The 72,089-nt window shown below is 40.3% G+C and overlaps 2 protein-coding genes and 1 long non-coding RNA gene across 3 annotated transcripts; 1 reads left to right on the top strand and 2 right to left on the bottom strand.

Moving 5' to 3' along the window:
* Positions 1-2,769: 2,769 nt before the first annotated feature.
* On the bottom strand, positions 2,770-14,389 carry LOC145441035 (uncharacterized). Its single transcript, XM_080318819.1, has 8 exons — positions 13,715-14,389; positions 11,882-11,960; positions 9,706-9,915; positions 9,491-9,547; positions 6,778-6,879; positions 6,509-6,619; positions 6,408-6,447; positions 2,770-6,120 (listed from the first exon to the last, which is right to left on the bottom strand). The coding sequence occupies exons 1-8, from the start codon at positions 13,837-13,839 to the stop codon at positions 4,844-4,846; spliced, it is 2,001 nt and encodes a 666-aa protein (XP_080174945.1). The 5' UTR covers positions 13,840-14,389; the 3' UTR covers positions 2,770-4,843.
* A 10,420-nt stretch (positions 14,390-24,809) lies between these two features.
* Positions 24,810-27,332, bottom strand: LOC145440324 (uncharacterized). Its single transcript, XR_013915518.1, has 2 exons — positions 26,352-27,332; positions 24,810-26,289 (listed from the first exon to the last, which is right to left on the bottom strand). It is a non-coding gene; the product is annotated as an uncharacterized LOC145440324 (long non-coding RNA).
* A 14,402-nt stretch (positions 27,333-41,734) lies between these two features.
* On the top strand, positions 41,735-64,111 carry LOC145440299 (uncharacterized). The gene is made up of 11 exons (XM_080317867.1): positions 41,735-41,995; positions 45,305-45,487; positions 46,418-46,683; positions 48,211-48,383; positions 49,277-49,414; positions 51,694-51,824; positions 53,947-54,072; positions 57,011-57,196; positions 59,613-59,744; positions 61,079-61,202; positions 61,309-64,111. Exons 1-11 carry the CDS (start codon positions 41,888-41,890, stop codon positions 61,512-61,514), a joined length of 1,773 nt encoding a protein of 590 aa, XP_080173993.1. The 5' UTR covers positions 41,735-41,887; the 3' UTR covers positions 61,515-64,111.
* Positions 64,112-72,089: the final 7,978 nt, after the last annotated feature.

The following is a 72,089-nucleotide window of genomic DNA, read 5'->3' as shown; positions in this document are numbered from 1 at the left end:
TCCTGTTTAATTCGTGGTCACGGACAGCGCCGAATGCCTATTTCTCTGAAAGATGCGCATTTTTCTCTAACTGATGACATTTAAATCTCGATCTCCCGGAATAAGAAATCGCGCGAAGCGGCAGCGGCAGTTACGGCCCTGGTAGATCATAAGCTAAAACTTCCAAGTAGGCTATATTATTTTCGTCCGCTGCTCCATTCCCGTCGCGAAACACAATGATCAGATCTCCGCACTGTGTGATTGGGACTTTAGTGATACTATTGTGGGTAATATTATATTCATTCTGGGCCAGCATCGAACAATTCATTGGTGAATGGGGTACTACAGAGAAATGAAGAAAAAAATTTCAATATGCATGATCTACTTTGCGTGTCCTGTACTAAAACAACTGAAGTTGCGATGTCAGAATATTCAATCTAATGATACAATCAATTCCTGTGACTCTTTCAGTAAGTACAGGGATTTCCAGGCCGGACATTTTACACCGACTTCAAAGATTAATGCGCACCGATAAATCCTCGATCCATTAAGATTCGTTGTTGCGGTGGTGCAGTATACCTCCGCCAGAAGTTGCTAATAATTTGAAATTATGGCTATGTTTAGATTGCAATAATACGGCCTGCCGAAGTACAGTAAATCAGTACATCAATTGCACTTCATTGCGAGTTCATTGCATACCCCTTTCAACGGAATACGACATGACCCAGCCGGAATAATTGGTTACTTCAGCATTATCTTCCAGTCTTTATACACTTGAAATTATTTTAGTTGCTGTTAGCCGTAGGTTGTCATAGCCAGTAGAAAAAGCCACCGTTTCTTCCTAACGTTTTCGATTTGTACATGCTGACTTCATACGTGCCACTACGTCTAATCAAAGTTGGATGAAAAACTTTTTGTAGCCTACGTATAATTAGATAATACGAATATATTTTTAGCGAATAACATAAGAAATATAACTAAAGTTACCTTAATTCAGAAATTACGAATATTGTTTCGTGCTCACAACACCGTAACTGTATAGTGTATATATCCAAAATTGCACCAAAATGTATAGGGACACTACCCATTTCGCATCTGTCGCCATTCTGTCGCCAGTTCGTAAAGGCCCATACTGGCCACCAGAGGTGGTTAACAACGTGTACTTCCGCTTTTTCAGCTTACTCAAGTAGTTTTCGTCTACTTGCCGTGATTACTCGACTAAATCTGATTTTCCGCTACTTCTACTTCGTATTAGTATTGTGATCTATAAATAATTACTTTTCGCGATTTGCAGTTTGTGAAGTAGAAGTATTATATTCTACCGGTGAGAGAAGAGAGAGTGAGACTGAATAATTATAGGGGTCTGTTTTTACGGAGTGCGACAGTAATTTAATTTTCACAAAAGTTGTGTGAAGTCCGGAATTTTCCTCGTCCTTCGTGCGAAATAAGCGTGGAGTGAAATGACATGTTTTCACTAAAGTATCGGTCAATATAATTTGAGTAGCGGGGTGGCAGAGTTCCTTTCGCACCGTATTTGTCGCCCATATGACATGTTTCATCACAATAAATATGGCTCACCTAACCCAGGAACTATCGAGTCGTAATCTAGCATCTACCTATAGTTTTGTAATCTAGCAGCACATGCTGGTGTAGGCCTACCTCTAATGGGGAAAAAGTGACCCGCGATTTTTGATCTTTAGACTTCATTTATCTAGCCCACCGTCGAGGCTTTATAGACAAAAGACATACACAATTGTATATGCATCTTGAAGTTTAAAACCAAGTGCAGTAGGCTAGTATCTTTATTTTCCAGAAGTTAAATTAAATGTAAATATATAGCATTTTTACGATTTACTTCATTTTTAGTTAGCGTATTAATCACGCAAGGCGTTAATGCAGTATCCGATACAACTTCTCAGAACCGCTCTTCGTACTAACTATGGGAATTATCATACGTGGGAGGTAAACGAAAGTTAAGAACCGCTGTTCCATAGTAAAGCATAATTATTGTCCCATGATGCGGCCGAATTCCTATGCGGTAGAAAATTTATTTCTCATGAGATTTTGCAACACGATCCCAGTTCTCTACACCGTCCGCTATCTCCACATAGATCAGTTTCCAGTTTTGGACAGGCAATGAGATCGTATTTATGACTGCTTTTCACAAGTAGTTATATTTATTCGATTATATGTAAACCAGTAAATTCTACTTCCACTTTAAGTAGTTTTTGGTGGCTTTTAAAAGCACTACTTCTACTAGTACTTGAGTAGCTATTTGCGTCGCTACCAGAGGTGGTCAGTAACGAAGTACTTCTACTTTTTCGAAGTACTCAAGTAGTTTCCGTCTACTTCTGGTACTTACTCAAGTATATATGATTTTCGGTACTTCTACTTCTACTTCGAAATATTTGTGATCTACTTACTTACTTTTCGCTATTTTCAGTTTGTCAAGAAGAAGTAGTTTAATCCTCCAATTAGGAAGATAGCTTGAGGAATTTCGGGGCTGTTTTCACGGAGTATCAACATTTAATTTTCAACAAAGTTGAGTAAAGCCCAGAGTTTTCGTCGCTCTTCGCGCGCAGTGGATTCGGGATAACCAGTATGATTTCACGAAGGTATCAGTGAATATAGTTTAGGTAGCGGATTGGCGTGGTACGGTTCACACCTATCATTGTCGCCCTTCGTCCATATCAAATATTTCGTCACAGGTATACGCCTCATCATAACGTTTGAAACTGATGTTTCGCAATCTAGCATTTACCTATCATATCGTAATATCGCAGTCCATGGCGTGTCCTAATCTGGAAAAGTGGACTTTTAGTTTTAGAGCTGTTGTAGCATACCAACCTTCGAAACTTTCTCGACTAAAGACGCCTCTAGAAGTAGTATTTATATTTCACTTTCAATTCCCAGTATCATTTACTTTGAGTTCTAATTAATATCAGTTCTTTTGTTTGGATGACATAGCCTACGCGCTGAAGTGTAGAAGCAAGTGTAGTAATGCCTTTAATACCCGGAAATAAGGATACACAATGTGGCATTTTTGCGATCCCCATATTTTATTAACGTTGACTAATCGCGCAATGTGTTTACACCGTATCCTATACCATTTCTCCATATTGCTCTTCGACTAAACTACGGGCCTTATATATGGGGGGGGGCACCATACCACGATATTTTTTTTAAAACGTTCTGTTCGAGTAAACAGAGGATTAGATTCGCATTTCCATATCAATACTGTCATTTACATCCCATGATGCGGACGAATGCTTATGCTGTCGAAAATTGGATACCTCCTGTATGCATCAATATGAATCAAGCTCGGCACCTTTCGCATAGCTCAATTTGAACCTTTTGACAATCCATGTGAACGAATTGCGATCGTTTCCACAACTACTTACTTACTTGAGTAGATTTAAAATCAGTCAATACTACTTCTACTTCAAGTAGTTTTAGATTGCTTACTGAAGAAGTACTTCTACTCGTACTATAGTAGATTTTTCCGTCGCTACTTCTACTTCTACTTGAGTAACTTTCTTGACTACTTTGACCACCTCTGGTCGCTACTTTTACTTCTACGTGAATAACTTGCTTCACTATTTTGACCACCTTTGCTGGCCATACCTCCCATTAGCTGCTATAGAAGCACCAAATATATTTTTAAGCTATCCTTACTTTGGTACTTGTACCTGTACCTGTAAATTCGGATTTAGACTCCGCGATAAAAATCAAGCAAGCATCCCCACATTGCCCAGCCTAATAACTCGGAAATGGATGACAAACAGTATATAAAGAGACGCTTAGGAGTACAGAACTTCATGACACATTTGAATAAAATATTCATTTTATTCCCGAAGCTTTTCGGCTGACCCTCGTCAGGGGAATATCGTCAGCAATAATGCGAGAATTCGAATAACTATGTTCAGCAACAAAATATATCGCTAATTATGACGTCACACAGACAATATACAAAGTTGGGAAAACGAGAGAACTGCAGCGTTGGCATGGAGATAGCGAAGCAAAACAAGTTAATGCGCGATTTTCAAATGATACACAAATTCTTTCTGTTGGCATAGACTAGGTTTGCTCATAGTGATGATCGTGGACTCAAGAACAGACAAATGAAATAAATTGCGACCCTTAGCCAATATAGAGAACATGTCCTCGTGATAGTTAACAGCACACGTATGATTTTCTAGTAAATGTCTGCCTATAGAAGATTTTTGACCCATGGCCTGGTTATGTTCAAGAACAAGCGGATTGTTAAGCTGCGAATTTGAGATATAAGATTTGACAGACGGTGGAATGTGTTCTTTGATACCATTTGATATCATTTGATACCATTTGATATCATTTGAAAATCGCGCATTAACTTGTTTTGCTTCGCTATCTCCATGCCAACGCTGCAGTTCTCTCGTTTTCCCAACTTTGTATATTGTCTGTGTGACGTCATAATTAGCGATATATTTTGTTGCTGAACATAGTTATTCGAATTCTCGCATTATTGCTGACGATATTCCCCTGACGAGGGTCAGCCGAAAAGCTTCGGGAATAAAATGAATATTTTATTCAAATGTGTCAAACAGTATATAATGGAACAACTAAACAGCTTGACAAGTCGAATGAAAAGTTTGAATTTGAATCCGATATTGACTCGAAATAGCGTGTTTACAATATAACGTCTGCATTTATACACACGATAGCGATTGTCCGTAAGTTTCGTATTGCATGAATTTCACTTGATTCTTTATCTATTAGTATTACGATGGTGATAAAAAGTCTTCGGGTAGGCTATTCACCATTTTATCTAACTACAAGTGAGTGTTTCCGGGTCATGGTAAAACAGTTCGGTTATACAGTAGGTTTAAAATTGGAATCTACTCGGAGTATCGCCCGCTGTATCCGTCGTATTTTCGTAGCTCGGTGTCGTATTTGACACAGGAGAAAATCTCATCTCTTGCACACCAAACTCGTTCATCGGAATCGTTTCTATATTCCGGCGTCTGCGTTCCGAATGAGCACGTACGTGCGACCGACCAGATTCAGTCTGTGTCACGATACCAGAAATCCCATCGCATATGCCACTGTCGCTGGAGACTGAAGCAAGGCAGTTATTACTGCCACCGCGTCCCGGTTTCGATCTCGTAGAAAGATGTTTGAAATCACTCTCACTTTTCGTGTTAAATATTCGTGACTGAGGGTGAGAGAGTGGACTGTTATGCATCAATCTCTCGTTTGCTGAGGGGTAAGGAAACACCGCGTCCTCAACAGCGTCGATACCAAGATCTTTGTTAATAGAAAACTCAGAATGCAGCTGCAAATCCCGATGGGCTTGTCGCAGTGGAATATGGTCGTCAACCGATCGCACGTTTTTCAGCGCTCTTTTCGGACCAGGTGCCTGTCGTGTCTTCATCACGATGGAATATCCGTTTTGATCACGGGTTTTTCGGCGAGTCGACAATTCGTCAACCACCGCAGGCCTACTGTCGACATCTTGCTGGTTCGGAATATGTTCTCCGTCGTTGCGAACAACTGGGGTATTGCGTGGCGAAGGCATTGCTTCTCTGCCGTTGAGAGAACAGGTTGTAGTGACATGGTAGCTTTTAGACTTCCGCAACGGTAGTTTTGTTATCACGTCCGACGGGTCGCTTTCAATCACAGGAAACGCGTCGCCAGGAACGCTGCCTCTGTTCGTTCCACTTTCTAAGTGTTCCATCGACTGATTTAACTCTTGTACATATCGATTATGATTGGCGATGACAAACATTGGAACTTCTCTGGCGTTACCTGGCGTCTGAGTATGAGCAGCCTGATTCCTTGCACCCCTAGAAACCGTGCGAGGTCGTCCGTAAGCGGTTGGGAGGCAAACATAATGATTCTGTGCTCGCAAAAGCGGTCTACGTCGCAATCGATTCCGTCCTACATTGGAATGATACCCGGGATATAGATGCGTACGGTCTCTGACAACAGCTTGCCCGCTTCTTCGCCGTCTGCCGTGGTACCCCTGACCAGTGGCAGCTCTTCTATTCTGATTTCTACTATTTGGCGAGGACGCATGTCGCGCAGCGCTTTGTAGGCCGTTCGATGACTGGGTGTTCACGATATCGACTTCATTTTGGACTGGTGTTTGGGCAGCTATACCTGAAAAAATAGAAGTTTGAAGACAAGTCTAGTTTTCATATCATTCACGTTTTCGTGTCGTTTTACACAAATCCGATTGACCAACGCTCCAAAAACTATTATACACATATGAGTTCCTCTTATATCAAAAAGTGCGAATATCAAAAGTTATTTTCAGCAACGTCCAACTGCAGGTGCTACGTGTATACTAGCCTACAAATGGAAAGAAAGTTTAGTTGACAATCCGCACCTATGCTAAGTGGAAATATAGATATGACGCAGTTGCATAACATAGAAATACAACCAACCTGCTGGGGGAACCTGCTGTTGTCTCCTGGAACCTCGAACCTGAATTGAGGCAGAAGCATTATTTCACTATGTGACTCTAAATATTAAACTCTTTTCGTACCTGTGCATGTTGCCTTGATAAATGGTAAGTTACTGAGCGAAGATCGTTCAAAATGAATAGAATTTCAATAGCTGTAGCTGCCATCGCAGTGTAGATACATGCCGTTAATCCCTGTAAAGTTATATCATAATACACATGATAATATTGTTGAATCCGCGTGTAATATAATTTTATGCATATATCATTGGAAATTCATAGAGGGGTAAAGGCTCACGTCGAGAACAGACGGAGAAAAATCTGATATTCATGAAATACACAGTGAACCATACTCGTGTTATATTCACCGCCTCCCTCAGTCCCATCGCACATGACGTTAGGAGAGTCGCTGCAGAGAGCGCCGAGATGGATATCCATAAAATGTGACAGTTTACCTGTAATAATAAACACACATTGTAGGCAAAATTTTACAGCCCGAGGTATCACTTGTGTAAAGGTCAACGCGTCTGATTGACAGCAAATGAATGTACCAATAGCACGTAGATAAATTTGCATTCTTTACCCAAATAAATTTAAAATAGGCATGTTTAAATTATGGCCCTGTTTAAAACTTGTTTTTAATTGTGTGTTTTCTCGTTTTTTTAGCCATGACGTCACGAATTTTCAATTGTGATGTCACAGTTTAGATTGACATTCTATTTCAGAATAACTCCAAGATGAGCTGCTCGATAGAAATGACTAGGCTGGGCGCTAAATGTTCATCAAAATCTGATTCTCAATTTTGATGCCATGTTTCGATCATGCCCATAGGTGTGGTCGGAAAAGTTACGCGTTATCATTACATTCGCTCCCACCCACCTATGTGGAAATGGATTTTCCGCACTCAATCATACCATGCGTATTTCAATAAATGCAGCTACAGAATTTGCTTTTGAAATAATAATAGCTTCCCAATTACTACAAAAATAGTATGATGTTATTTTCGAGAAGTCATTTTATTTCTGTTTATCACTATAGCCTACTTTTAATATTTGCACAAGACAGCTGAGGGTTTCACGATACTTGAGCTAAATTTGAACTAAAACTGAGGGGGTTCCGCGAAGACAAAAAGGTTGTTGAGTACCACTGATCTAAATCTTTGACTAGGACTAAATCGTCATGCAGCCTTTTCGACGGTCGGTGGTCATCTTCGGCGAAACATCCATTCCGTTCAAGTGATGTGTAACTACTTGCAGGGCCGTAACAACACTTCTTCAGCCCCCCCCCCCAAAAAAAAAAAAACGTTGGTCTTGGGCCCCCCATAGGGTGATAAACCGAATCCCAGACCCCCCCTTTGCATATTCGCACTTTGCCGCTGCTTGGGATTTATATTGGCTGTCCCTTTAGTGAGTCACCTATTCTCGTCTAGACGCGCGAAGCGCTAAAAATTTAAATAGTTCATGGTTGAATCGGTCAATATGATCAGGAATTGCATATATATTGCTATCAATTTTTATCCCCCCCCCCCCCCCATCACGTTGTTCGCTTTTGCCACGAAAGTAGCAGTGCTGTTCAGCGAGCCAGCGAAAAGCGCGAAAATTTTCGATAATTCATGATATAATCGGTCAATAAGATCGGGAATTGCATACATATTGCTATCAATTTCTTGCCCTCTCTGCTCACGTAATCAGATTTACCGGAAGAGCTGAGTGAGTTGTATTGGAAACTGTAAGGATCGTTGGTATGACGCCGTAACATGATGTTATTTTGTGACCTCCTGTCTGCTATATCAAACAATATAGAACCGCCTAAACGTAGGCTACTAAACTAAAAGACGCACATGATTTCAAATTGGTATTTCTTCACTGGCATATAATTTTTCTCTGCGGGATGGTATTTGTCTCGTGAGGTTCAGATTGCCAAGACAGAAACGTCCGGCGCCAGTCATTTAGACGCCTATCGACAATTAAACCTATATGTATTTTTCATATATAACGAAGTTTTCGGGATGCATAAGGGCAGTCCTTTTCGGCCAAGGTTTTCGCGCTGCCGATCGTTCTGGCACACTTCTTGAAGTCGCATGTAATATGTCCCAAGTCGTTATATGTCTTGGTGCGTCGTGGTGCGGTAAGGGCTCACGCCGATATGGCCATTTCTATAAATCTTGCGTGTTTTTCCATGGGGGATAAGTACCAAATAATCAAGAGTTTTGGCAACATGAAATCGCGCGCAGCGCGAAAATTTTTTGAAAAAGTTGCTTAAATTGTCGAAAAATACTCCATAACTTATGCTAATTCACGAAAGAATTTTGGGCCCCCTTCGAGCTCTGGCCCCCCCCAATTGGGGGGTTTTGGGTGCGGCAGTTACGGTCCTGACTACTTGTAAAAATAACTGTTGAATTGATGACGATTGCGATGGTTACAACCATTCCCATGTCGTATACGTCGACTATATCTAGTGCAAGTCGTCCGAAGGCTCATACTAAAAGTTTTCTCGAAAGTATATACACAATTATGACAATGTTATATGACTTTGGAATTTTTTTATATGACATTTGATTACCACACTTCGTTTAGTTTTGAACAGTGTTTTAAAACACCTCTTGTTGTAAATGCAGCCCGACACGTAGTACGTATAACATAGAGTAAGCTGCCCCCAGACCATTATACAATTGATCTACCAAAATTGATAAAATTATAGTTACCGCCGGTTCACAGGCTTAGGGTTGTTGTCTTTGGTATCCATGGTGTGTCCACTACACTGTTCATTTCGGTGTTCATTTGATACCAGATCATCATTTTATATTTATCTATCCTGATCTGCCGTCATGCAGCACGGCCTAGATACCTTCGTTTTAGACTTTTATTAGACACCGCCCAGGGTGCAGTTACGGAATTGGTAACGATCAAAGTTCTAGTGGCTATAAGGCGGCATTGTGAACCTGCGTCGCAGTTGTGAATAACGCACGGCGCTTCCGAATGATTCGGACTGACGTCATAGAGAGGACAGGCAACTGTCGCGACCAATATCCTCAATGATTGCTCGTGAAATACATGAAAGACTTACATATTCTCTCAACTTTTGACGCGTCATCACATATCCTGAAACTCCCGAAAATATAATCTTAAAGAAAAAGAATCTTATTAATTTTATGTGACATAAAAATACAGCGACGGACTCGCTCGGCCACATACAGATGAATTAAGAACACCTTGTTCGCTGTTCCGTGTTTAGTAACACTTCATTCGGATGTCACTGGATCAATTGAATAATTCAATTACCTCTCCTCCAAATGCAATACAGAACACGGAAAATATATCCGTGCATATCATTGGGTTATTTGGTATTCTAGCTCTGTGAAGCAGCGACATTAGCGATAACGTGGAATTGGTGTTCTTGCTCATGCAGAATTTCTCGGGCATACCCAGCATTATCTCCCACGAGACGTATCCCACGATTATCATCGCGGATCCCAAAATGATATGCGGCACCTGTAAGAACGGGGAATTTCCGGTAAAATATGCGATATATTGAAATATTATTCAAATAATATGAATTAGGCTCACATAAAGATCATTATCAAGGAAGAGAGCTAATACCAATTACGCAATTGCACTGAAGTTATTATAGTAACATAACGGCATCACTACTTTTCGAATCGCTACAAACGATTAAATCTTGGGCTGTAAACGATAAGTAGGCCTATATGTTCATATTGAGCAGCTTCATTCATTCATTTAGCCTCATTATATAGGGAAATGCAACCTTTGTTGACTTTGATCTAACAATTGTTTTTAACGATCTTTTGGGCGCTGAATCCAATTCCAGTTTTTCTCTATCACGTCAAGTTTTTCGCTTAGTCACCAACCACATTGTCCCACAATCCACAAAAAGTACCACATTTAAAATAATGTGTATAAATTGCATAAAACGTTTCAAGAACCGCAAGAAATCGAGAGCAACTCGATGGTCTTCAAATGGACATTTGCACTGCTCCATTAGGTTGATTTAGACTGACATTGGCTCTGCAGGACAATAAAGTGCGAGTTTCAGGACACAAATCTCTGCGTACAATTCTTATTTCTGTGGGCTATATCGCTTGATACTCCAGTGATAGTCAGCTAACATATATATAAGCTCCACCTACCCAGGTATATTTCCCCCATCTCATTCAGATATAGCCTACTGGTGCATGGCTCTTTCTCATTGGTCATCGCTGATTATATACGCCAAGTCTTACCGCAAAATTAGGAAGATAGCTATATCAAAATGTATTTTGATGTTTATGTTGCAGACGAGCTCGTTGCAGCTTTCAATATTTTCTGAGCAGTTTCAATATGATTCCCTGTCCGTATGTTCTTAAGCAATCTCATGACGAAATTTCCAAATGGTAACCACGTATTTATCCCAAGCCCAAATTTGTAGCTTTTTTTCGCATTGTGTCGAACCCCCAAAGTAGACCATGAACTCTCTATCACGACGACATGCAGTAAAACACATACATTACAAACTTCTCAATCTTATATGTCAATATTTTTTTCTATTTTATGAGCAAGCGTCCAACATTTTGCATTTTGGAGTTGAGATACACGATTCCCGTGCCTATCGCGTAATAATGCAATTTACCTATTGGATATATAACATATTATATGATTATCGTGTCGCTGCTAGTGCGGAGCGGATCGACAAATTATCTAGTCCGACTCCGGTCCGACTCCATTCTAGGAAGGACCGTGATCCAGTCGGAAAAACTCCGATAATAATTATCCACTCACAGGAATATTGATTGAAACAATGCAAACAGGAAATTAAAAACTCGAAGATCAAACCCAGCCCTTATCTGAAGTAATTATGCCAACTCGGCCTTAGCATGTGGTATATTTCCATGAACGTTTCACTTAGACTATTGATTCGAGAGTGGAAGAGGGTAAGGATGTCATATTATTAGTAAAAAATACTGATCCGGCTCCAAACTGGCTCCGGCCAAAAATGAGAAAATCCAGCCGGATACCCAATCCGGCTCCGGTCCATGCTCCGCCCTAGTCGCGGCGTGCATTCCTATAACATGTATGTAAAATCGATTCGCGAAAGGTTACATTTATGGAATCAACACACCAAAATTAGCCTAAATCAAGTGCAAAATCAACATATATTTCCTTCAAAATCGTTCCCCCATGCGGGATGCATATCGGTCTCGAAAGTAAAATAAGATCGCTTATTAAACTGGATTCGAGTTGGTACATAGTGATGGCGAATATATGATGTGAAAATTGTATATCTGCCGAATTATTGCATCACAGTAGACGGACAGCTGTTCAACACTGAAGATTGTTTGCACATGGCTGAGCGCCCGCGCTTCATCCAAGTGTCTACGATATCTCTGATTTGGCGGAGCAGAAGGACTAGGAACATTTCGCGTATTACGTATTTCCCCATTTCCTCATTATTTCTACTTACAAATGTCAGAAATCCATGTCTCGAAATGCTGGCCAGCTTGTCCATTCTCCAAACACATCTTGACGACTTGGTTCGTCGACTGAATATGGAATTTTAAGAGATAACACATGAAATCTTACTGATGCCCGATGTTTGATACCTATGATACTGCTATAGTTACTTAAAAGGCTAGCGTTCCATGCTCCAAGTTAGAAACACAGATTTGTAGAATCTTATAGGTCTATTTGATAAACACAGTAAGTAAACTGTTACAGAATATTGACAAATGATGTCTACTAAGCGCAGGTATAGGGTGATACTAGGGATGATATGAACGATGTGGTTCACGTTCACGTTCTGTGTGAGAACCTCGCAAATTTAGAGGTTAAGGTCCACAAACGAGCCTTGGCAAGCTCTGCACTGTGAACCTTTTTCGTATATTACTTTTTCACGTCCTTATAACAGTTTTGGTAGAAATTCTTTGTATTTCACCTTTGGACCACTCTATGCATGGCGCTGGCTGGCTGGCCGCATAAATTCAACACTAAACGTAAACGAGCATGCCTGCACCTTGTCAATCTCAAAATATTAACTTGCTTTGTTACAAAAGTTTTCTCGAAATAATCAGCTTTCCGTTTGTGAGTCTCTGCTGAGAGCTTGACGCACAATTACACAACATCAAAAACGAAATACACTGCATGTAGGTACTATAGGTAGTCAGCGATGCTTATTACACCAATCAATGAAATTGATATAAAGAAAAGATCGTTGTCTAATGCAAAAAATCTAGCATGCGTACGGGATCCATCTTGATTTTATATGTTTATTGCATCATAAAAACCAAATCCGTGCGATTGGGGTGTGGGTTTACTGTACAAGTTGTTTATGGGGTGATATCGGTAGGACGGTAACAAGTATAGAAACCCGTTTTACACTCTGATCAATATCAATCTAGCAATAGTCAGACGCCGAATACATTGTCCGATCTGGCCTAGACCGTTAAAGCCACGGAAGATATTGATTTTATGGCATTACTATAGCATTTGATTGCTCCAGTTGATACATTTTCGGCCGTATAAAATATCATCATATATATCCTACTTCAGCATTGTAGCATAATGTGGTGTGAGTCGTCGCTATAGGTATCTTCACTGAAATGTAGAGTTGGAATTAGCAATGTGACGTCACGTAACGTCATAGGTTCACGTTCACGTTCACACAAAACCTTTCAAAAAGGTTAGTGTTCACACGAACCTGAATCGTTCAGGGGTTCGCACCATCCCTAGGTGAAAATGTTTTGGATACCGTCTTCGTGTCGGGCAAGCAACGAGAAACGAGAAACTATATCTAATGTTGGACAGGTCTGACACAACACACTGGTAACGTAATGATTGTAACTACACGAAATAAACTTTGAAAACCTTTTTGACCTTACGGCACCCTATCAAATAGATAAATAGTTTGCGGCATTGCGGAACTGGATCAGCTTTAAGAAGGTTCACCTTTCCACATATCATGTGTATGGTCAGATACACTTACAGTTAGGATAACCAGCAGGCACGGAATTTCATATTTGTTCAAGTAATTGCGATCAATCAGGTCTTGTTGCTTTTAGTATTAATTCATTCGTTCATTCATTGGACTACATTAGTCATTTACACCATGTCTTTATTTTTTATTGTGACTCTTGAGGTGCCAACTTTTAGCTCAAAACGGGTCTTTAAATGGATGATAATAGAATATCGAGTTCCATAAGGGGGCGATGAAGCAGCAAAATTTGGGAACCACTGCTCATAGTAACCGAATCCAAATAGGCTATCTGACGCGCCGTTGTAGACTATATATTCCACTCACCCTCTGTTTCGAGTTGTGGCCTGCTGATCATTTGTTCTGGTTGTCTCATCTTCCTCAGCCGCGGTCACTTCTATCCTGGGAAGATCGCCGTTGGTGCTTTGCGTGATTTCGTTTCCGTCAGCCATTTTATTTGATATTGTGTGTGATTAAACCTGACAGTAATTAATAGTGCAATTCACGCTACTATAGTTCATAGGGGAGATGTGTTACCGATGGGACAGTGTGACGGAAAATACTGAAATAGCTCTCTATTCTCTAATAATCCAATCCTTTCACTCATCGAATTCGTGTATAATATCATGCTGACGACATCTTTCCTCACACACAATCTACTTCGACTGACGCGAGTTATGAGGTTTGTATCAACGATTTTCTGTTTTTTTTTAGGCGTAAAGTAAATTTAGGTCGAAGTATATGTGTTTGTGTCTAACCTTCAACCCGAAGACCCTATAACAATCGTATTTGATGCGAAGTATAGGTGCTATGCTATATGGCACATATTTTATATAAAGTATCTCTTCAGCTTACTTTGTATTATAACGACAATTCCTCTAGCTAGATCTATAATCAACCTACAATTCCTATGTTCCTCTCCACACAAACATAGTTTAGGTAGAACAGATTACACATCATGATGAAAATACGGAGCTAAATTCGCTCACATCGCTCTCAACTTTGAAAATTTCACGGCTACTAATCTTGAAGTTGCTGTCGCGATATCTAGTAATTGACGAGAAAGATGCATCGCCATCCTTACAAGGAAGAATTGCCTCGGTACCGTCCAGTCTACAGGAAATATTTGGTTCTCAATATGCCGTGTCGCATCGATTTGTGGGGTAGACTAAGGTTACTTACTTTATATCATACTCATGTAGCCTGTAATCACCGTTGTTATGCGAAATGCACGAAAAGAACATTTTGTGTTCATCATCTAGTCATAATTGGTCAATTAATGCACTAGCGGTTTATTATCGGTACATAATATACCTCCTTCGATAGTCAAAATAACCGCTTTCTATCACAATTGCCTAATACACATCAAACACACATCAATTTAACCAATGGCGATGGTGCCGAGATGCATGATATTATGTTTGCATCGAAGCAGCGTAGTGTTTGTCGTTCTCCTTGTACGAGCTATAGCGGTACTTGCGTTTCATGATAAAGCATCAGTTGTTTTCTCAATCATATACTTGCCAGTGCTTCCCATCTTCTTGAGTTCGCGACCCACTTTTCATCCAAATTTCATTGTGCGACCCACCATTAGATATGACAAAACGAATGAAAGCTTTATTGAGCGGACAATGCGTAGCTGTTTTTGTTTTGTGGTATTCATTATGGATGTTGTTGACGTGAGGTTCACGTTCGCGTTCTGTGCGTAAACCTCAGAAATTTAGAGGTTCACGTTTACAAACGAACCTTGGTAGATTCTGCATTGTGAACCTTTTTCGTAAATTACAATTTTCACTGCATTATAACATGTTTGGTTGAAATTTATTGCATTTCAACTGCTGGCCACTCTATACATGGCGCTGGCAGCATAAAAAAATCAACACTAAACGAACATGCACCTTAACAATCTCAAAAACTTCACTTGATTTGTTACAAAAGTTCGCTCGAAATATCCAGCTTTCCGTTTGTGAATATTTAGTGACTCTCTGCTGTGAGCTTGACCCGCAATCACACAACATCATGAGCGAAATACACTTCACGCAGTCAGCGAATGATGCTTATTCAACCAATCAATGAAATCGATATCGTTGTCTGATGTAAAAAATGTAGCAGGCGTATATACGGGATCAATCTTGACTTCATACGTTTATTGTATCATAAAAAACAAATCCGTTGTGGCATTGTGTGGCCCGAGTCGTTGCTGGGCTATCACTTCACTGAAAGATAGGGTTGGAATTAGTAATATGACGTCACGTAACGTCATGAGGTTGACGTTCGCGTTTACACAGAACCTTTCAAAAAGGTTCGCGTTCACACTAACCTGAACCTTTCAGAGGTTCACACCATCCCTAGATTCATGATCTTTTTCGACGGCGATGGTCATTTACAGTAGGCCGGTATTCTTTATTGTAATGCCATAGCTGTCGACTTAGCACGGCCCACTTCTTTGCTTAAAATGACACCGCTTTCGCGGATGAGATGGAGAGTAGGAGCCTAAGTATAGATAATTAGATATACCTCCAAGGCCACTTGTAATGGGATTATGGAGTCGACCTCGGTCGGACTCGGCCTGTTGTTATCGCTACTGTTAATCACAACGCTGTGTCGCCATGCACAATACATCGATATGTTTGTCGCATCGTGTCACATTACTGAATTCGTTGTAATCGATCACGAAATCACGAATGCCGTATATGCCACAGTGGATGTGTATTGTGTAAGGCGGTGTTTCTTAAACTTATTTCTTCTAGCACCTACTTTCAGGAATTTTCATGATCTGGTGCCCCCATGGCGTTGTACTGAAGAGGATAGGGCAGAGGTTGGTCTTGTCGGATTTGGACTCGACTGTTGGATATATTTCGAGCTTCAATCGCGCCCGATGACCACCTCATTAACGGTCTAATAACTGTATGTATGATATTTGGGATCAAATCAAGGCTGTTATAATCAACTGTTGGTTACGGCCACATATACCTATCGGGTTCGAGCATAATGTACACATCCCAATTCCACCTTTGCGATTGGCGATACGGTGAAGTCGCATTGGATTTAGTTCTATTGCCTTTTACGATTAGTAAATCAACTGAAAATGATGTATAAATTGAATTTAGTTCGGTAATAAAGCGGGAATACCGCACCTAGAACTAAACCTCAACGTACTCAAAACAATGCCCATATTATAAAACGTGCATGTGAGGTTGTATGGGCCGCAACACTAATCAAAATCATTCCTTGACAATTTCATTTGTAGCTCACGAGGACAATGGCATTTAGTTTTAGCTTAGCTTTCAATAATGCCTAGTGTACAAATGGATCTCACTCTCTCACTCCCAAAAGTGGTATGCATCCACGTTCCCAGATTTCGATCCGCAATGCGATGCAAGATACAAAACCTATAGTTCGAAACATTTTGTCGGGAATTTTGTTGTGTGATAGAACTATGTTAAGTTAAGGAACACTTTGAATACAAGAAATACGCACATAAAGTATAAAACCCACATTTACATGAATTATAGTAACCACGGAATATATTTCGCCCAAAACGCGAAGAAATATTTGGCTACTTCATAAATTTTGTAAAAAGTAAATTTGCAAACGATATCTCGGGGATATAAATAACTCTAGTCATGCAACAGAGCTTTGTGTCTTAATGAGAGGTGAGTACTACTATACCATCTAGGTCGAGGTCGTATTGATCATTCCTATCTGATACCGAATACTGAGCAGTGTGCAACTGTGCATGCATATTTTCTGTACCGCCATCACTGCAGTCTGCTGTTGTTATGTATTTCAGTTGGATGAGAATATATACTCTCTCTCTCTCTCTCTCTCTCTCTCTCTCTCTCTCTCTCTCTCTCTCTCTCTCTCTCTCTCTCTCTCTCTCTCTCTCTCTCTCTCTCTCTCTCTCTCTCTCTCTCTCTCTCTCTCTCTCTCTCTCTCTCTCTCTCTCTCTCTCTCTCTCTCTCTCTCTCTCTCTCTCTCTCTCTCTCTCTCGCCCCTGAGTGTTTCCACCCCCATCGAGATCCAAATCGCCCCAGAAGGCGCTGGGGACAAGATTAAGAACCAATTGGTGTAACTGTACGGTAAATGCAATGGGTTGCAGAGCATAAGACGTTTTAAGTGATCTTATCGACTTCAGTTTTTATCTTTTGCTTCAAATCTTCGTAACCAGGATCGAAACAGCCCTTTGTCAGCACCCCAAAATATTGGTTTTGGGCCCCCGAAGGGTGATTAACCAAACTCGGTCCCAGTCCTGCTTTATATGACGGAACAAACAATGCACTTAAATCGCGTATCTTAAGGTTGTAAAAATTGAGTGTGGCAAATTTCTATGCTTTCTCAACCCACGTGATCACATTTAGTGGAATCGCGCAAACGTATACAGACCAGACTAAGAGAAAACCTCATATTTGATACACGCACGATGACACTAATCCAAATTGGCAATTATTTACAGGACACATCCTTTTCCTCCGCGGCCGCATTTCTACCAGGACTCTGGTTAGAAGGAGATGACTATTCTATGCCGGCCTATGGACATATCGAAGGTTGCAATCAATAAGCGGCATTTTCAGCCAAGGTTTTCCTGCAGTCCGATCTTTCTGCCACCACACTTCGCGGAATCGCATGTTGGCTATATGGTTACCATCAGACATATGGGGTAATCGCGATTAGTAATCGTAATCGATTACGACGATTACAGCATTTTCAAGTAATCGTAATCGCAATCGATTACATTCGAAAAAAATCCAAAGTAATCGTAATCGATTACGACGATTACAGCATTTTCAAGTAATCGTAATCGCAATCGATTACATTCGAAAAAAATCCAAAGTAATCGTAATCGTAATCGACTACTCCATATATCTAATCGATTTCTTTGTGAGAGATCGATTACTTTTTATTTGTACAATGAATATGACATAACCGAACATTCGTGAACAAGGAAGAGATATTATAACAGGTTGTTGATAGCGCAAGCGGCTGATTTACAAACGCCACTGCTCATTATTACGTCAGAAGTAGGCTATTAGCTTTGCTCGTCCTTGCGTAAGAAGTATCCACACGTAGTAAATATATATTCGATGTACATTGTTTTGTGATTGTTAGAACAGTGTAAGCCATGCTGTATATCAAGTTATCAATAAACACCAGACGCCACTCTACCTCGCCGCAAAATAATAATCGAATCACCACTCTGCCTAGTTTCAAATAGTAACTCATGTATTGCTGTTTGGTTATGCTTAGTTAAACGCAATTTGACCGTTTCAGCTTGGCGAGCAGTAGGCCTATCTATGTAGTATACGTATGTATTTTGTACGCACACCGGACAAAGATTTGAAATTTTATACTCGTCAAATAAAACATTACGATGGTTAAAATCAACAGCTGCTGATATATATCATAACCGAGACGTTCTTTGCCATTTCTCGTAACGGCAGCTTGCAGTATCTGTATTAAGTGGAAGGTAGAATTTTAAGTTCACTTTATTTTATTCTCATATGACTCTACTTGAAACGGGCGCCAATCGTTATTTCACAATTCTTCACTCGACATTTATACCTGTCGCCATGGCCATCCAGTTATACACCATGTTAGCGTGGGTTGTAGGTACAATCAGGACCAAAACAGCAATTCGTCCTCAACTCCAAACGTTGGTATTGCTAGGGTTGTAACCTAGTCACAATGTCAATCTCACTTTTATAGTTTTGACTCGAGTCAAGTCAAGTCAAGTCATTTTCAATTCATCCCCGAGTCAAGTCCGAGTCCAGGTCAGCTAGCATAGGGTTGAGTCCGAGTCATAGTGTTTGACTCGAGTCCGAGTCCAAGCCGTTATGTTCACAGATCAGTTTTCAGGTCAATCCGCTTTAACCCACTTTTTCCAACTCTTCTTGAGTGATATAGAATGACTCGTATTCATAATATAGTAATCTTCATCAGTTATCACAGGTTACGGCCCTATTTCCAAGTATCAGAACTGATAGACGAAATACAAATAATGTGGTAACTTTACTATTCTTCGAAGTTACATGGAATGTCTGTCTTGGCCGTTCTAGTCTCGAGTCATGCAAAATGAATCGAGTACATGTCGAGTCAATACAAAAAATTTACGCATTTAAAAATATGACTTGAGTCAAGTCTAGTCACCGAAAAATTGCGACTCGAGTCATTACAACCCTGGGTATTGGGGCCTCATAGGGTGTAAGTTTTCAAGTTGATGACTTAATTTCGTCAATGATATTGGTAATGCGTTATATTGCTATTCATTCAGATTTACCCGTAGAGCTGGGGCACCTAATTCATAACTATAGCATCTGGTATGTTGTTATAATTACTTTATTGTATGTTGTTAATTCGTGAGCTCCCGTCTTTTATATAATCAAAAGATACTGTAGTCGCCCAAACGTAGCAGATTAAAAAAAAAAACTTTCGTGAGACGCACACACAAATTCTTATGTATTCCCTCCTCTGTGGGTGGCATTTGCATTGTTGGGGCTCAGATTTGAAGGACCGGACTATTCGTCACGCCCACAGAACGCGGCCACTGACACCGAAATGCCTATTCCTATAAATTATGCATGCTTTGATGGGGAGAAGTATGCATTTCAAAATCAAGCTATTTAGAGACATTAAATCCCGAAGCTCGAAGAAAATTTTCAATTTAATAAACTCTCTTGAAAATACTCTATAATAATTTATGTTGATTTACGAAATACTTTTGAGTCCCCTTGGAGCTCGCTTCCGGTCCTATTGGGGAGTTTGGGGTGTTGCAGTTACGGACCTGGCAAGAATGCAAATCGTTGGGTGCGACGAATAGTCCTGCATCGAGTTGGGCAATGGGTACATTATGACAAAACAAGCAAATGACGTATGATATGTAAAGAAAGTTGTTATCTCATTAGACCTTTTCATCGCAAGCCTTATATTGTCTTCCAATATGTCTTCTGAAATTAGTGCTTCAAGAAGGAAAACAAATGTAATCGTGAGTAATCGTGATTACATTTGAAATGTAATCGTAATCGTAATCGACTACTTCCTGATTTTGCTGTAATCGTAATCGTAATCGTAATCGTGGGATTCACAAGTAATCGTAATCGCAATCGATTACATTCATGAAGTAATCACCCCATGTCTGTTACCATATACGTCCTCATTTTTTAGGAAATTGAATATATCGTCCGAGGACACCTAAATGTCCTCATTTTTGGCAATTCGTCCTTCTTTACAGCTTTTACCGCTAAGATAATGGACGAAGTAAACTGGAAATCGGCATCAGGTCATATGAACGTTCGAGCGGGTCATTCGGAAGTCGAATTAAAGCGATGGCCTTTTTTATTATTTTTTTAGTCAGCACCACAAGATTTCCAGTAAATACTATAAAATCAGCTGTTTTCAGTCTCGGTCAACCAGCTTTTCTGATTTGCTAAAAGTGTCCTCCTTTTCCGATTCCAAAATATGGCAATCCTAATGTTGGCCGAAACTTCATATGTATTGGTGTCCGTTCACTGTTAACGATTTGCCGGAGGACTAAGTTTCTTGCGCGCTTCGCTGACGAACAACCACCATTTCTTGACATGAGATTCATTCATTCGTTTGTTTTAAAATCACCACTCGATCACAGTGCTGTGATGACACAGTGATAAGATAAATCGTCTGTTATAGGAGTCAATTTATAAAACCAAGATGGGACGGATCAATCTTAACTGCAGTACAATGATAAAAAAGAAGAAAATAACATAACATTTATGGCTTAGGCTAATTTAACCCCTATCCTTTTGACCTCGCGTGACACTATCAAACGGATAAATAGTTTGAGGCAGTCCAACACTGGAACCACTACATGAGCTTTCAGCATTTCAAGAACGGTATAAAATACCGCTGTTGTAAAGTACAACGCATACGATAATGATAATATTACGATAATAATGCAGCAATAATAATGTGTTGAAGTCATGTCTTCCACAATCTCATGGACCACGTCTTCAATGATTCCTGTGTAACATTGTAAGCGACAATTAATTTTGCTTATGGAACAGGAAACGCACTGTTTTAACAATTGCATGAGTTATATATGACTATATATAACAACTTGCTGCGTCTTGGGCTTGTTGATGAAGCCGGCGACCGGAACTGATAACATATTCAAAGCAGCATTATTTGAAATTTTCTTTCGCTCCATTTCGGTAGTATTATGGAATAGTATATTCGTATTGAAATGAACCCGAATATTTTTGGGTGACACTCGTCATGGGTAGGTAATCGTCAGCAACTAGTAGAGAATTGGAAATAACATTGTATATCGACAATCGTATCACAAAATATGACGTCACCAGCATAAAATGAGATCTCAAATATAGGAGAGCGTTCAATGTACTATTTTAAGATGGTACATGAACTCCTGTTGGATAATTCTGTTTTTGTGAAAAATTATCGAGACGACAGATTTCGCGTCATCGGAATGGGCCGCTCACACTTTCATCTGTGTACCTTGGAGTCGACATTTATCAAAATACATCACCCCAAGCTTCGTCTACGAAAGGAGTTCGTGTACCATCTTAAAATAGTACATTGAACGCTCTCCTATTTGAGATCTTATTTCATGCTGGTAACGTCATATTTTGTGATACGATTATCTACTATAGTTAATTGTTGATGATTACCTCTGAAGAGTGTCAGCCGAAAATATTCGTGTTCAGTAGGGCTCTTCAAAAATGACTTTTTTTCTCGAATCGTACTGGCTACTTGATAAAATTGTTAGGTTGCCTAATTTAAGCCTACACACAAAATTTGGTTCAATTCCAGCCAGTAACCGCTTTGCTACTGGAGATGAAAGTTTCTATTTATTATATAAAAATAAATAATAAAAAATCTGAAAATTTTCTGTTCACCCCATGAAAGTGTTAGGCTGTCTATAGAAACGATGCTCACCAAATTTGGTTCAATTCCAACCAGTGGAAGCGGAGTTATTGCCGTCGAAAAATTTGGATTTGAATAAAATAGTATTTACGGTGAGCACAACTATAAAAAATAAACAAAGAATCGGTCACCGTAAATACTATTTTATTCAAATCCAAATTTTTCGACGGCAATAACTCCGCTTCCACTGGTTGGAATTGAACCAAATTTGGTGAGAATCGTTTCTATAGACAGCCTAACACTTTCATGCGGTGAACAGAAAATTTTCAAATTTTTCATTATTTATTTTTATATAATAAATAGAAACTTTCATCTCCTGTAGCAAAGCGGTTACTGGCTGGAATTGAACCAAATTTTGTGTGTAGGCTTAAATTAGGTAACCTAACAATTTTATCGAGTAGCCAGTACGATTTGAGAAAAAAAGTCATTTTTGAAGAGCCCTAGTGTTCAGTTCAATATGAATATACTATTCAATTGTATATTGAAGTTCTGTACCTCCAAGAAGCTCTTTAAATATTTCGGTAGTGTTAATATCATTCAGACAGGGCACCAGTCCCCAGTATTACGAAAACCGCCATATTTCCTGCAGTGGCTTAGGAGCAGCTGGAGCATATATGATGCCGCCCCTGGCTTTCGTTGAAAATGCTACCCTTAGTAGCTGCGGCAAATTTTGAAATAGTTTTACGTTCAAGCAATGTTCAATAAAATCAATTAGAAATCATGTACCGCGTCTCAGAAGTTCTATATTGCTTGAGAAAGATGACTCACTGTCTGAGAGTTAGGGCCAAAAATAAAAAATAAAAAATGGAGAACAAATGTATAAGGCTATAATAGCCGCCTCAAAATTGAACTTTTCGAGCGTTCACCGAATCAAAATCAGCGATAATATCTTCAAAATCAAGTTCCGTAGTCTCTTTCTATAGAAAGAATCGATAGAGCTGATAGCCGATGCCGATCATCATTCAGAACAAATAAGACTTTATCATTTCGAGCTTTGCGAGATATCCCTCTCACATCTCGCAATTGAAACACAAACGATAAGATAAGTTTCAGACACAAGCAAAAATATGGTGTCGAATCAAGTAGGTGTGATGTGATTTAGCTAACGACTGTAAAACATCAAACGCTGTTGAATTGCGATCAATCGTGGTTTCACTGCTTCGCATCAATCTCTTATATCCGTCAATTTCCACAGATAACCGTCGTCGTCATAAGTGCTTTTAAAAGCATTTGTCGTGATTAGTCAACTCTTCGTGCTGTGTTCACTGTGCACTGTGCAGCCTTATTTAGAAGCTATTTCTTGCTCTTTTTCTTTCTTCATCGTGTCCTTTTTTTCTGGGCTTTTTTGCCACCGTAAGAACAGCGACACGGGAGACGATGAGCCTAGAATAACTTCCGACGGCGGGAATAGAACCAGAGTCGCCTGTTTGGATGGCGCCGACGCTCACCACTACGCTATAATCGAAGAACTGCAATTTAATTTGTCACAACAATGCATTCAGTTTATGCTGCGTCCCAGTGACGAATTTTACATCGCAACGCATATGCGCATGTAGTCAGTGCCTTTCTAATTACGAACTGCAACGTCATGGATCTTTCGATACAGAAAACGATCACTTAACGGCGGTCAAGCTAAACAAAATAATAGGTCAATAATATGCAATACCTCATTATCTCTGGGACCCTTGGGCAGTCCAAATGACATCCCGGTTGAGAACCACTGGAATATAATGTGGTTATTGACACAAAGCTGTTTCAAACATGCGTGTCAGTAAGTGTTAATATATCACTTCCATATCCATGCGCGCCTTCTTCCTGCTCGTGCGTCAACACCCTATCCGGCCCGTGGCGCAATCCGTTGTTTTACTACGAATTATTATAATTTCTTGCTTCGCTGCACGCGTCACAACGTCTTACCCTCAGCTATGAAAGCATTTCAAACCAATTGAACTGACGCTGTATGTTTTCACTGTGATGGTATTTTTGCTTTAAAACAAATTGTTACAAATGATAGACTGTTGCTGAGCCATGTAAAGCAGGGACGATTTCATCCGGCCCGCGAAGCAATTCTGAGTAAATCGAAAAACGTGTGTATTATCCATTACATTTTTAACAAATGTTGGTATTTTTAGCAAGAACTACTTCCATTAAATAATCCCTCAATATACCACTCCATAACTAGCCGACAGCGGTGTTGTGGTTTCACTCTAGTTACTATTACGAACTAGTAGCTAACATTTACACATAATTCCGAGAAGGCAAAAAGTGCATACAGATTTCAGTGTTTTATGGAAAAATTTGATCAGAAACTAGTTATCCACAGAAGTGAAATTGCTCATGCGAGACCGTTATACACAGGTTACAGGAGAATATAATAGATACACGGAAATATTATTCAAATATCTGTGGTCGCTCTGCTACATCCCTTCCAACTCAAAAGATCCACGGCCTCGAGTGAAACCCGTATCGCGATTTAATTATAATGAAGTAACTTCCAACATCCGTGTTTACAGCAAAATTTGTCGTATTCCACAAAACGCATACGCAGTGTTGACGCCAGTATACGACTAAAACAAAGGGAGTATATAAATATGCCAACTTATATCATCGTTACAGCCACTGGTTAGCGGGTAATCAGCCAACCAACTTATTACTGCGGATTCCATTGTTTGCGAATAGAGATGTAGCAAGAATAGAACGCTTATCCGTAATAAAGCGTAACTTAGTATTGTATGGTAATAAAAAGATATTCAAATGAAAAACAAGGGCATGGATTTTGAGGTGTAATTTAGGAATCACCAGATTGATGCGGCCCGCGAGCAATCTGAAGGTTTGAATTAGAGGTCGACCGATATTGATTTTTACAGGCCGATACCGATACCGATATATCGGCCACTCACAAGGCCGATACCGATATCATAGGCCGATATTAATATGGACTAAGCAGAGAACAATTTCACCAAAAATATTATATATCAGGCAAGATGGCGCTTGTTCAGAAAGCTGAACAACAAACGAGAAAACTGAAATTGAAAAGAATTATTCCTTAATTGTACACATTCGATGAAATTCGGGATAACCAAAAAAGCAAAATATGATACAGAATTGCAGATCAGTTCAGAAAAGATAGATTCTAATGCAGCAAGCATAGTTTCTCTGCATGCTCACCCAGCTAAACTCGTCCTGCAAGGATAAATCTGTCATATATTGCCCTTTGCGTTGTCGATTTCTTGAGATTGAAAACACGGAGCATTGAATTTCCGAGATTTTTGAATGTTTTTTAAATATAAAATATCGGCCGCGATATCGGCCTTCATAAGCCGATATCGATAATCGGGAAAGCTCTAAATATCGGCCTCGATAATCGGTCATGTCGATAATCGGTCGACCTCTAGTTTGAATCCGGTCCGCGACGCAAGTTGAGTTTGACACCGCTGAGGTACAGTATATAGCTCACTGAGAACAAGCACATCATCGTAATCAGAGAGGGGCGTACTTCTCTACTTCAGTTTTATTATTATCCATTACACCGATTTTGCGATTTTTGCATCTGTTGAGTGGCGAACCCACGAACTCTTTGCATAATGAGAATTGTTATTAATATCGATGGGTTACATCTGAAAGTATCATGATGTCCGGCGATCGCTGATGCATTATCTGTGTGCCATTTCGAAATGACACACTACGTTTCCCGAGTCTTTCGTGTGATGCAATGTTTTTTTCAGGCTTCGAGCGTTAAAATATCAGTGATCCAATTCTTGGGCGTCCGGTCTAATCATTGCTGGTCACTTCTGACAACAGGAGAGCATATCAATCAGGACTTTGGGATCAGTCTGTGAATTTTCAACGTGCTCGATTCGGTCAGTGTATGACGGAATCAGTGGTTTCTGCCGATCGATTTCAGTCACTTTGTACTCCGTACCACCCCATTGGTTCCATATGTTGAAGCTTTCTGGCTTGCGCTGATGACGATAGCTGGAGGATATCTGTCGTACATGTCAGAACTGCCATATCGATTGCATAACGTCTGTACTCCGACGCAACTCACAATCATACCGAGGACTACACCGATTACTATCAGTGGGCCCCAATATGCCCAGTATCTCGTTCGAGAAATCCAAAGATCATCATCACTATAACCGTCAAACGCTTGCCCTCTTGAATTCATGGTCATATAAGCAACAATGGAGAGCACTATCAACATGGCTCAGTAAACGAATCTGCCAAAAGGAAAACGATCAATCGATCATACTGCGATTTGTGAACAGTAACGTTCACTAATAGTCGATTCTTCTACAGGTCGCGTGAGTAGCACACACACAATAAACATTCAAAATATGCAAAAAACTATTCAGGGTGGGGCGGACCAAAATACGAGACTGTTTAGTGTTTATACTGAATTATTTCTAGACTATATGATACATTAAATGTGGGATGGCCCAAACACTTGGACCAGACTTGAACAATTAGATAATTCCAATTGTGTAATTTGACTAATTTTAGCGAAATACCGGTAATCTAATTATGATCTAATTAGTAAAATCTTTCTTTGCTCTAATTCTAATTCTAATCTAATTTGTGAAATCTTTATACGCTCTAATTTTAACCTAATCTGATTTCTGGATTTCCTGTAAATGGCTACAGGAGAACTATATAGTGCGAAATGAGCCAAGCTTGCTGTACAGACTTATGCTTTGCTATTCTCTTATGCTTTTATATTAACGGAGCTTGATTCAATGTCCATGTATAGTTCATCATGAAATTCTGATTTGTTACGAGTACCCGCCTGTGCAGCGTCTCTACGTGTCATGCTCAGTTAAAAGTCACAACCCTGACAGCAACATGGAGAATAATGCGCACGCTGTTGATTTGGAGTGCAATCACAATGTAGGAGCTTGACATTATACTGTTTAATAGTAAGAACGAGTATTTGCATACATGTGGTACGATAGCATCTGCCCTTTATTATTTCCAACTACTATATACGCATATATCCTGTATGCTCTGTCCAATATGCCATTTTCCCCTGATAAGTAGCCTAAGGTGATAAGCAGAGTATCATTGATTTGTATAAGAAGTAGCCTCTCAGATAATTGGAAAACATACATGTTCCCGAGAAGAAAACTCGTGACATGAAGGGATTCAGTGATTGATATCTAGAATTCAAGATTATTCGCGTCAAAATAAATATAGTGCAAATACCGTGGTATATGGACTCTTAACAAACCTGACTGTGCAGCTGGACAATAGTCATCGACGCGTCGCGCAACATGACGGAGTGTGATTCTATATATTATAGGTATATCATGTAATAATAACATCGTCAAAGTCACTTCATTTTATTTAAGTTGCCTCTCCTTCTCCAGTCTAAACGGCTAGCTCATACTCTGTACTAATGATTATGCTACTGAATACACTGATGCCTGCGCGGACCTGAACACCAAAGTGATTGATGTAAAGATTTGACATACGGCTACTTCCTGAATTGATGACAACGCGGCATTGTAAAATGTTGGAGGTTGTCACGAACTAACGTATGGTTAAGCTTACCGAGGAAAGCGCTCACTTCAGGAAGATGGTAGTCACGTAGGTCTTACCTGAGCTGGCGGGAATTTCAACGCTGTATTTAGTGAATTGTTCACCATGCACAATACAGATGTCATTTTTCTGTCAACATCCACCGAAAGCTCATCAACCACCTGCAGTAGTACCTCACGCAGAAGCTTGATAGGATATACATTGATCGAGGACCAAAAAAGATGGCCACCCTTGATATAGCTAAAATTGGACATTATTTGCAAATTACAATTCCGTTGCATAGAGGAAGAAAATCACGATATGCATCTTCGCGATCCAGTCACAAATTGATGTAATTTTTGGAATTATACCATGATACTGTGATGAGTATATACATCGTCTGGTTTTGTAAAATAGTAATATTGATGTAAACATAACCAAATGCTGCTTCCCACTTGACAAAAATTAAAATATTTGAAGTGTAGCTCAGCTGCTTGGGTCGAACAAATGATTAAGAACGAATGCATGTCATAGTCCTTGAATACTTGAGTAAGTGCGTGTGGACTAGACATGCTATTTCACTACTTCCTAAATTTCATTTCTGAACATGTTTATTAGTAGTGTGAGAGTGTGTGCGCTTGTAATCAATATAGTTTGTAATGAGAAAATTAGTAAGTTACATCTCTGTATTAGTTACTGACTAAAACACCAGAGCTACATTTCGACTGTCTTATCTACATTTTAATTATACAGGGTTGGATATGTGTCTGGTTTGAATGATTCATACATAATAGGATATTAGAGAGTCGCCATATGTTATAAAAACTTATAAAATATGAAAAAATGGAAGGCTCTTTAGAAAGGCATTCTTTCATGTTAATTGCATAGTGAATAATTCGAGCTGTGCCACAATGAAACAATTTTTCATGCCATTGTTAATCATATGTTTGCAGATGTTCCATGGTTATATGATGGTCATTTAAACGTCACTGTGGCATATAATTTTCGAAGTAAATTAGTAATACAGTGGGAGTCGGAGTCGGAGTCGGTACGTTTAAAGACTCAGGAATCGGAGTCGGAGTCAGAGTCGGTATATTGAAAATGTGTGGAGTCGGAGCTGGTCGGAGTTTGCTTACCGACGGTGGGGTAATAATTTCGCAGTTACGGCGGCCAAGATCTGTGTAGTGCAGAGCACAAGTCTTCTCTTACTGATGTAGCTGTTTTTGGGCTATTAGCCTACCTCCAACAGTAGACAGTGGAGTGGATCGACAAATTCTCTGGTCTGACTCCGATCCTGTTTTTCAATTTCCTGGTCCGACTCCGATCCAACTTCTCGGCTGGATTCTTGAAATGACGGTGATCCGTCCCTAAAAACTCCGATGATAATCATCTACGATAATCTCTATCTAGCGAAGTACAGAAACACTAGATCACACGGTACGGGATATTGCAACAAAAGAAACATAACATTAAAACTCACCTATATTGCAACAAAAGAAACATGACATTAAAACTCACAGGTTTGTATTGAATATTAAAACTAACACACTACACAGGTGTGGTTGGTTGTTACTAGTTACAACAGTCATGCTAATCAATACCAATTTTGACCGCAATATAAAAAATACAGATCTGACTCTGATCCAGCTCCGGCCGCATCAGAAAAATTGCTGATCCGGTCCGAACCGCCTCCGGTCAAAAATGAGAAAATCCGGCCTGATATCCCATCCGGCTTCGATCCATGCGCCGCTCTGGTTGACACAGACACATAGTAACTTCCTCCGTAGCCTACGTGTGACGAGTATAGCCTACCAGTGAAACAGTGTGATAAGAAACAAGTCGCCAACTGGATAAGAGAATCGCCGTTTAGATTTTAAATATTTGCGAATCTGACACCACTGAATTCGTGTTATCTTGTAAGCTAATCGCTATTTATGATTTTTAAGTCTTGATTGGATTTTCTTATCGTCATGGAATCTTATTTCGTGGATCTCTATTTTGTGTGCCCCTTATTGACCGTTGTCCATTTCTTTTTACGCAACCTTTAACCGTGGTGCAAAATTTCATCAGGTGATAAAAGCACCTATTTTTGTTTAATTTAATACAGCAACAGCAACTCCTAAAGGAATCTGTTTCCTCAACCATGATCCGCAAGCGGGACGCCATTCAACGGTACTAAACTGTTCCATTTGGTGACCCCCCAAACTCTACTGCTACTCTATTCATACTCTCAAATTGTTAGCGATGCTTCACAAATATTAACAATATGTCCTGGGTAGAATATAAGATTTCCCACACCATATTACATCATGCCTGCACGGTTTGGCTTTATTATGTCGTTTAACCTTTCAACCTTGTATTTCTCAATGCACTCGCACTATTTCAGCGTTCAAGTTGGGATCTCTCTCTTCTAATGTTCCTACGTTATGTGCAGGACCGTCCTAACTGCCGCACCCTCAAACCCTCAATTGAGGGACGGAGCTCGACGGGGACCCCAAATCATTCGTGAATTTACATAAATTTGAAAATTCATGCACCTTTTTCAAAAATTGATTTAATGATGCCAAGTATCTTGATTATTGGGTATCATTCCCCAAGAAGAAAAACGCATGATTTATAGAAATGGGCATTTCGACGTCGGCAATTACCGCGCCAGGACATATGAAATTTTAGCTCATGTAACATGCGACTCCGAGAAGTGTACCAGACGATCGGCTGCGAGAAAACCTTGACCGAAACAACTGCCCTTATGCTGACAGCCGAAAACTTCAATATAGGCGCCTAGATGGCTGACGCCGAATGCTCCTGTCCTGTCAATCCGAATCCCACAAGACAAATGCCTTCCCGCGCAGAGTGTGCGTGTGTGCGTCGTTTAATTACTACGTTTAGGCGAATTCAATATCTTTTGACGTAGCAGACAGGAGGTCACGATATAACATCATATGTAAAGAAGTCATTATACCAACGGGTCCTCCTGAATATGTTTAATTATTATTCTTTATAGGCCCTACAATTTCAAAGACACCTCACTCAGTTCTACTGTTAAATCTGATTACGTGGGCAGAGAGAGGATAAAAAAAATTATAGCAATATATATGCAATTCCCGATCATATTGATATTGACCGATTTCATCAATAATTATAAATATTTATCGCGCTTCGCGCGGTTAGACGACTTGAGCTGACTAGCTAATTACGTAAACAGTAAACAAAATCTCCCTGGTTAGTTGCGGCGAAAACGAATAGCGTGACGAGGGTCTGGGGAGAAGCCCCACAGATGTTTGCTTTATGGCCCTATGACGGGCCCAATACCAACGTTATTTTTGGGGGGTATAACGAAGTGCTGTTTCGGTCCTGGTTATATTCAATAGCTCAAGTGCAACAACTGTCCCAATTCCGTCGTGCGCGAAAGCATAAATAGGCCGCGCATTCAGGTCGGCGCGCTTGCGCTTCAGTCGTAGGATAGGCAATTGGCTTCATTTCGCTTCATTTATGCTTTCTATTTGTTATTGTCCCGCAGTAACATTTGAACCTGGTAAATCTACAAGTTTCTGACCACTAAGTACTACTATTTGGCTGTTCTGTGCTATTAAAGAAAGGTCCTTGGATCTGCGTGTGTGATCAGGATTGCAAGAGAACTCAGAGCGGTCATTAGTAAGTCGACTGGTGCGTACAACAGAAACAATAGCTGTAGCGTCGACTCCAATCAAGCACTATACCAGCGTGTCTTGCAACAAGTCGTTGCATCGACCGCTACATTAAGCTTAATTAAAATCATTAATCAGAGATCAACGACAGTAATAATTACAAGTGTCGTTGATCTCTGATTGGTGATTGTAATTATAAATTGGATTATACGGTTACGAGAACACGTTCAATGACAGGTTACAGTAGTATGATGAGCATTGAGCAACCTATTTTCTAATGAGCCGGATAATGATAATAATATTATATGCATGCAGAGCTTTGGAGCTTTCAGCCAACGGTTTTCGAAATAGTCAGCGTTGGTACGCAAGAAGAAGCCGAACTATAAGGCCGCAAATTTCTTCTCAATTACAAGTCCAAGTAGCAATTTCCAAGACGTGTCAAAACTATTTCAAGTGTAAGAACGAATGGACTGTCTGTAAATACTCAAGTAGAATATATATGTACTTTCAACAATTAGGTTTAGTCGAAGGTTCGCCTATTTTGGAAATTGCAAGATTTATCTATAGGGGAGACGGGGGACAAATGTAACCAGAGGCAAATGTAACAATCGACCTCACCGCTAATAGGGCGGAGAAATCGCCTTGATATTTTGAGTGCTCCTAATATACCTGAAGTTACGTTGAGCAACGACGCGAAACACCAGAATAATTTGAAAAAAAAGATATTTTGGACACCCGAGTAAATATTTTCTGGTCTGGAATAATTTGTTCAGAAGAATAATACCTCAAGTGGTTACAACTTAATAAATGTAGCTTGAACAATATTACCAATATAGTCTACCGTGATGATAGGAAAACTAGGACTTGCATCGCCGGGAAGATACCATGGTATACTGAGACACTAATCATGGCCGAGAGTGTCAGGGGCAATTGTAACACTCCGTTACAATATCTTTTCAATGCTGAATATATTTGTTTATTTGTTGGTATAACCATAGTTATCTACTGCAAATGAATCAGCAGCGACTAGAGAATTTCGGGTGTCCGGTCAATACCGAGAAAACCATTACCGAGAATGCCATGACCTAGAATGGACACCACCGAGAACGGACATTACCGAGAATGGACACCACAGAGAATTGACATTACCGAGAATGGACACCACAGAGAATGAATATTACCGAGAATGGACACCACCGAGAATTGCCATTACCGTGAATGGACACTACAGAGAATGGACACTACCGAGAATTGACACCACAGAGAATGGACACTACCGAGAATTGACACCACAGAGAATGGGCATTACCGAGAATTGACACCACAGAGAATGGACATTACCGAGAATTGACACCACAGAGAATGGACACTACCGAGAATGGACACCACAGAGAATGGACATTACCGAGAATGGACACCACAGAAAATGGACATTACCGAGAATGGACACCACCGAGAATATGGACACCACCGAGAATAGGGACATTACAGAGAATGGACATTACCGAGAACGTGGACATTACCGAGAATTGACATTACCGAGAATATAGACACCTCCGAGAATATGGACATTACCGAGAATATGGACGCCACCGAGAAAGGACATTACCGACAATGGACATTACAGGGAATGGACGTTACAGCAGTGGTTCTCAACCTTTTTTTGACACGCGCCCCCCTTGGAGATGGTCAAAAAAATCGCGCCCCTCCCTGACCCCCCTTGCATTTATCGTCATGTCAAAAAGAGCACATCATCTAATACAGAGGTGGGCAACGTTTTTGATAATCATGACCGCATTTCGATTGCTTATGTAGCGTAAGGCCTCATTCCAGGGCATAGCCGCAATGAACGATCTGGACGCAAAATTCCTATGCTCAACTGTCCATATCCATTCCCGGTGAACTCCGGACTATTCTACTTTTCACAATGGCCTATTGTACGCACCGAAATCGCGAGTGGCAATGTAATGAATAGTTGCCGGGAGGTGCATATTGTCGCGCGGAGCGCGAAAATTTTTCAGGGCCGCGAACGAATTGTTATTTCTTGCCAATTCCCACTCCGGCTCAGATTAAGAAGGGCGCTACTGCATTAAAATCGAAAAATGAAGTCTTGTTGAATTGCGCGGAGGGCGAAGAAAATTTCAAGATTAATTAAATCTCTCGAAAATGCGGGAGTGAATTCGTAATTGCAATTTGCATGTCTACGACCGCCAACACATACTAATTGAATTAGGCGTCGACGGCCGCTCAAATTCCCTTCTACGGCCGCAGGCTGCCCACTCCTGATCTAATAGTATACATAAGGTATATCTTGCGCCAATTTTGAATCTGCATTCCAGTTGTTAAGTCTTTTACATTGCTGACAAATTTCTTCAAACTTGATTGAAAATAACAAAAAAACATTGAACAAGACATCCATTAATTAATTTCAATGTAGGTCGCCCTGAGACTAATCCTGATGCTGGCAGTGAGTACAGAGAGCAAGGCGCCGTTCTGTCCTGCCAGGCTAAATTTGATCAGTTTTGGAAATGAATTAATTGTGTTAATTTATAGCCTAATTGATGGTGAAACCGAGCAACCTATGTTGCATCTAAGTCTGTCTTAGGCAGTGCAGTTCGCAAGCTACTAACAAGAGCTGCCCAGCGCGACACGCTTCAGGCTACTGTCAAAGCTATGACGCAATGAATGACTTACACGTGGTAATTGCTCTCTATATCTCCAAAGAATTTCAAAAATTTGCTCAAATAAAGTTGAAATCAGACTATACTCCGCTGACCGCGGTTGCTAGAATTTGTGTTTTGCAAGCTTTCTTGAATATGGAATAAATTTCATCTTCATTAAACGTCTTCTCATAATGGACGTGAAACACATGTTCAGACACATACAATTTATACTGACTTTGTCAATTTCTCGCGCCCCCCCCCCCCTATACTGACTTCGGCAATTTCTCGCGCCCCACCTGAGAGCCTCCCGCGCTCCCCACGGGGGGCGCGCTCCCCACGGGGGGCGCGCTCCCCAGGTTGAGAACCCCTGCGTTACAGGGAACGAACATTACCGATAATGTATATTACCCGTCGCGCACAGCAAAATCGGTACCGCTCACAAAAAGCCGTAGTGATGACCTTATTTTTTAGTTGTTACGCACTGTTGTCCAAGGGACCGCGCAGTGAGTTGATGTGTACGCGCAGCCTCGTGAAAAATTAGAGGACACATGAGTGATACACATACGATTTGTGCATGTATGTGCATTGTGCAATGTGTATTATATCGGTAATGTCCATTCTCTGTGGTGTCCATTCTCGGTAATGTCCATTCTCGGTAATAGCGTTCTCGGTAATGGCCGTACTCGGTGATGGTTTTCTCGGTATTGGTATAGAACCTCGATGCCAGAACAGATACTACTTTGCCATACATTATCATTTATCAGATCGGCCATACAGAAATGATGATGTGAATCTTAGGGTTCGGTTATTTCCGTGATTCTATACCAACCTTCCTCATGTTGATCGACTTTTGGTGTATCGACCTTCGATGGTCACTTAAGAATTTGCGCATGACTGAATCCTCATCCTCAGACTTTGAGCATGGCCCACTTGCATTCTGTCATTTGGTGTGAACAATTAATTTTATTTTCTACAGAAGAATACCATTAGATTTGATGCCACACAATGTTGTGTCGTCGTTTTGGTACACTATCAGCGGCCCATTCAACCAAGATATTTTAGCCAGGTCGGTTTCGCACCTTCGCGGGTGACCGAATGCCCAACCCACTCTGCACGCTAAACAACTGCACCTTGGTAGAAGAGGTCGAATATATGTAGTGAAATGATGGAATGAATGTGTTTCTTGTTCACTTTGACCTCATGAAGAAGGCAGGAATGGTGATACTGTATTCAGATGCCAAAAATGAGATGTGGCGTAGCCTGGAAGCGTTCAAACTTCTCTTTCTTTTGTTTAATGCAATAATACACTTTTCCTCCCGTTTTCGTTGTTTATTTCGGTTGTTTTTAATAAGAAATAACACTGTTATAATTGCCCCGCATGGGCGGTACAATTGTCCCTGGGTAAGGGGCGATTGTAACAGGCGATTTTCGCGACACAAAATTCCCATGATTGAGTGTTGATTGAGTTCCATTTTAGTTTTTATGTCAACTATCAAGTTGTTGACTTCTTTAAATAAAACTTTGGAAATGAAATTTCCATGAGAAAAACACGTAATGTTAGAAAATACAAAAAGTGTTACAATTGTCCCCGGTCTCCCCTACGCGATTCACGTAAAATAACTAATATCACTCACTACGCATAGGTATAGGCTATAGGCCAGAAATCTACGAAAATATATTCAGCAGTTACCGTGATTACTATTTTACGTGTTTCTTCATGACGACTCCATACCTTGTGCAAGCTTACCTCGAAACTACATTCTACTTTTTAATACAGGGCAACGCTCTTAGACTACGATCCAAAGTGCAAAAAGTAAACAGTTTCGCCTAGATTTGTTCAAGTAAAAGTGGAAGCAGGCTTTTACTCAAAATCATAAGTAGGCTATACTTGAAAAAAATAGAAGCAGGCTCTTTCGTTAGTTGACCGCGTCTACTGTCTAGGGGAGACCGGGGACAATAGTAACACTTTTTGGATTTTCCAACATTACGTATTGTTTTCATGGAAATTTCAGTTCCAAAGTTTTATATAAGGAAGCCTACAACTCGATAGTTTATATAGAAACTAAAATGGAACTCAATCAACACTCAATCATGGAAATTTTGGGTCGCGAAAATCGCCGCTCAAATGTTGCAATCGCCCCGTACACAGGGGCAATTGTACCACCCATGCGGGGCAATTATAATAGTGTTATTTATAAGTGAAAACAAACAAAATGAACAACGAAAACGGGACCACAACTTGTATTATTGCATCAAACTAAAGAAATAGAAGTTTGAACGCTTCCAGGCTACGCCCCATAGCATTTTGGTATTTAAATACAATATCAACCTTCGTGCCTTCTTCATGCGCTCAAAGTGTACAAGAACCACATTCATTCCATCATCTCCCTACACATATTAGGCATCTTCTACCAAGGTGCTGTTTCTCAGCGTGCACAATGGGTTGGGCATTGGGTCACCTGCGAAGGTGCGAAACTGACCTGGCTAAAATATTTTGGTTGAATGCGCCGATGATAGTGTAGCAAAACGAGGACACGACATTTTGTGGAGTCAAAGCTAATGGCATTCTCCTGTTCTGTACGAAATTGATAGTAATTGTTCACAACAAATGACAAAATGTAATTGGGCCATGCTCAAAGGCAGAGGATGAGGATTCAGTCATGGGCAAGTTCAAGTGACCATTGAAGGTCGACACACCAAAAGTCGATCAACATGAGAAAGGGTGGTAGAATCACGGAAATAACCGAACCGTAAGATTCACATCACCACTGCTGTATGGCCATTCCGACAGATGATCATGTTAGAATTGGTATGGCAAGGTGTTATCTGTTTTGGTATTGAACTTCTGGCTGTTTCAAGATTCATCTGCAGTAGATAAATGGTTATACCAACATATGAACAAATATATTCAGCATTGACAAGATGGTGGAACGGGGCAAAAGTAACAGAGTGTTACGTTTGCCCCTGACACGCTTGACCATGATTAATGTCTCAGTATGGTACCTTTCCGGCGATGCAAGTCCTAGTTTTTCTATCATCAAGGTAGACTGTGGTAACATTGTTCCAGCTACATACTTGAGGTATTATTCGTCTGAACAAATTATTCCAGATCAGAAAATATTTACTCAGGTGTCCAAAATTTCGTTTTTTTTCAAATTATTTCGGAGTGTCGCGTCGCATCTCAACGTAACTTCTAATATGTTAGGAGAGATAACTACCACATGCGCATTGCGCGCGCAAAATATCAAGGCGATTTATCCACCCTACTAGCGGTGAGGTCGATTGTTACATTTGCCCCTAGTTACATTTGTCCCCGGTCTCCCCTTCTCATAAAATTGTAATTTCGACTCAATATTCCATTCATTGGAAACGGCGAGGTAATAGGCCTTCTGCTGGGTTCGCATCATAATTTGATCCCTGCGGCCATCTCAAATTAGTTCAATGAATATTTTTGCAATGTAGGGCCTGATATCGCCTCATCTATTTCTAAACCGGCGTCGGCCAGGCCTGAGGTAAAATCAGTATCCCAATCCATCATGCTCGAGCCTGCAACTTCCACTGAAGTGGTACTTACCATTCATGAACTTAAATCTAAAAAGGCAGTTGGATATGATTTAATTCCAGCCTACACATCGGCCATATCATTGCCCATATATTAAATTTCATGGTAGAAACTGGTGTCTACCCAAATTATCTGAAAACTGTCAGAGTTGTCCAGGTTTACAAAGCCGGAGATAGAACTAATGTCACCAACTACCGACCTATATCTGTCCTATCGTGTATTGGAATTGTGTTCCTGAAATTGCTCCTCTCCCGCCTATCTTCGTTCCTCGCCAAGATGTCTATCATATCTCCTCAACAATTCGGCTTCCGCAAAAAGCATCAATCCTCGCATGCCCTGCTAACAGTGGCTGAACAGCACTATGACATCTTGGAGAAACGAAGTGTGGGGTGTAGCATTTTTCTTGATCTAAAAAAAGCGTTTGACTGCGTCTATCGCAGTATTCTTCTCTCGAAATTGGCGCGCTACGGGTTTCGGGGTCCGCAGCTAGCACTCATATGAAAAGCTACCTGACTTGGAGATATCAAATGGTGTCGATATCCAACACTTTGTCCTCCCCCGCCTTGGTACCTGTGGTGTTCCGCAAGGCTCTGTTCTTGGACCGGTCCTTTTTACTTTATATGTCAATGATATCTTTGAAACCTCATCATTGAATACCACACTCTTCGCTGACCATACTCACCTCCTCTCTCACGCACCTACTACCGCAAGCTTGAATGCCGTCACCCGTGATCAAATGCCCAAAGTGCATGAGTGAACGTTCCATAATAGCCTTCGGGTTAACTCTGCGAAATCCCAATTATTGGTCGTGAACTCCTGCGATAACCTACCGTTGACATCGCTGGCCAACCAATTTATAAATACCTAGGTGTTTTACTGGATTCCGACATGTCCTGGAAGAGACATACAATCACTCAAACCACAACTATCGAAGGTTTGTTGTTTATTTCGCCGCCTTGATTACACTCTGCCAGTCAGCGTGCTGTTGATACTCTTGAACACTCTATTCCTATCAAAGTTACAATACGGAATTCTTTGTTGGGGTGCTGCCTGCAATAATACAATTGACCCACTGCAAAAATTTCAACATCGGATCATCCGTATCATTGCCAAAGCCCCACGGGGGTCTGGATGTGCAACTGATAAATCGCCTCTCAAAAAATTTGGTGTTCTAAACTTAGAAGATATGAGGAAGCTAGAAATTGCCAAGTTTATGTATCAGTTCCATTGCGGTTAATGTCCCTCAAATTTCAATGACTAGTTCACCTCGGAGACAGTAGACAAGTAGGCTACAGCACACGCGCGTCAACGAAGAACAACTATCATATGATCAGGACGGAATACAAGAAAACGCATTGCTCTATCAAGTATGCCGGACCCCAATTGTGGAACAGCATCTCGCCGGCTATCCGACAGTCGTCAAGCATGTCCGCATTCAAGTCGAAATAGAGGCAATTTCTTTTAAATGAATACTAGCCAGTCTTCAGGATTACCGGACCACGACCTAACATCGACCTCGTCCTCCGCCACATGCCACCTCATTTTGTCGCTTAAGTGTATTATATTCTCTGCATTACTTTTCATTCAGTGTGCACTGTGCACTGTGAATGCCTCTTATTTACTTCGCCTAGGCCAGGGGTTCTCAGCCCTTTCTTGGCCGTGGCCCATTTTCCGGTTTGAAAATGTGCTGTGGCCCACCTCTAATCTTAAAGTCGTATTTTCTCCGAATTTATGGATGAAATCAAAGTATAAACACGCCGGGCCATGAAGTCCGTGAAACATTTTCAAGTTGAATGAATAACTTCCAACAAACGACCAACGAAATAATCTTCTAGCCCCCCTATTGGGGGTTTGGGTGCGGCAGTTACGGCTCTGGTGAATCATATGCTAAAACTTCTGAGTATCTATGATCGTCCGCTGGCCCATTCGCTTCGCAAAACACAATGATCGAATTCCCGCATACACTGTGTGATTAAGATTTTAGATCCCCTATTGAGGGGAATAGTATAATCATCACAATTCATTGGTGAATGGGGTACTACAGAGGAGTGGAGGAAGGTTTTCTTATTATGCATACTGTACAATGTACTACATTGTATGTCACGTACTGAACCAACTAAAGTTGCCATGTCGGATTATTCAATCCAGTGACACTACCAATTCATGTGACTCTTATATTATGTACATTGATTTACAGGCATGATATTTTAAACAGACTCGCCAAATATTAATGCGCTCTGCTGAATCGTCAATCCACTACTATTCGTTGCGGTGGTGCAGTATACCTCCACCAGAAGTTGCGAATACTTTGTAATTATGGCCATTTTTAACTTACAATAATACGACCTGCCGAAGTACAGTAAATCTACCTACACCAATTACACTTCATTCCAAGTTTATTGCACACCCCTTTCAATGACATACGACATTATGACCCTGCCGGAATACTTGGTTACTTCAGCATTACCTTGCAGCAGGTATTATATACGCAAAATTATTTCAGTTCCTGTTAGCCATAGGTAGTCATAGCCAGTGGAAAAAGCAGGGTTGTAACCAAGTCACAAGGCTCCGAGTCACAAGTCAATCTCACTTTTATATTTTTGACTCGAGTCAAGTCGAGTCATTTTCAATTCCCACCGAGTCAAGTCCGAGTCCAAGTCAGCGAACAGAGGATCGAGTCCGAGTCATGGTATTATGACTCGAGTCCGAGTCCAAGTCATTGTGTTGACTGCTCAGTTTCCAGTTAAAGTCTTCCTAAACCCACTTTTTTAACTCCGTTTGGTGATATTGAATGGTTCGTATTTATAATATATCAATTTTCCTCACTTTTTACAGTTTCTGGTCACATTTTCAAGCACTAGTATCAACAAACGAAAACCCAATAGTGTGTTGGCTTCGAAATTACAATGAAATGTCGATCTTGGCCGTCTGAATCTCGAGTCAATGACTTGCTTCGAGTCATGCTCAATGACTCGAGTCCAAGTCGAGTCAATACACAGATTGACTCGAGTCGAGTCGAGTCATTTCCGTATTTTGAGAAAATGACTCGAGTCGAGTCGAGTCATCTGAAAATCGTGACTCGAGTCGAGTCATGACTCGAGTCATTACAACCTTGGGAAAAAGTCGCCGTTTCTGCCTCCCATTTTCGACTTGAAATGCTGACTTCATACGTACCACTACGTCTCATCAGAGTCGGATGAAAAGCTTAATGTAGCCTACGTATAATCAACTAATATGAATTTATTTTTGAGCGATAAACACAACAAATATTACTAAACTTATATTATTTGTAAAAATTTCCAAATAGCTCTGTGGCCCACCTCAAATGCTCTTGTGGCCCACCAGTGGGCCATGGCCCACCCTTTGAGAACCCCTGGCCTAGGCTAAGGTGGGTGTCTGATCTTAAAGGCTACTCCAAGTTGTTTCGACACCTTCCTATCTTTTCATTGTGTATCGCAGTCTTGTGATGTTTTGAAACGATGAAAATATTAATAAACGTGATTGATTGATTGATTGATTGATTGATTGATTGATTGATTGATTGATTGATTGATTGATTGATTGATTGATTGATTGATTGATTGATTGATTGATTGATTGATTGATTGATTGATTGATTGATTGATTGATTGAGTCTGCGAACCAAGCTTGGGTCACAATGTTGATACTACAACTGGGCCTATATAAAACGGCATTGTCCCTTATAATACTTATTTGCAGCTCTCATCATTTGTCACAAACGAACGTGATCACTTTTTTGTCACCAGGTAGGTTTTCAGGCAAAAAAGTAGGCCAGATGGCAATATCATCATAAGGACTTGGCGGATGTCATGAAAATTTTTACTAATAACCTTCCTAAATTCCGAGCTTCGGGGTCCACGTAACCACCCAACAACTAGGGGTCTAATACGTACGAAAGGTTTAAAAAAAAACTGGTCAACAGAAAGTCAGCAACGCCATCGGCCACCGGCCTGCGTAAAGACGAAAATTGCGACCCGTAGATGTCACTCGTGACTCGTTCTGCTGTGTCGGAGAACTCATACAACCCCACCGCTGTCTTCCCGTCGCCTGGAATTCACGATCGGCTACGGATTGCTTCTGCAGTGTAGTGGAAACTGGAAAGGCTGCGAGGAAATTTTAGGCTGGAATACTTCAATACCTCTTGATATGGATGGATATGGGATAACATCTCATTATGGATCGAGCTGAAAAGGACGGGGATAAAACGGTTGACAGGAAATCAGAATGTGCAGCTTCTGAATCCGAAAGCCCTCGCCTAAACGCAAGAATGAAAGAGGACCAGGCAAGTGTCGTACAGTAGCCTAGAACTTATCCTGTCTACAGGCTTAAAAGATGTACTCAATGGATATCATTGCTTCGCTTATTTGGTTAGCTATTAAACATATCTTACCAATCGTAAGTAGCGGATTTTTATTATATTCAACTGCTCAAGACAAAACGTATAGGGAAAATGCAATACGATTCTAAAAAAACTGATTACGATATGGCAACTGTCTTATTGGTCAATTCATTTTGCCTCGATATGGAAAAGAGATTATTGCTTAGTAGGTCTTATGTATTCCACAAGTATATTTCACAGACTTTTTTCTTTGAATTTCCACAATTAGACATGTCAAATGATATATTAGAGAAATAGTCAAGCTGTATAGTGGCTCAATGCATCAATTGACATAATGGACGCAACAAGGACAAAAAGCATTGAATTTGATCTATGCTAGTAGGCTTAAGCCTATACAAACTGTCAGCAATTTATTCATTATAATATTATCTGCAGAACTACTTAATGAGAGATCATTATACAGCTGTTAAATCATTGAATATACAGCCCTGGTACAGTGGGACTTTTTAGCCTATGATATTTCCATCATAACTGTGATATAATTTACTAATCTACTACTATCAGGGAACCTACCTTGTGGTGATCAAGTGATATTGTGTAGTGTCACAGTCACAGACACAACTGCTATTCTGATGTCATCCTTTGGATTATTTTTATCATGTGATATTTGCTCTAGTTTTGAAACATCTGATATCTGACATAGATAAGCCGTGTTGTCATATTGTATTGCTCACCTGAGCCTAAAATTTTCAAGGACAGAAGTGGAGTTAGATTAAGATGACTTCTTTTTAATAACATTGCCAATCTGATTGAGGTACGGTATAGTACAATAGTCAGGATATCCTAACAATTCTTTGTTATCATCAGTTGAATATATGTATAGCGACTTCAATTTCATCACCTCGGCCGTGGTAGTAAATTTAATGTTATTGTGAAAAGTGCTTGCTTTCCCAATATCTGAGCAAGGTAACACTAAATTTGCATGCTCATACAAGAAGTCGATATCATTTATTTATTGTTAGTGTTTGGAATATGGTATCTAGCAATCTTGAGGTCATGCCTGATTGCCTGAACACTCGTAACTTTGAAATTATAAGCGTATGGTTATAATTAATATCATATTCATAAGTGTGTTTAGCAATATGATAACGAGGCTTGTATCACTCTGCGAGTCCAAGAGTTAGCAGTCTGCAATATCTGTCTAACGATCCAACTTTTTCATCCCTCTGGAATATAACATGCCATTCATAGCATAAGACATTCGCTTCAGATTTCTACCCTTTGATATTGGCATCCTGTGTTGCTATTCTATAATACATGATCAGGAAATGTAAAATTCAATCCAGACATGAACATCCATTCCTTTGGTGTTAGCATCCCGATAATGTATACCGTTTAGGTTTGGGAATGGTAAATTAGTCACTGAGTCGATGTTGGCCTATGTCTCTCAGTTTCTTTTGACTAATCCTTTGCTTCCGAGATATCAGACTATGATTGTTTCAGAATTTTGAAACAGGGATGCTGATATACTGACCTGCTGACTAATATGAAAAAAGGTCAACATCAATTTTATAGTGTTAGTTTGGGTTGTACTTTTTGCTCTATGTTACATATTACTGCTGCCTGGTCTGTCTTGAAAAGGTGTGTGATCTACCGGTAGATCAAGATAGCTGTAGTACACACCCCTGATTTAGAAACTTCATAATATTAGAATGGATATGAGGGTTGGATTTGGCAGAATCCACACACACATATTACCATTGACTTGGGCGGTGTTGGCATCTTCAAGTGATGCTTCTCTGACTAAGTTGATACTGTACTAGAAATCGGGCAAAGTCAATAAATAATAATCAGAAAATCTAGAGATACTTCCAGAGCAAAAATTTCAATCAGAAAATCCAGCTTAAGCGAGTTCCAGCAAAATCGGACATTTGTTTTCTGTGGTCGGCGATAATCAATACACATGTCGCTGTTCCCTGTTATGTCTTATATATCCATCATATCTTAGGATAACAATTTAAAAAGCCAATATGTAACTGGATTCCGTTGTTTCGAACAGCTTTATCAAGTACAATCACATTTACATAGAACCCAACTAGTCATGATCAGTGTACTACTGTACAATGTGTACATGTAGCCTACATTGTACAACTGTGCATACACTGATACACATATACACTTGTAAGGTAAACAATCCCTTCTGTTGGATTATACATCAAGCTGCCAGTTGTGCGGATGAAAATATGTTGGAATACATCAAATCGAATACCATATTTGTATTGAACACAAAATCAGACATTTTTATACTTGCATTCAAATAAAGTAGCATACTTTAGCGATCACCACAGTTCCCTATCAACAGCTGTGTCATATTTTATCACACCTGGAAAGTGTTGACACAGTGTTCCAATTTAACAAAACATGTCACCCACGATTTGAGCTTGATCTAGAATTAAGTCATTGTTCAAAATAAAAATTACTGTGATGAAGTCATTTACTGATTTGATGTCTCTGAAACTGTGAAAAATAACAATGTAGTCTTGTGCAATTGGATGTGGCTTTAAATATATATGACTTGAATTGTCCACCACACTTAATTGTGACCTATAGCTATGCTATACTCCTAGATTAGGAATGTTTGTAGGCGCAGGCGCAATGACGTTAACTGAATCCCCTGGGTCCGCAAGAATTGCACATGATGCAGATTTGATAACCAAAAACTTGAAAAACATTGCCATAAATGTTTTGTTTAATAAAACACCCTGCATGTGCATGGCATTAGCAAACAGCTGTCCAGATTTATTCATTTGGGTAGGCCCGGACTGGTCTGTTTAAATATTAGAAATATTTTATAGTACACTACCTTACTGAGGATTGTATTTGGATACTGACTTTGTAAAGCTTTGTTAGACTATCTGCAGTCGTGTGTCTCCACTTGAACAGTAATTCTGTGTCATATAATATGTAATAAATAAAATGATCTCATCTACTTGGAAATAATTGCCCACGGGGCCAGTTTGTCCCGTAACTGCTACTTAAAAGAACAGTGTTTACAAGTAGATTGTCTGAGTAATCAGGTGAAAGTGATTTTATTCTAACTGTCAGATAACAAGAAAACAACTTTTGTAATAGATGAATGATAAATCCGAGTTTTAGGAATATGATCGGCGGCTCATGCATGGTAAGATGAAGACTTGTAGACATGAGTTTGGCTGTTGAATGACTGATGCCAGTTCCTTTTCATCATTGTAGACTGCTTCGGCCAGCTCCAAGTCTGGTTCGTTTCCGCTGATACCGAAGCTTCCAGGCCATGGAAATAACTCTGATCAAGGAGGGGGCAAGGAAGTGTACCGGAAAAAGTCGGTCAAGATCGAGGGAATCAAGTCTAACCGAGATAAGCACAAAGACAAAAAGAAAGTCAAAGCAATTACTCAGGTTATTAGGATTTATTGATTTTTCGCCCGTGCTTGTCAATCTCATTTGAATTGTATTTGATTTCTTGTTCAATTTTCTAAATGAATTCATGGAGCTTATGTATACAGGTGTGTTGAAGTCGACCCCGCGTTTATGCACAGGTTGAACGGCAGTTCTCATTAAATCCTACTATTGATAAAGCTCGTGAGGTTTGTTTAAAGTCAATTTCAGACACAGATGCACATAATTACGGATCTTTGATTGTGGATTATGGGCTAATAAGCAAATGTTATCTGCTTTCTATTGTTGGATGTAATGACCTGACATTCACTACAATCTTTATTAGTCTTTACTTTAAAAACTGTCGATTTTGCAATCTGTTCTCCAAAACACTTTCTTACATGAGTTTAAATTCTATCCATGAAGAACTATCATCTTAATGATGCATTGATTTTGATAGTGACATCACGATCACCAATAATCATGCATGGCCCTACTGTCAGTATGCAACTTTATATTTGCAAGTCAGAGGGAATGGTGAGGTATGAGGTATTCCAGCACCATTCATGAATAGGGAAACACTAATAAGTTACCTTTGTACCATCAGAAAGAAATCGATTCCCTAGTCACTTTGACTGAATGAAGTTGTAGATTTGTCAGCTGAAAACTGTAGGTATCTTTACATCTGTACCAATTACATTGATTCAGTATTTCGCTGATCAGGATATGACTTTGGAAAACAAGGAATCAAGGCATCTACTCTCTATCTTCAATGTAGATACTTCTACCAGACATTTCAATAAATCTTTGTCTCCCATTTAAGTATGTGTTTGAATTATTAGCTGCAGCACTACATGAAGGTTATCAATAGTATAGTGTGCCTACCATATCAATGCTTATTATGTAGGCTACTACCCATTCATTTTTTGATGAGGTTAAATATTATTACAGGAAGTAGAGAAAAAGATCAGCAAGTGCAAAGAGGACAAAGGGACGCGGCTGGATTTGAGCAAATCTGAATTAGTCACACTATCAACTCACGTCAAGGACTTGAGCCAGTTAACCGAACTGTTTTTATACAAAAATAAGCTGGTGCGAGTTCCCGAAGAATTGGGTTGCCTCACACGGCTCAGAACGCTGGCCATTCATGAAAATCATCTCACTAATTTACCTGACTCGTTAAGCAGCTTGCAAGCGCTGGAAATGCTCGATTTGAGGTAAGCACTGAACACATAGTTAATTTACAAGAATTGTGAGTGACTTTTATATTCTAGTTTCTTTATTGTTATCAAAGTCTTAATGATGAAACTATTTTGGTTGATTGAGTAGGACATTATGATAACTATATGAGCTGGTTGCGTGTAGCATTTTCTGAACTGTAGTGCTATGACCATTTCATTTTTGTTCCATGATCGATAATCGTATGTGTGGATAAGTCATGTGGTGGTGGTGGTATATGTAGTATTGGTCGAATCTCAAGGGACAATGCAGATGCAGTGATCAAGCTTGAACCTGCTTGAGTTTACTGCATCCTCCAACAATTTATTTTTAAATGGTCAAACTAATCAGCATATCTTCTTATGTAGGCCTACCTACGAGTAGAAGTAATATGGTAAATCTCCACTCAATTACAAGTAAAAGTAACCATTTTAAAGATATGCTAAAACTATTTAAAGTAGAAAATGAAGATCTGCAAAGGAATCATGTGGTTTCAAAAAGTGCTAATGGCCAGTTTTTGGAAATTGCGGGGAGCATCTTTGCAACTAGCATAAAATGACCAATGAAGCAACATAGGTGCTATTTTCGACATGTCTTCGCCGTGGGATCAAATTAGCTCATGTCCATTTCACACATTCTGAGAAAATTAACATTATGTAAAGTTTTAATTTTCTTTCCACCATATCTTGGCCATGGTTAACTTTGAAACTATGTGACAGACAAACATAAACATGCCCGACATATGCCTGAAAAAATATGAAAATTTTTCAAAAATACAATTTTCTGTCAATTTGAAAAATGTATCTAAAGTTTTTTTTCAATTGAACGTAAGCTATCCACCGCGACAATATATTCAGTTACCGTGATACAGGGGCGCTTTGGCCGCTTCCACGCAGTTTTCTTGACGATTTAACCAATGAAAGCAATGCAAGTATAGGCCTATTCCAAAACTACTCTCTGCTTTACAAAATACAAAGTATCAAAATGCGCCAACCAAGCCTGTGCCTACAGAAGGCGTTTGTGTACCATCTAAAATAGTACATTAAACGCTCTCTTTCGAAATTTCATGCCGGCGACGTCATATTTTGCGATACGATTATTAATATACAATGTACTTTTCAATTCTCTCCTAGCTGCTGACAATCACCCCTGATGAGTGTCAGCGAAAATATTCGGGTACATTTCAATACGAATATACTGTTCAATTGTACATTGAAGTTGTGTAACTCCAAGCAGCTCTTAAAATACACACGGGATAAGCACGTGGTTTTGCCCAAAAACTGAAGCAGATGTGGGATTAGTCTGAAAACATAAATACTTCACTAAGTAGTATAAGTAGGAAAAAAAACCTACTCGAAGATTCAGAAAAGGTAGGAGTACTTCGGTATGGACCACCACTGATATCAAGTTGATATCAGACGTTCCACAAGAATGGATATTGGCCAATGGCCATGTCCAACAATGGAACATCAATTATTCAGTCAGACTCTAATTGCGATGTCACCGTTTCAATGTTTGATTCGCAGGCACAACAAGCTGCGAGAGATTCCCGCCGTCGTGTACAAGTTGAAATCTCTGCAGAAGCTGTATCTACGTTTCAATAAAGTCACCACGATCGAGCCAGAGATCCGTAATTTGTCGCGACTGACGCAACTCATTCTGCGCGAGAACAAGATCCACTCTATTCCGCCCGAAATAGGTAGGAATCGAACGCCCGATGTAGCCTACCTGTTGATATGACTCCTTTCTCTCATTCCGTTGCGCGTCTCAGCGTAGAACCAGAAGAAGCTCCATTGACCTCTATTCCATCACAAATAAAATTGAATAGTATATTCATATTGAAATGAACCCGTCAAGGGGTTATCATCAGCAACTAGTAGAGAATTGAATTGGAATGGATATATGCAATGTTCTTTCCAATTCTGTACTAGTTGCTGACAATTACCCCTGGCGAGCGGGGCTAGCCAAAATCGTATACCTGACTAATTCAACTCGGAGTCGAATAACGAGTCACGTATTCGAGCACAACTCATTATGAAGTCAGAGCTGCATAAAAGTCTCCGAAAGTTCATATCTATATCTATTAGTGGCAACAAGGAAAATAATGCCAAATACATTTCATCAAACATTATGGTATACTTTCTGCCTCACCATAATCACTTTATCGCGCTTTGTGGCTGCACTCTGGGCCTGATCATAGAAGTCTTGTTTCTGTGAATATTCGCAGCCTTGTGCTATATATTTTGGATGCCCTGGTACGACAAATCGAGGTAGGAAGAAAGTATCAAAACTGCAAAAAACTTTTCGTTCCATGAAGTTGCAAGAAGTTCTAAATTCGTTTCTCGGCGAAACAGACATTTTTGAAGAATAGCAATGTTGAAATTACCTGGTTAATGTCATATGGTATATAGCCTATTCAACAAACTTTTTGCTAAATGGGAAACAAGGCTATTACAAATGTAGCAATTTATGCTGTTCGGTAGGTATTGCTGCTATATTGATTGGAGTACTTCGGCAACGTTGTGAAGTCTTGTTTTTATTCATTCGCCAATCCTTCTTATATTCAACCCTGCAACTCTTTCTGGTCTTCAGGACATTTAACAAAACTGGCCACCATCGATTTGTCGTATAACGAATTGGAAACCATTCCATCGGAATTGGGGAATTGCTGCCTGGTGACTGCGTTAGATTTGCAACATAACAGGCTCATTACTTTGCCCGAGTCATTAGGTAAGTGCATTGTGGTGTTGGTGTTTTGGCCGCATATCCTATCGTTAGTCAGTTTAATTTCAATGCAAATCTCTGCACAGAGCTACGGAAGTGTCATCATTCTGTCGAATACCAGATGTATGTTGACATTGTTTCACCTCTTGCTGCGCCATCTAAATTCTATGGGACAGATTCGTAAAATTTTCAATATATAGATTTGTGTATGGCGCAACATAAATTGTTAAATCTACCAATCAACTGTTCAATGCACTGGCCATACTTAACTGTCAATGGCCCATGAAATGTTTTGATTTTACTCCAATGTGAATGATATTTCCGAATTATTACTGAAGTTGTTTCATTTTGTACATCTCTTACTGGAAAATATTGTGACATCGCATGTATAATAATACTACAACCAAAATATTGATATATTATTGGGTCTTTTGATAGTCCACCATTTTGCTGGAGTAGTATAGTATAGTAGGCCTGCTACACTATATATGCAAATGAATTAGTCTGGAATCCAGACAGTGCCACACCTAACAACATACCAGAGAGAGAGAGAGAGAGTCTTTATTTTCATCCAACCAAAATACATAACACACGGCAGTGATGGTGGTACAGAAAATATGCTTGCACAGTATTCGGTATTAGATAGGAATGTAACCTAAAACTACAGTGGGAATTTTAAATCTGAATTTGAAACAGAGTAATGGACACTGAACAGTCAGCAGCAAATCATGCTGTTCTCGTGACAACCACCTGTCACTATTCGGCTACAGAGGCCTATACGCATACGCATGTATAACAGCTTGTCTAGAACTCACTTTTTGAACAAGTATTGTAAACAAATCATGACGCTGGATTATGTGTTTATGCTACAGAAATAATTTCACTCTGCCATATTTGTGTATGACTACCTGATATATATGCAGATTGAATTATAAATTTTCCAGCAGCATCAAATTTGGTAACCTCAATTTCTTGTGACTATCATCATAGCCAAATTCTCACTTGACCTACTAATGCTCACAATTCATTAACCTGGAAAACGAATCACTACTTAACAAGGTAGTGTTGTGACAACATTGTCAGGTCATATATAAGCCAATTCTGTTTGGTTTATTCAAAATTTGTCATCATTGTGAAATATGATGCCATTTACTGCCTTTCATACTTCAAGAATATCAGTTGATTATAGTATGTCGTGATAAATTCTTTGCCTGCTGGTCATCCTACCTAGATATCATTGGATCTACCATACTCAACCTTGCATCATTCCTTATAATAACTTTGTGCTTTGGTAAGCAGAGGGCAGTGTGATTGAGTGCTCCTGCGTCAAGGTTTGGTGTTACTAGAACCAACTTGTGTGGTATGTTAATGTATTTTAGTAATTTTCATTGCGTTATAGGTAAATGCTATTTCTAAATTTCGATTCAGATGAGATTGCTTTTCTTGAAACATTAGCACTAGATTTATTGGCCGACGTAATGCTACTTATTTTGGCTGTCTTACATCCACCACCAACGAATAAGCAGTCCACTCTTTTGATAATCACCTTCCAATTATGAATAAATAAATCCTATTCATGATAGTGGTAAGGTACAAAACGTAATCATTTAGATGACTCTGGGTAATTTTTAGGCATTGAACAAAGGAGACGATTAATTGAGACAATGACTATCTGTGTAATCCAATCCTAATGTTCCTGGTTCCATCGTGCTGAAAATGTAAACCGTATGTCTTCTCCTTTGTAAATTTTGTGATCAAAGTGGAATTTAAAGTAGTTTAGGCTAGTCAGAATGATTCATTCTCAACTCATCCCTTTTGAAATGCCAGTATTCATGGACAGGTAATGCGTCAAGTGTTGCCACATAGCCTATTGGTGAAATTATTTATCATGACTCCGTGGAAAGGCTGTTGCATTTGTTGCAACGAAAAGAAAAAGCAAGTATTGACATGAATTTGGCAATAGTGCTGTGATGACTCGCAGATATCGGATAAATCAAAGGCCAGTGCTTTTGAAAACTGAACAAATCTTGGATAATGAAAATGGGACCTCACCGTTTTGAGAAAACAAAGGTAGACCTGTAATACAAAAGGTATATACCAGATCAGATCTTTAACCACACCACGTTGTATTTCATCAAGTCTTCTGAAGCCATATCAGCGAAAGTCTACCGTGATTCTTGTTAAAAACTTGTTTGTCATGGTCAGGAGTATTCAGATTTATATTTGATCGTTCATTGTGTTGTCATGTCAACTTAATCTGAGATTTTTAATGCGTATCTTTTTAGGTAACATGACGAAGCTTACTAGAATTGGTTTGAAATACAATCAACTCGAAGCGCTTCCCAGTTCCCTTCAGCAATGCGTGGAACTTGACGAATTGAACCTTGAAAATAATAATATTCCGTCTCTACCTGATGTAAGTATGAATGAAACATGGAAATTTGTTGTTGTACCTTTTTACGTACCGTACAATCGAGTAGATACAACTTTACAGCAGTGCTGGTCAGTCGCACCAGTCTTTCCAGCCTGCTGTTCCCTACTATATTACGTTAGGTTGAAGTTTCTCTGTCAATTCTACGTTCTGGTGGACCTCCGTATGTGTCATTTCTTCGGTTATTCTGGATTTATATTTTGAACTATTTGCCAGTTCTAGTTCTGGTGTTAGAATTCAATATTTTGACAAATCCTTATCTAAAATGTGTGCCAACTACTGTGATGACACATGACCAGGCCTGTTTATTTTTGGATATTGGGTTTTATTTTTGGAGATTCTCCAAAAATAAGATTTGAAAACATCCAAAAATAAGCTTTTTTTGGATGATGTTTTTTCAAGTTTTTTAGTGAAATGCACGAGTCAGAGCAGTGTAAATACCATTGAAACAGCCAGGAAACTCACAAACACACACAAAAACAGCATGTGTATGCGGGAGGGGGTCTCCGAAACGCTAAAAGTAGGCACTTCCACTCTCTGGAAGGATCAGAGGCGACACGACAAGGGTTAAAGAGGCGGCATGGTATGAAATCGTGCGAGTGTGGTGCGGGCGGGACCTTGTGACGCAGGCCGAATACCGCCACCTCTACAACAATAACTTTGTCCCCACGATGATGGGACTGAATGGCTACCTCCAACGGCAACAGGACTTGATCCAGGAAAAGAAAAGTATGTGCCCCAAGTTTGTAGACACATGTTGGTTGTCAACTAAGAAAATGACCACTTGGTTGACTAGACACCGTACCAAACTCCTCGGGGTTATAAACGATAAAAGTCCGGCCTGTGCACCTCCGCTGCAGTAGTGGATCCAACTAATCGTCCTCGAGCGTATGGCCACAGAGCTGAGCACCACCGTCACAAAGATTCATGGACTTGGCCATCTGATCGTGGAGCATCAGGATGAGCTCCCTCGCCTGGTCGAACGCCTTCGAGCTCGGTGCTCAGCTGAGGACTGGGACAATGACACCCGCGGCAAGGAAGGTCCTATGGTCCTAGGGTGCTGGACTATCAAGTTCACTGAGTCACGCAATTTCGTGGAGGATCAGAGTGTGCAGTCCTCGATCTTCTCGATAATATCGACGAAGAAGAGAAGCAATCCACGTTCGAGGCAGCCAGGAGCCTTATAGCAGGGCCCATCAACGGCATAAAGAAAATTGAAGTGGCCGAGAATGAAAGGGTTCTGCCCTGTCTACCACACCAAGTGGTGCAACCTCGTAGGCAGGACGGAACAAACACTTCTCGCTCTTTTAGATGCTAATAATATAAACAAGAGTGATACATATATGTGAGCTACTTTATTTGCAGCTCAGTGAATTGATCGACAAACACCGGGGTGGGCTGTCCAACAAAGAGGACACCTGAGTAGATACAGAATATCGAAGAGCAATTCCAATCCATGTCTGTCCGATACAAAATGGACGTCACTTTCAAGCGCATTATTGACGAGCGACAGTTCTTTGGAACCACATGGCTTGATGTTTCCCACAACTGCGACGGTCGAAGCCGATTTCCCGAAAATCAACTGGGAGAAAGGTCTCTACCGGGCGTCACCCACTGATTTTTATTTGGAGGGCATTCTCCAGGCCAAAGACTTTGTGACGAAAGTATTAGAAAGTTAGATCAAGATCACTGATGATGTCGATGTGTTGAAGAACATGAATACATGATAATAACATACTTTCGGTGAAGTTTTCTATGTAGTATTAGGTCTAAAAACACCTTCATTTCTTATTTTTGGAGATTCTCCAAAAATAAAATTTGAAAACATCCAAAACTAAGCTATTTTTGTTATTTTTGGAGAAATCCAAAAATAAACAGGCCTGCACATGACAGAAACTTTTTTTTTTATCTTTGTATGATATTTCATATTAATGGCGTGATGTACGGTATGTCAGTAACATATGTATGGTAGAAACTTCCTATACGGTTATTGCTGCCTAATATGCCAATCAACAAAATATTGTCCGTGGTTTATGTGTGTTTAAGTTTTCACGTTTGTAGCCTGATTTGTATCAATCATCTAATGCTAACTATTGTTTTGTCGCAGGGTTTCCTGAGTAGTTTAGTAAAGTTATCGAGCTTAACATTGGCCCGTAACAAGTTCGAAGCCTACCCTGTTGGAGGCCCGGCTCAATTTCACTGTCTCGTTACTTTCAACATGGAACACAATCAGGTATTTTGTTTTTCTCTTTTGCAAACACCACTCAGTTGGAGGTATGACATGAAGGATGAGCAAAAATATTCAGCAATATTTTTGTTCCATTGTTAGTGGCGTTAGTACCTAAGTGAAGCGAACACCGATCGGATATTAGCCGACATGGTTATTTTTGGCATTTCGGGAACCAAAAATGCCAATTCCATTTCTATACTTGACATCTAATTCTCATGAAGTTTTCCTCAGAATCTTTTTGTAGCAACTAGCAAACTAAATGGGCCTGTGCTCGCAAACAAATTTTAAATCATAAACTCCGACTAAATAAGTGTGGTATCTATGGCTTGGTACATTTAAATATCACAGACTTACTGTCAACAAAGTGAATCTTAAGCATTTCCACGCTCACATTGAGGTTAGAGACATTCTGTATGTAAGCTAATAAGTTGAATAGCCCTAATCGATTACGATTACTTTGGTTTTTTCATATGTGGCCTAATTGATTACGATTACTTGACAATGTTGTAATCTTTGTCATCGATCACAATACCTCATTTTTGGGTGTTTCTGTTACATTTAAAACAGACTTTGATGGGTTTGTTGCTATGCTGCCCCTTTTGATTTTGTTGCAATTCCAAGTTGTCTTGAAATGAATATAATATCAATGAACTATCGAATGAAAAATGGAATGTGTGATGTGGTGATGTGAAGTGGTCATCAATTTCATTCCAGAATTACATCCATCAGGTTCATAACATCACTCAACTAGACAGTCCTAATTTAGAAATGGTTTGGTAGGAATACAGCCTGCACATTGTATCTATCGAAATTCAATATCTGTGGTTGAAACTTGACAAATTTGTAAACTACAAAGTTACTTGTAATACTAAGTCAGTAATGTGGCGTTGAGTAATCGCCTTTGGTAAGAATTGTGTTGCTATTATGTGCTAATGATTGATGATACTTCGTGATTTGCAGTTGAAGAGAAATATGCCATGTCAATCAGGTTGTACGCAAGAAGTAAGGTCATTTTCGCATGACCTGTCATATAACTGGAACTGGAAGGAGTTTTACGTCAGCTGATGACGAGCTTTGATGTCACATTGGGTCGAACCATTATTTGATTTAGAATGCTTTATGGTAGTGTGCCACAAATAACAGGGTTCTAAAAATGCCACAGAATTCCAATTATGGCTTGGAGATGAAGTGCTGCATCTGTACACATGTGTTTTGTGAGCCGTTGTAATTAAGTGATATCTCTAACCCTTAACACAGTATTAGTTTGCAGTAAATAAATTTCTCCTAATGTCAAGTTGGGTGTTTGACCCAACAGTACAGAACAGTACAAGATCATATTTTGTACCATTAATGGGTTTGATTTGAATACTTTCATGAGAGTTCTGGACAGTCGGTAATGTAGATTGTGGATTTAGCTGGATTTGCAGTTACTTGGTTTTTACAGTTTAGATTTTGAAAAGTAGAAGGTAGTTTTGGGATAAGTTTGCATCCATTTATGTGTGAAATTGTCATGTTAACTAAATATACCGATTCGAAGATCCTACCTATTTGTAGTGTCATTGCTGATTTTGCGTTGGTTTCCCGAATAACAATTAGCAAATTCGAAAGTTGCCACCCCTGGTGAACTGCTAAAAGTATCTTTGGGGAAACCATCTGGATTTGACTCTTGATGATTGCGAACCTGATAGTCCCACATAGCGTTAGTACAGTAGTGTATTGCAGAGTCAGCACTGAATTAGTTCTTGTGATGGGAATGGGGTTTTTCTGACGTCTGAAATATTGCGCCACTGGTCTTTAACGATGATGAATTGATTTTGCGGTGGGTTCACGTCATGCTAGATCTGTTATGGCAAGCAGAATGTTGTTCCTCTGGTTCCTGTGGGAATACTGATTAATCTCTGCATAACCACGAAACTTTTCTCATGCTTGATATACCTGTCAATGTTGTGCAAGTATCGTGATTTCCCATCAATCATCATAATGATCGGTCTGATGCAAGGTACAGTGCTTCTGGAAAAAGATGGGGAGTGATCGTATTCTTTCTTTCTTTGGTCTTGCCCTGGTAAATAGTGATGTAATTACGGAGTTGGCTGAAGTAGCAAGCTACTCCAGTAGAACTAATGCCATACCGTATATTTGTACTCACAAAAATTAGGTTTTGTTGAGGGGTCACATTCTTTTAGCAGTTAAGTTGGAGTCTACTACTTGCAAATTTGCAAGATATATCCTCAGTAGTAACGCAAAAAGGTCCAGCGTCTGTAAGTATGAGGCGTGTGGCCTAGTTCTGAAATGATTTTACCGCAAGGCGGGGGGGTTCTCAACCACCAGTCTGCGTACCTGCGTCAACTTTCTTGCCTGTCCTCTACATATCTTACAATTTCATATCTAAAGAGACGCTTAGGAGTACAGAACAGCATAACACATTTGAATAAAATATTCATATTTATTCCCGAAGCTTTTCAGCTGACCCTTTCATACATATCTCAGTAACACAATGCACGAAGTTGGACGCCCGTCCGTCGACTTTTGAATTTATTTAAAAATCTGGAACGGGTTGATGGTCTACTTGGAACTTAGCGAATGTCACAATGAGCACTATTAGTGCTGTGCCAAACTGTTCAAAAATAGTCTATGACTCATTTATGAGCAGTAAAGTAATCCGTTTTGAAAAAAATTCGTCAGTTTCACAATTGTCACATTTGACTGTGTGATATAGTTTAGCAAACAGCGAAGTCTTAGTTATTTTAAAAGAAACCAACGATCAAGTTGGTGGCTTTTAACAGTTGCATATATTTGTCGTAATTATATTGTGTTTGAATTTTAATTTTTGAAGGTTTTCCAGTCCGAAAAATTTGTCTTGAAATTTTACTGGCTCCCAAGCCTAAACTGCCCTGAGAGAGTCACAGCGTCGGCAATTTGAAAACACATCGCTGAATTTCAGGTCAGCAAAATTCCTTTCGGCATTTTTTCGAGAGCCAAGCGACTGTCAAAGCTCTCGATGCGAAGCAACCAGCTCACGTCTCTGCCACTGGATGTCGCCACATGGAGCAGTATGGTAGAGCTTTGTTTGGCTTCGAACCAACTTACGAGGCTGCCCGACGACATTGGAAGTTTATCGTCACTCGAGGTGAGGGGATGGGCCGCCTCTGACCAGTTATCGCTACGGCTGAGATAAATTGAGTACCTGAGTGATTTGATTCAGAATCTAGTATTAGTTCAAGTTTAGTATTTGAGTAGGCCTATAACTCATTATGATGTGACGACTGCATGAATGTACCTTTAATGAGATTATAATTCTACATCAGGTTAAGGATAGTTTGGTAACTTTTCAACTATATTTCATTGCACTTTGTGACAATGCTTTGGGTTGCTCATGATATCATAGATAATAATAATGATAGTATAATTTATAAAGCATCGACTATATGTTATTATTAGATATATCATTTCCACTATTGTGTGAAGCTGTGTACTACATGTCCGTATGCTGTGATACGACCAATTAAGCTTCACAGTCGAAATTAGTGATAAAACGATAATTTGTTGATTGAATAACTCTTGGTGGCAAGGAGTGAATAATTTTAGTACTCGTTAAAATTCTCTCTCACTGCTCGACTCGGATCGTTGGAAATAATACTCAATTTAGATTTGAGTACGTTAATCATTGTTCCCATTACTAGTTATTGCTATTAGTGTTTCTGTAAAGCTTGTGAGACGCCACAATTTCTTTCAAGCGCATGGCTAATGATCAGAAAACTTTGCTTTCAGTAATGCCAGATGATATAGATTGACTGCTTGCTGTGAATTTCATCGAGCCTAGCAATCAGTCGATCAATATGAATCGCCAATTATTTTTTCTCACGGCGAGGATGTTTTTCACAGAGTGGGTCAAAGAAGGCGTCGTTGGTACCTAAGCAGAAGTAGAGTTGACTTGGTTAATTCTTACTCGAGTACAGTAGAATTACTGATTTCCTTTCACCGGTAAGTAAAAAGTAAGTGTTTTAGGCTAGTTCTGGCGAAAAATTTTAAAACTGTTTAGAAGTAGAATTAGTGTACAATCATAACAGCTTGAGTAATGCAAGTATGCAAAAGAGGTTGCCCGTCATTTGACCATACAGCAACAATAGTATGTGACTTAATTCCTGCAAAATTAGCCCAAACCCTGAAGTTAGCCCTAAAGGCCGAAACACACCCGCAGGGAGCAGCGTCAGGCGCATATTTTTATCCTTTGATGCTTAATGCCGGACAAGTCACACAGGACTGGGGCAGGCATTCTGAAACGCTGTGATCATAAATCATGAGATTGAAAGTTGGAGCAATTGGAGACTTGTGACGTTCGGGTGTACGTAAAGCTGAATAATGGTTTTACTCAAAATGTCGTTGGAGAAAATGTCACTGCTAATGATTTTGCTATTGATTGGGCTCGGAACACGGCTTCCAAGGAAGTGATGATTAATTTATTATAATGACTACACAGTACGGCACAGCTGATGATAGCATTTTGAGTGGGGGTTGGGTGCTATATTCCACTATGCACTCGCCTCTATGAGGAATTTTCACAAATACCAATTATTTATGTATGCATAACAATACGAACAACTTTTACATGTAGTTTTTGAAAACGAACAGAACATCTAGTTTAATTAGTCAGAAGTAGTAATTTAATTAATAGTTTAATTAATCAGCAATTAGGATATCTTTTATACAGTACTGGGTGTGCACTATGCTGTGAAACCGCCTTGCCAAATACAACGCTTTAATATGTCACAATTATGAATGGTGTGCGGCTCGCGAAATTGGTTTAATTAATCTTTATTTGGTCTGTAACGTTTGAGATACGCTAGAGCTGAGCTGAGAGAATGCCCTAAATAACGCTAAAATCACCAAAATATGTTGTGAGTAGTCCGAAACCGAGTTATATTGATCAGTTCCGCCGTCACCGTTATTAATTATTGAAAAAAAAAACAGATAGAGGGAATGAACAGGATCTGTTTTTACCAGCACTCCTTACGATAACCATACGCAATTTTATTAAATTTCTTCATCCGCACACCACAACTGGAAATTATAAACGTAAAATCAAGACAGATAGCACTTTTTTTATTGAAAAGTCCAACAAGTAGGCGACCGGTTTATCGATGACTCGGTTGCTGCTGAATATCTCTGGCAATTTCATACCAGTAAGTGTTAGGGGCAACTTCTTGCTCCAAAGCCATCAAGTGTTCATTATCCAAGTTTTTATAAATGCATCGCAACGATATATGTTAAGGATCACTGAACTTAATGTACTAATAAGTTCATTTGAATTACACCTCGTCAAAAAGAGTGAAAATGATGTACCATTTGCATCCACCACTCATCCACACCGCGTTTCTCATCCGTACTGCAATTTCTTTCATCCGCACAAGTGCGTTCCATCACACAGACTGAAAAGCAGTAGTCTATTGACATGGACTGTATTATGCCTGCTACCCGTGTGCTTGTCATGTGAAATGTTCCATCATTTTCCACAGTCTCGTTAGTCAGCTGATTCTTCTTCCCAGGTGCTGATAGTGAGCAATAACTTGTTGAAGAAAGTACCGCCCGGCATCGGGAATTTACAGAAACTTCGCGTCCTGGACCTGGAAGAGAACAGGCTCGAGTCTGTCGCGTCAGAAATCGAACATTTAAAACAGGTGAGCGATAGTTTGGTATGCTTTTTGTACTCAGCTTCATGTCGGAATCAGGGTTGTAATGACTGAGTCACGATTTTTTGGCGACTCGAGTCATTTTGTGTATTGACACGACTTGTACTCGAGTCCTTGTGCATGACTCGAACCAAGTCATATGACTCGAGACTAAAACCGACAAGACAGACATTTCAGACATTTCATTGTAACTTCAAAGAATATTGAAGTCGCCGCATTATTGTTATTTCGTCTATCAGTCCTGATACTTCGGAAATAGGGCCAGAAACTGTTAAGACTGAAGAAAACTACGATATTATGAATGCGTGCCATTCCATATCACTTGAGCAGAGTTGCAAAAACTGGGTTGAACCGGATTGAACTGAAAACGGAACCGTGAACATGGTAACTTGGACTCGGACTTGACTCGAGATAAAAATATGGAAGTGAGACTAGACTGACTTATGTCTCGGAAGCTTGTGAATTGGTTACAACCCTGGGTGATACTGTAGTAGAAATTGGGCAAAGTCATTGAAAAATAATAGGAATTCAAGTTCCAAATCACACAGTGTGAATATGAAAATCAAGCTTTAAAGCCAGTTCCGACAAAATCTGACATTTGCTTTCTGTGGTCAGGGGATCATTTGACTACCTGCTGTGTGGTTGCATGAAAGTACGTGACATAGTCATACTCCTATGAATTCATAACGAGTGATACTCGATTCATAATCGAATAACTCAAGTAGGCCAACCAGATTCTGCTCAGCATTAAAAATAATCGATCATCAATAATGCATAGCTCCTCCCGCCGACGCTGTCATTTTACATAGATTATCTGAATAATCAGCGGAATCAGTTTTGTAGTAATTCATTACTTAGTGTGACCTTGGGTATAGACATCAGTCATCGTAGCTCAATTGGAAACCAGCCACCGGGAATAAAAATAATCGTGGCCTCTCTCCACCCTAGTAAATCGGTGGGGTTACCATCAACACCACCCACAACAACCATGCAATCCGAAAGGCGTTCTCTCCGTCTTCGTGCGCCTATTTATGTTGTGATTAGTCATTTTGTGTTGGCGAACATCTTTTAATTTTGTAAGTAGCCACTCAAATTGACTACTATTAGTACCCCTCTACCGAATCTACTTTTTAAACTTCTTACTTGGGTACATACGAGACTTTTTGCTTCGGCTCGACGTGCTTTTGGCATAGAGTACCCTTAAATTGTCGTTTTGGATGGTATGCTCCAGACTAGCATTTGCTTGCGATAGAAGGTGTCAAACTAAATGACGCATCCCGGAAGCTACATCTTTGTAACACGCTTGACCTTTTTTTGTACAGCTGAAAAAGCTGATGTTGCAAGGCAATCTCCTGACGTACCTACCACGCGGCCTCGGTCATCTGTCCAGCTTGGCCGTGCTATACGTGGGGGAGAATCAATTGCAAGCACTGCCAGACGAAGTTGGTAAGTTCAATGACATGTCGATCATGGTATATTGCATAAATGTAATGTGTGGTGAATTATCTGTGGTGATAACTCAATTCCCAACGCTAAACATGCTGTTTAACAGGGCATCTGACTGCACTAGAGGAGCTGTACCTCAACGACAACCCTTTGCAGGAACTCCCGTTTGAACTGGCTTTATGCAAGAAATTGGCTCTCATGTCTATCGAGGGCTGCCCGTTGAGTCAAATACCGCAACCGTACGTCGAAGGCGGGCCCAGCACGATTATTCAGTACTTGCGCGTGCACGGGCCATATCGCACGATGGTGTGACGGCAATGTCTTTGAGAAGTCTCTGGAAACATGCGCGGCCGGTGAAGATTGTGCGTATAGCTCTGATTTCAAGGACCTATGCGGAATTTGCTATCACAAAAACGTAGTTAGGACCGTGTAAAAACTAGAGCTCGACCGACATCGGATTTTTAAGCCAATACTGATAAAACTGACAACTAGCATTTCCACCGATTACCCTGATATATTCTGCAAATAGCTTAAGGCGCGATTCGAAAACTTCAGTGTTTATTCGGACAGCTTTACAGCCATTGTGATGCCTGGACATGAAATAGGCCAGTAAAGCTGCATCTGGAAATCTGCAAGTTATATTAAATATATCAATATTCCCAGTTAAGGCGTCGCAGATTTTAGTTCTGGCTCCCTGCCACCATAATCTGACGTGACGAAAATTGACATTTTTTTCCCTGTAATGGCCATTGCTGATATTTCTTTCACAGTGCGATATCGTCTCGATATTATCGGCGATCCGGTAATCGGTTGGGCTCTAGTAAAGACCCGTGTTCTCTCACGTTTCAAGTGTTGTCGCTTATCAGTTCGCTTAAAATTGTTTTGTCTTTTGCTCGGTTTTGCTTCTTTTTCCGTGAGAGTTTTGCTCCTCATCGCCTGTCGGGGCTGTGTGATGTCGTAATTATGAAGAAGTGAATTATTGCGTGGTTCCAACTTGTTGTTTCTAAAAAAAGGGCATAGTTACGACCAACAGTACACATACAAGAATGTCTGTGCGTGTCAAGTTGGATAGCGTAGGCCAGCAGCTCACCACTTGATATTTTAACCCACCAAGTGGGAGATGAATCTCAATTCTCAAAGTGCTTTTTGAGCTGTTTGGCAGCATTTTTTGCACTAATGACCTTTCGAGCCAATTTTTGGCACTGATGTCTTTTTAGTCCGTTTGCGGGATTGAACTTTGGTTGAATGACTTTTTTCTAGGACGGCAGGCTATCGGTGAGCGTCCCACGCCGCAAGGTGGCCACAGCGATGATGCATTGTTACTTTCTATTATCTTTTCATGTGATAACCGATAACACTGTCGCAACGTCCCAAATACGTGTCAGCACGGAACGTTTCTACTGTCTTTGACAGGATTCGCCCCACATCTAGAACCAATCAGTTTCATTGCTACGGGACACTGTAATAGCTATTTCATCAATGAGCAACATACGTGGTGCTTTCGTTCAAGTAGCAGCATATTCGCGTGACCAACGAATCGGTCAACATCAGGACGGTTTCCACACTGGTTTTCTGAAGTTTTGCGTTAATGCCATATTTGTTGCGTGGTATTTTTGCGGAGTAATCCCACGAGCTCATGACACATTTAAAGTAGGTTTGTGCATGGTGCATAGGAAATGTCTGCCTGAAATCTTTGTAGTTTTATTGTGCTTGAAGTTTGCAATGGAATTTTGACAAAAAAGGCTTATGATTGCTATTGAATCAAGTTATCCAAATTGCATGAATCGCAACGATCAAATCTTTGTGTCATCTGGTTGATATCTTTTATTACACATGATGTTCTTTTATTTTTTATATGCTCATCGATTTTTATGAGACTACTTGATAGTAAATCCCCTTCTCTGTTTGTTTACTGTCCTTGATGCGTTCACTCATTCGGTAATATTCAGTTGCCGTAGCTTTTCAAGTTTTGTATATCCATGTGAACTCTTTGTTCTCGTCCTTACCTTCAGTAATATCGATCTTGTTTCTATATGTCAAACAGTCATTACATTTCCAGTGAAATTTGGATGTCGTTGAAGGAAATTAGAGGGTAATAAGGAGTTTTTAATCATGACTTTGTTGTCTTTCTATACTCAATGCATGAAGTATTCTTTTCTGGTCGGAATTTACTGCACAATGTTGCATGCTTTGTTATTTGAAGTGAATAGTCTTCTTTTATATGCCGGTGTGGAAGGAGCGGATACTCTTTCTTTGGTGTTCCGACCTCCTGGGTTTTGCTGTAAATTCAACGCATCTTGAGATATGTCATAATCGAATGATATACAATATTCTATTTCTTTTCTTACATGGCTTTATTTGGTTTGGGACGGGTCATGTCATTCGGAAATTGGGGGTGAAGTTCTGTTTTTGTTATCCCCGTAATCTGTTTCCCCAAAACACTTGTCCAAACTTTTCGGTGCTTATGTTGTAAACTTATTGTAGAAATACGACCAGTTGGAGATTCTGTAATGTGGAGTCGTACTGCTTAGTATCACCCCAATTTTTATGGTTGGTTCATGAGAGCAGGGGTTATCTGATATCCGGTGTGTCATTTTGTTTAGGTCCTGGTGTTTCCCAAGCACTGCCGAGTGATTTTTAAGCTACTAGTTGCGTCATGGTGAATAAGAACGCACTGAGGGACCTTGTAAAACAATTCGTTTGGAGCGTGTTAACTTGATGTAATTTCGTAAGCTCATCAGTTTTGAGTAATTAACATGTCCGCACGGTTTTCCATTTTTTCCTATATTTGAGCTGTTTTCACGGAATAGGAGCGAAAAGTCAAATGTATTTTGCTGTTCTTGAATTCAACCATTCGTTGCCTTGAGCTATGATGAAACTTTACTGCAAATATATTTCTACTAACCCTGGAGGGAGTTTTCTGCGTGATTAACGATTCATTCGGTTGGTTGGCACATGGGAACAGGAGATTGTCTACCTTTACAATTATCAAGAGGTGGTGTCTGATTTCAAATAGCTACTTCAAGTCGTTTCGACACCTTCCTATCTTTTCGTCCTGATCTGAATAGATTGTTAATAGAATCAACACAAAATTAAACGAAATCTTTGTTGGAGCTCTATTACTGAAAAAGTTGGCTCGTCAACTAATGTCAAGCCATCATCACGTGCAGTAGTTTGGAAGAAAAGATACGACCACATTTGCAGTATTTGTACAACTTTCATCGACAGATCACGGGGTTTGACAGGGAATTAATCAATTTTATGTGATATCGTAATTTCGAATTATCTTTATAGGCGAACTCCCCATGATAAAATCAATACATGTTACACTAAACCGCACGCAGCGCGAAGAAATATCTCAACCAGTGTTGGGATCAAGTCACTACCTTCGAGTCACGAGTCATTGCAGATTTTGACTCGGGTCAAGTCAAGTCAATCGATTTTCAAAGGTGACTGAGTCAAGTCAAGTCACTCGTTTTTTGGAGGTGACTCAAGTCAAGTCACAATTCAAGTCAAATTGAATTTTCGAAGTATGAGTGATGATTCAAAGTCATTACATTTTGCTAGCTATGTGAAAGACAGATTAAATAATCATTTATCTTAGTCAAATAACGAATATCTAGTTAAATATACATGCAACAAGACGGTGTATCCCTCACGCACACGTAGAACTGCTAATAAAGTGCGTGAGTAACTGTACAGCTACATACTAAAGTCAGTTCTTATCAGCCAAAATATAGGACCTAATACGAAGCTTCGAGAAGTTAAAACAAATTGATATGGTACAATAGTCTGCCATACCCATCTACACATCCGTGAGAATATAAACGCACAAAATATATTCGTTTGATTTAAATCATACAAGAGGATTGGTAAATGTGAGCACTGGGCAACGTAAGCATTGAGCCGTCTAAGAAACAGAGACACGTAGCTATTTAGATTAATTTTCTACTTTGCGGTCAATTTATTTGTCATCTAACAATGGAGGAACCTTGTAACGTACAATCATTGAATGACTGGTTGTTCTCACAAGTTACACCGGCGCATCTGGAGCAATCCGAATGTACACAAGATACAGTGATTCATTCGACACCGCTTACTTAATGACTTGAAATTGACTCGTAAATTTTGCTCCGAGTCACGAGTCAATGCACATTTTTGAAGCTCCGAGTCAAGTCAAGTCAAGTCATTTTTCCAAAGTGACTCGAGTCAAGTCAAGCCATACGAAAAAGTTGACTCGAGTCAAGTCATGACTCGAGTCATCCCAACACTGATCTCAACTAGCGTAAATCTGCTTGAAAATAATACTGGTAATGTAGATTTATGAAAAAAAAATTGATCCTACTTCAAAACTCCGGACATTTTGGAATTTCCTTCCGGACGCAGTTTTTACAGTGAAGTTCCGGACGTACGGAAAATCCTATTATAGACGAAGCGACACGATCTCGTTGGAGACGTCGATTTTGACGCGGAGAGTGCAGAGAAACACCATCTATATCAAGCTTCTTCCAGTGCCCCCTTCTGTACTAAAGACGATGGGGTGGAGGCAGTGGCGTAGCAGACACTTGCTAGCAGCCCAACCTCGGCGCCAGGAGCGGCAAAATGTGAGGTGATGACCTTATTTTTAGTCAATACAACAAGATTTTCAGTAAATACAATTGAAAAGATCGCAACTACTTCAAAATTTGGGCGGCATTTTCGACGAAAGCCAGGGGCGGCAGCATTTGCTCCTATGCGCCTGGATAGAGGTCCAAGTCCGATCGTTTTTTCGGGTTGGACTTGACTACTGGAAATATTTCTCGCTTGAATCGCGCATGATGGCCACTCGATTAATTAACGATCTAATAATTGTATGCAATATTTTCGAGATCAAATCAGTGTTCTTATAACAATTCTTGGGTACGGGCTCATATCTTTCGGGTTTGAGACCAAGGTAGGCTACACACCCCGCTTCAGTAACGTTGTATTTTGTAGCTCTCGAAAGCGTGGATATTTAGTTAATCATTCCGGGCAGAAACCTTCAAATCTTGTCAACTGTACAAATGGCTTTTGACCGGCTTTTCCAATTTTTGACCGGCTTGCCGAGCATTAAATTTGGTAAAACGGGTATCAATCGAAAGCTGACTCTGCACTGATTACGAAAATATAAATTTTATTCCCCTCGTCGCCCTGGAACTCCCACAATCAGCCTAGAATTTTTCATTGTTATGAAGATTGGCATTGGGACGCAACAATGCTGTCTGGCGAAACGAGAGAGTAGTTCAGGAGGAAACAGCCAGACAGCATTGTTGCGTTAAGGCGGAATGGATGTTTCAATCACAGACAGTGGTTCCAAATCTTAGGGTCGTTCGCCTTTATCTGGGGATCGCGATGATGTTGGACGTAATCAGCTTCCTAGGCCGTGAGGAAGTTTAACCAAGTTGATTTTTTTTAGTAATCGGCTTATCAAGTTTTGAGCTTTGCCACGGCACATTTTCAAGTGGGAAATGAGGTCGCGACCATAACAGGTTGGAAATCACCGGATGTGCAACCAGCTGGTGCAATTTATAGCAGCCTAATATATAGAAGAATCGATATTATTGACAGAATTCATACATAAACTTCAACAGCCAAAACTACCATATGGTTGGCCCAAGATTAGTGCTTTTTTGGGCGGAAGGGGGGTGAGAAAAAGTGTTGTTTTAGACCTGATTAAAACGCATAAACAGATAGCCGCACCGACCTAACAGTATGGCAGGGCCGTCAAACACAATCCTTACAGGCCAGCCACGGCCAGCCAGATGCTTTCATCCAGCCCGTGGAGGAATCCCTATCAAGTAGCAATCACCAGAGCTCACATTACAGATGGCCCAATTCATGACCTATGTTCCACTCCATTCTTGTATAGTGTATACAGTCGATGGGCAATGCTTTGATAGTGTGACGACATATTGGCGGGCAATGTGTCATAAACAGGCCTGTTTATTTTTGGATTTCTCCAAAAATAACAAAAATAGCTTAGTTTTGGATGTTTTCAAATTTTATTTTTGGAGAATCTCCAAAAATAAGAAATAAAGGTGTTTTTAGACCTAATACTACTAGAAAAGGTTTCAAGGCGTCAACATGGAAAATTAGTATCGAAACTGTAATTCTCGTTGATAAATTAACTTTCAGTGGCGAGGAGCGTATAATTTCAATACTCGAAAAAGTCGTCTTTTATTACTCGACTTGAATCATTAAAACTAATAATCGATTCAGATTCGAGTACTCGAATCATTGTGCCCAGCCCTAGTCAAGACCCTTCTCTCCCTTGATTTTTGAGAAATCAGCCTCGACCATCGCAGTTGGCGGAAACATAGAGCTTAGGGGTCCAAAGAACTATCGGATGGCTTCAAAGTTCCTAAACTCCTCAATCTTCCAATCCTTTGCTCCTGACAAGCGATCGTCGATAATGCGCTTGGAAATGACGCCCGTTTTGTAAGGGAAAGACAGGGCTTGGAATTGGGACTTCGATAGTCTGTGCCTGCTCGGGAACGGTCGAGAACTGCACACCTCTGGCCAGAAATCCTTCTTTGCCGCGGGCGTCATTGTCCCATTCCTCAGCTGGGCCCATAGCTGGAAGACGTTCGACCAGGCGCTAGAGATCCTCCTGTTGCTCCACTATCAGAAGGCCAAGTCCGTGAAGTTTCATGACTGTGCTGCTCAGCTCTGTGGCCATGCGATCGAGGACACTTCTTGTCCATAGTCTCGAGGAGTTTGATACGGTGTCTATGAGTCAACCAAGGATTCACCTTCTCCATTGACAACCAACGTGTGTCAACAAACTTGGAGCCCGTACTTTTTATCTCCTGGATCAAGTTCTGTTGCCGTCTGGGGTAGAGCCAAGCAGTCCCGTCATCGTGTGGACGCGAAGTAATTGTTGCAGAGGTGGCGGTATTCGTCCTGCGCCACAAGATCCAGCCCGCACCACACTCGCACGATTTCATACTCTGCCGCCTCTTCAATACTTATTCTCTCCCCGTCACTGCTGAAGCCTATGACCCTTTTAGCGTTTCGGCGACCCCTTCCCTCACACACATGTTGCTTTTTGTTGTGTTTTTATGAGTTTCCAGGTTGTTTCAAAAGTATTTACACTACTCTGACTCGTTTATTTCACTAAAAAACTTCTCAAAAAATAACAAAAAATAGCTTAGTTTTGGATGTTTTCTCCAAAAATAAAACCCAATATCCAAAAATCAACAGGCCTGGTCATAAACCTTCTAAAACACAAAGGCAACGCATACTCCAACGCCGTCAAATCCGCCGGTCTCTACCAAATGATCACCGAGCCTACACGCATAGCCGATAAGTCAAGGACTTTGATCGACCACATATATACCAACTCGCGCGACATGGAAATCATTCCATTTGTCATTTCGGCAAAAATCAGTGACCACAACCATATTGGTTTTCTATCACAAGAACAACAAAGGACACCACCCGAAACATATCACCTGTGCAGACGACGAGAGTTAGTGGACGGAGAAGCGCTCGATGATGCCGCATTCAATCAATTTAAAACATCAGCCATCCCCCACATCTCGATAAACAACTTTGACGAAAAATTTGTAGAGTTTATGTCTGCTATCAAATCACTGCTGGAACAATTTGCACCTCTACAGTGCCTTTCGAGAAGTCAAAGAAAATTGAAGCGAAATCCGTGGATGACCACAAAGCTGATTCAACTTATCCGTAAACGTAACCGGTGGCATAACCGAATAGACACGAAGAACTGCCCAGAACATGAACGAGAAAGATTTCGACGTTTCAGGAATCGCACCGTGCATCTCATTTCCAAGGCAAAAGCAAAGTACAATGAGAGATTTTTCAACAGAAACAAAAAGGACACTCGAAAAACATGGTCAGGACTTAACTCTCTCCTACATCGGAAAAAAGGCCATAAGTCTGTTTCGGAAATTGTGAATTCGGATACCGGAAACAAACTTTCAGACCCGGCGGCCATCGCGAATCACTTCAATGAATATTTTTGTAACGTAGGCCCTAATATTGCTTCTTCTATTACAAAACCTGTGTCGGCCAGGTCAGAGGTGAGATCGATATCCCAGTCGATTGTGCTTGAACCTATACGACCAAATACGTAGTAGAAGTAGCCATCCACAAACTGAAATCGCACAAGGCCGTCGGCTATGACCAAATCCCATCATTGTTTTTTAAAATGATAAGCCTGCATATCGGTCAATATATGGCCCATTTTTTCAACTTCATGATCGAAAATGGAGTCTACCCAAGCTATCTAAAAAAAGCCAGAGTAGTCCCTGTACACAAAGCTGGGGATAGAACTAATGTCACCAACTACCGTCCGATATCCGTTCTCCCATGCATCGGGGTTGTATTCGAAAAGTTGCTCCTCTCCCGCCTGTCCTCATTCCTCGCCAAAAGGTCTATCATTTCCCCTCAACAATTTGGCTTCCGAAACAAACACCAAACCGCACATGCCCTCCTAACAGTGGCCGAGCAGTATTATGATATCTCAGAGAAGCGAAATGTGGGATGTAGCATTTTTCTCGATCTAAAAAAAGCGTTTGACTGCGTGGATCATAAAATTCTCATCTCGAAATTGGCGCGTTACGGATTTCGGGGCCCACAACTTGAGCTCATGAAAAGTTACCTCACTGGACGCCAACAAATGGTTGCGATCTCAAACACCTTGTCCTCTCCTCACCTGGTGACCTGTGGTGTGCCCCAAGGCTCAGTACTTGGACCGGTCCTCTTCACCTTATATGTTAACGACATTTTTGAAACCTCCTCACTGAACACCACACTGTTCGCTGATGATACTCACCTCCTCTCTTCCGCATCTTCTACGGCAGAGCTGGATGCCCTGACTGGTGACCAAATGCCTAAAGTCCATGAGTGGACGGCCCAGAACAACCTTTGCATAAACGCCTGGAAAACCCAATTGCTGACAGTAAATTCAAAAAATAACCTAACCGTTAATATCGCTGGTCAGCCCGTTTCCAACACAGATAATGCCAAATATCTCGGGGTTTTACTGTACTCGAACATGTCCTGGAAGAGTCATATTCAGTCCCTAGAAACTAAATTATCACCGAAGTGCGGCCTGTTCTAAAGCCTTGATGGGCGCTTCATGCCAGCATGGGTTCTTCTGATACTCTTTAAATCCTTAATCCAATCGAAGTTACATTATGGCATCCTCTGTTGGGGGGCTGCCAGTAAAACTGCACTCAAACCACTGCAGAAACTACAGCATAAAGTACTCCGAATCATAGCTAAGGCCCCAAAGGGGCCTGGCTGCCCATCCAATAAGTCGCTGCTGAAGAGATTCGGCGTCCCAAACATAAAAGATATGCGGAAACTAGAAATCGCCAAGTTTATGTATCAGTTTCACTGCGGTTGTTGCCCCGAATACTTCAATGACTTCTTTACCTCTGAATCAAAAGCGCACAGGTACAACACACGCGCGTCCACGTCGTCCAAATATCATATGATCGACCGAAAAGATCATCGCTCTATCAAATATGCTGGACCTGATGTGTGGAACAGTATCCCGCCGGCCATCCGGCAGTCGACGAGCATGTCCACATTCAAGTCGAAATACAAGCAATTACTACTAAATAAATACAGTCCATCCTCAAGATTACCGGACCACGACTGACCTATCGATCTCGCTTCCCATGACATGCCGCCCTATTTCTTGTCGCTTCCTTTTTCTATACTATCTTCTTTACTTTCATTCAGTGTGCATGCCTCCTCTTTACATCGCCTAGGCCAAGGTGGGTGTCCGATTCCATAGACAACTCCTAGTCGCTTCGACATCTTCCTTTCTTTTCATTGTATCGCATTTTTTGTGGTGTATTGAACTGATAAAATTGCTAATAAACCAATGATGATGAATGATGATGTGTTACACCTCATTTTAAAATCCGCTAGTGGGCGCTAAATAGTGTCCGGAATTTACTTCTCAAAAATATGGTAACCCTAGTTTGGACCGCCATAGCGATCTAAGTGATAACATCTCGCGAAGTGGGCAAATCGACTGACCGGCTTACTGCTGTTAGTGCTAATGAGAGAAATTTTTTTCCGTGAATACAATGGTACGTGAATATCAGGCACCGTCAAATAAGGCAACGAAAATCACGTGGTCACGGCACGGCCGTCGTGAAACTATAGATAACTAAGGCAACGCGACGGGAGATTTGATTATAGATAACTAAGGTAAACCGGTTTACCTTAGTTATCTATAATTTGATACGACTATGAAGTGGAAGCGACCCCGTGGCTAAAGGATGATTGGTGATTGCTGGGAAAACTGGCTGTTCGTGCAACTTGGGCGAAAACAACGAAAGCAACAAAAAAAGAAAGCGCGTATGAATGACATTATACATGCCGTCCTAAACACTCGACTTGAAAGCGGAGAACATACAAAAGATAGAAGTATCGAGCGAATCCATAAGGGGAACGTTCGTGCCAGCAGCCTGCCGTCCGCCAGAACTATTCCTTCGAAATCTGGGTTTCCGTGCAGTTCTTCGTTATGGATAGTAGTTATGGCCTCTGGATTGTCGTTACTAGCCATAGAAACTGTTTAAATACATGCACGTGCCGTGCACACTTCTATGCACACCATCTCCAGTGAAAGGCCGTCTTTAGTTAGCCATGGATAGGCTTATGCAAAATAGAACCATGAAACAATACATTTGATAATTGAAACTTTGGCAAACTACCAAGCAAAATTCTTCTTGCCGAATTCATAGGATGGCAACAGGCAGCCCCATGCCATGCGAATGTCGTCCGAATAACATTTACGCTCTAATTTGCGCTCAGCGTACTTGCTAGAGTTAGATGACACCAAGCGGGAGTTACAATTTTTCGTACTTGAGTAGCCCTGCA

Source organism: Botryllus schlosseri, chromosome 6, assembly GCF_051294905.1.
Source record: "Botryllus schlosseri isolate E-star chromosome 6, Bs_hap1, whole genome shotgun sequence".
Classification (NCBI taxonomy): Eukaryota; Metazoa; Chordata; class Ascidiacea; order Stolidobranchia; family Styelidae; genus Botryllus; species Botryllus schlosseri.
This window is presented reverse-complemented; position numbering and strand designations above follow the sequence as displayed.

Coding starts and splice junctions, on each gene's coding strand:
- LOC145441035 (XM_080318819.1), bottom strand. CDS start 13,839: ATGGCTGACGGAAACGAAATCACGCAAAGCACCAACGGCGATCTTCCC. Junction 9,916..11,881: donor GACATGGATTTCTGACATTT/GTAAGTAGAAAT, acceptor CCGTTCTTACAG/GTGCCGCATATCATTTTGGG. Junction 6,880..9,490: donor GTCAAAAGTTGAGAGAATAT/GTAAGTCTTTCA, acceptor TTATTATTACAG/GTAAACTGTCACATTTTATG.
- LOC145440299 (XM_080317867.1), top strand. CDS start 41,888: ATGGATCGAGCTGAAAAGGACGGGGATAAAACGGTTGACAGGAAATCA. Junction 41,996..45,304: donor CAAGAATGAAAGAGGACCAG/GCAAGTGTCGTA, acceptor TCATCATTGTAG/ACTGCTTCGGCCAGCTCCAA. Junction 57,197..59,612: donor GAAGTTTATCGTCACTCGAG/GTGAGGGGATGG, acceptor TCTTCTTCCCAG/GTGCTGATAGTGAGCAATAA.